This window comes from Muscardinus avellanarius (genome assembly GCF_963383645.1).
Source record: "Muscardinus avellanarius genome assembly, chromosome: 16".
Lineage (NCBI taxonomy): Eukaryota > Metazoa > Chordata > Mammalia > Rodentia > Gliridae > Muscardinus > Muscardinus avellanarius.
Window position 1 is genome coordinate 2,187,899 of NC_137802.1, and position 60,948 is coordinate 2,248,846.

The 60,948-nt window shown below is 59.2% G+C and overlaps 4 protein-coding genes across 7 annotated transcripts in view; all 4 read left to right on the forward strand.

The window, feature by feature from the left end:
• The window catches only part of MIDN (midnolin), a gene marked incomplete at its 5' end in the record, with an annotated part of 7,596 nt that extends 4,061 nt beyond the window's left edge, over positions 1-3,535 (forward strand). For 2 of the 4 annotated variants that reach the window (XM_080712463.1, XM_080712465.1), the window contains 4 exons: positions 1-70; positions 332-491; positions 1,014-1,286; positions 3,136-3,535. The exon at positions 1-70 is cut by the window's left edge and continues 242 nt beyond it. In XM_080712463.1, the coding sequence (XP_080568589.1) occupies positions 1-70; positions 332-491; positions 1,014-1,286; positions 3,136-3,413 (781 nt within the window). In that variant the 3' untranslated portion in view covers positions 3,414-3,535. The remainder of the gene's footprint in view (positions 71-331; positions 492-1,013; positions 1,287-3,135) is intronic. The other 2 variants (XM_080712464.1, XM_080712466.1) reach the window with 1 other exon arrangement.
• A 13,544-nt stretch (positions 3,536-17,079) lies between these two features.
• CIRBP (cold inducible RNA binding protein) lies at positions 17,080-22,198 on the forward strand (the record flags this gene model as incomplete). Its single annotated transcript, XM_080712893.1, has 7 exons — positions 17,080-17,131; positions 18,170-18,278; positions 18,370-18,476; positions 18,563-18,701; positions 18,791-18,872; positions 20,523-20,593; positions 22,143-22,198. Exons 2-7 carry the CDS (start codon positions 18,176-18,178, stop codon positions 22,196-22,198), a joined length of 558 nt encoding a protein of 185 aa, XP_080569019.1. The 5' UTR covers positions 17,080-17,131; positions 18,170-18,175.
• A 1,110-nt stretch (positions 22,199-23,308) lies between these two features.
• On the forward strand, positions 23,309-25,567 carry FAM174C (family with sequence similarity 174 member C; the record flags this gene model as incomplete). Its single annotated transcript, XM_080713259.1, has 2 exons — positions 23,309-23,598; positions 25,444-25,567. The coding sequence occupies 2 exons, from the start codon at positions 23,309-23,311 to the stop codon at positions 25,565-25,567; spliced, it is 414 nt and encodes a 137-aa protein (XP_080569385.1).
• An 11,152-nt stretch (positions 25,568-36,719) lies between these two features.
• On the forward strand, positions 36,720-48,820 carry EFNA2 (ephrin A2; the record flags this gene model as incomplete). The annotated part of the gene is made up of 4 exons (XM_080712550.1): positions 36,720-36,865; positions 45,236-45,546; positions 48,434-48,499; positions 48,699-48,820. The coding sequence occupies 4 exons, from the start codon at positions 36,720-36,722 to the stop codon at positions 48,818-48,820; spliced, it is 645 nt and encodes a 214-aa protein (XP_080568676.1).
• Positions 48,821-60,948: the final 12,128 nt, after the last annotated feature.

The following is a 60,948-nucleotide window of genomic DNA, read 5'->3' on the forward strand; positions in this document are numbered from 1 at the left end:
CCCCACGTCTGCCTCGCCCGTTACAGCCGGCTCCTTCCGGTCCCACTCAGCCTCTGCCACCTGCCCCGAGGTAAGGAGACTGGAGAGATGGCCTCTGAAACCTGATCGAATTGGGCTCGGTGTAAGGCATCTACCCCCAAAGGTTCCCCCAGTATCAGCCCTTGGCCCTGGGCTCATGGGTAATCTCTAGACACTAGGCTAACCGGCTCTCCAGACCCGGAGCGCATGGGTGATGTCTGGACCCTACACCTACGGGTGATCTCTAGCCCTGGGCTGGTGGGTGATCCCCGGACCCTGTACTCGACAGTCAGCTGGTGTCCCCTCCCACCAGCAGATGGATTGCTCCCCACCTGCCAGCAGTAGCGTCACCCCCGGAGCCAGCACCGCGTCCACTCCCGGGGGCAGCCCTACATCCCGCTCCCGCAAACCCGGCGCTGTCATCGAGAGCTTTGTGAACCACGCCCCAGGGGTCTTCTCAGGGACCTTCTCTGGTAGGTGTCAGGGCGTCAGGGCGTACGCGTGATCTCTGGTGTCCCTTGACTCTGCTCAATGCCCACTCTTTCCCCGGGAACTTCTGGGGTGCGGGCAGACACTGTCCATGCGGTGGCTTGAACACATGGGGCTGTGTGTTCTGACGCTTGTCATCCCCGCCATCGGGAGGCTGAGACGGGAGGATCGCAGTTGGCGGGTAGCCTCAACTACTTAGTGAGGCCCTCTGCAACTCACTGAGACCTGTTTTAAAATAAAGAATAAAGAGCCGGGGGTGGTGGCGCACACTTGTAATTCCAGTATTTGGGAGGCTGAGACGGGAGGATCATGGTCGCCGACAGCCTCAGCTATTTAGGTCCTCAGCAACTCAAACCCTGTTTCAAAGTGAAGAATAAAAAATGGTGGGCTGGGGCTGTATTTCAGAGGTTCCACCTCCAGACCCACCAAAAAAAAAAAAAAAATCACACACGCTGATCTCCTGTGTCTCTGGACATCCTGCAAGTTCCGGGTCCTTCTCCCCGTAGGCACGCTGCACCCCAACTGTCAAGACAGCAGCGGGCGGCCACGGCGGGACATCGGCACCATCCTGCAGATCCTCAGCGACCTCCTGAGCGCCACGCGGCACTACCAGGGCATGCCCCCCTCGCTGACACAGCTCCGCTGCCATGCCCAGTGCACGCCCGCCTCGCCGGCCCCCGACCTCGCCCCCAAAACTACCTCCTGCGAGAAGCTGGCAGCCGTGCCCCCCGCCTCCCTGCTCCAGGGCCAGAGCCAGATCCGCATGTGCAAACCTCCGGGTAAGTGCCACCTCCAAGGGCCCGCCTTTCCAGCCATTCTCCCTCCTTCTCAAGGCCCTTCTGTGTGAGCTGGTGGGCGCGGGAGCAGCTGACCCGCCTGGGGGCCCGTGAGCCAGGCAGCTGCTGCTCCCCCCGCTCCGCGGCAGCCAGGAGAGAAGCAAACGTGTGTCTGTCGGGGCACAAAGTGTCCTTGTGCGCTCCTGAGGGGGCTCCGGCCCCACTTCCTCCTCGCCCCCCCAGGCATCATCTCCAGATGGCATCTCGCGCCTCCATGAATGGCTGAGTCAGTCCTGGCAGGCGAGGCGGGACAGAGCCACCCTCCACCCCCATTGTGGGGACTTGGGAAGGAGAGGAAGCCCCCCCAAAAAAAAATCCGCACACCCAGTTCCCCTTGAGGAGTAAGCGCTCCCCACCCAGAGTCCTGGGGACAGAGTTCAACTGGGCGTTCCCCGGGGTCAGCATGACCACCACTCAGAACTGCCTTTGGTGGCACGTGTTTGTTATCCCAGGACTTGGGAAGCTGAGACGAGAGGGTCGCAGGTTCGGGCCCAACCTCGGCTACTTAGTGAGTGAGGCCCTCTGCAACTTGGTGAGGCCCTGTTTCAAAGTAAAGAACAAAAATATAGGCCCGGGAGTGGAATTCAGAGGTGGAATGCCCCCGTGTTCCATCCCCAGTGCCTCCAGAAACAAGTAGGAAATGGACGGGTTTTTGTCTCAGGCCTCAAAAGCAGCCAGAAGGGTTCAAACTCCAGTTGTGCCTTTCTTGGGCCAACCCTGTGCGGGACTCTCTAAACCCTGCCCGTTGTCCCCAGCTTATAGCTGAACAAGAAATGAGCAGCTCCAGCCAGATTCAGAGGTGCACACTTGTAACCCCAACACTTGGGAGGCTAAGACAGGAGGATCGCAGGTTTGAGGCCAGCTTCAGTATTTAACAAGACCCCCCCGGAAGCTTAGTGAGCTGTTTCAAAACAAAATAGGAGCCAGGCCTTTGTGGCACATTCTTGTCATCCCAGCATTCGGAGGCTGAGACAGGAGGATCACAGTTCATGGTCAGCCTCAGCTACTTAGTGAGGCCCTCAATAACTTAGTGAAACCCTGTTTCAAAATAATAAAAAATAGCTGGGGTTGTAGCTCAGAGATAGACTGTCCCTAAGTTCCATCCCCAGTACTGGAAAAGAAAAAAAGGTCAGGCATGGTGGCACACGCCTGTAATCTCAATACTTGGGAAGCTGAGACAGGAGGTCTCAGGTTTGAAGCCACCCTCTGCAACTCAGCTAGGCCCTCAGCAACTCAGACCCTGTTATAAAATAAAAAAATAAAATGGGGCTGAGGTTGTAGCTCAGAAGTAGAATGCGTCTAGGTTTAATGTCCAGTATCACAAAAATAATAAAAAGGGCTGGGGGTGAAGCCGGGCGTGGTGGCGCACGCTTGTAATCCCCGCGCTTGGGAGGCAGAGACAGGAGGATCCCGCAGGTTCGAAGCCAGCCGCGCGCGCTGGCTTAGGAGACCCTGTTTCCAAATAAAAATGCAAAAATAGGTCTGGGAGTGTAGCCTGGAGGTAGAAGGGCTTCCAGAAACCCCAGTACCACCAACAAAAAACAAAATAAAGATTAAAAAAATAGGGCAGGGGATGTAGCTTGGAGGTAGAATGCCCCTGAGTTCCATCCCCAGTACCACAATAAAGGGTTTTGGGGGTGTAGCTCAGAGTTAGAATGTTCTGGTGCCAAAAAGAAAATTTAGATGTTTGCCTGTGTTAGAACCCAGCGGGCACCTGTGACCCTCGGACACTGTGTGGCCCGGGGCGTCGGCTGGGGGGCTCAGGAGTCACAGTCCGCCACCTCCTTTGCAGGGGACCGGCTGCGGCAGACGGAGAACCGGGCCACGCGCTGCAAAGTGGAACGGCTTCAGCTCCTGCTGCAGCAGAAGCGGCTTCGCAGGAAGGCCCGGCGAGACGCCCGCGGCCCCTACCACTGGCCGCCCAGCCGCAAGGCCGGCCGCAGCGACAGCAGCAGCAGCGGCGGCGGCGGCAGCCCCAGCGAGGCCTCTGGCTTGGGCCTCGACTTCGAGGACTCCGTCTGGAAGCCAGAAGTGAACCCCGACATCCAGTCGGAGTTCGTGGTGGCTTAGGATCCTGAGACCCAGCACCCCCAGCCCATGCCGGGAGCACGTCTGCAGGGCCCAGCTCTGGAGGGTGGCGACCTCCCTCGAACCCACCAGCCTTTCTGGGATTTTTTTTGTTCTTGTTTTTTCTTTTTAAATCCTCTTCCTGGTGGTACCTCTCTTGAGTTGTCACAAATCCATCTCTTCTTCCTGTCCCCAGATTCCTGTGCCCTTCGGCTCCCCCACGGCCCCTCTCCAACCATGTAGCAGCCCATCCAGAACGCTGAGCGCCCAGAGGGGAGAGGCCGCCCCCACCCTAACGCTCTGCCCCCCAGCCCCCCAACCCCATTCAGGTTTTAAGTCAAAAGATGTAAATGCACTTTACAGATGAGGAGGGGGTGGGGGCTGCAGAAGGAGACTCCGTTCCGACCCTCCGCTGCCTCTGCCCCCACCCCGACCCAGAACACGGCCACCCACCACCCACAAGTTGGCAGGGGAGTCGAGCCACACCGCGAGGGGACTGGTTTCTCTCCACCCGAATCCAGCAGGGGGCTGCCCTGGGTTTGGGGTCCAGGACCCTTTCCTGCCAGGAAGGGATACAGGGAACAGCCCTGGCACCTACCCGCCCGCTGGGGTCAGCAGCTGCTCTGCGGTCAACCCCACCCCTTCCTTTTCATCCCCCCCAGCCCATTTCCCTGACCTCCTGCCCGAGCTTGGGAACTCTATTTATAGACTATTAATTTTCTGACTGAGCCAATACTGGTTGGGAATCTCTTGGGGAAAAAAAAAAAAAACTGGGAAAGAAATGGGGGGCCCCGGGGAGCTGTCCCCCACCCCTCTTTCCTCCCAGCCCAACCCGAGGGAGATGGGATTGTGGACTGTCTGGGGGCCCCTCCTGCAGCCAGGAAGGGGGGGGTGCTGAGCTGTGAATACCCCCATTGGGGCAACGCTGTGTAGCATTAACCCCCCTGGGGGGGTCCGCTGCTGGTCTTATTTGGACCCTCCCCTTCAGTGTCCATGCCCTAGGGGGTCTTGGTCCCCAGGGCAGAGGGAGAAATCCCCCTCACTGGGGCCATTTCAACAGGGGGTGGAATTTTGTCTCCCGCCGCCCCCCCTTTTTTAAGGATAACAGGAAGTCGGGGCCCTGCCTGCCCCTACCTGTCAGTCTCGTCCTGGCCCCCCCTGTCCCCCCCTTTGTTCTTGTAGGTGAAAGCCCAGGTCCTCACGCCCCCCCCCCTATACGTGTTTAAACTTAATGGTTTCAGATGTGAACATCATGTGTTATTAACTGTAGCTGTAAATTTTTCGTGGGGGGGGTGGGTGGGGAGGGAGGGTCCCAGAGGGTAGAGGTCAAGGATTTGGTTTGTTTTTATTTTTTTCCAAAAAAGAAAAAAGGAAAAAAAAAAAAAAAAGGAGGGGTGCTTTTATTTTTGTTTTTTTTTTTTTTTTTTTTTTTGAAGAACTGTCTTGGATACCTATTTAAATGTGTGTTCTGTTTTTGTTTTTTAACGATTTTTAAATAACGTCTGTGCCTCCGCGGGTCTGAGGGTGGAGGAGCCAGGCCCACAAGTCCTTGGCCCTCAGGGGTCCCCCCCCACCTCCAAGGGTCCCGGCACCGCGTGAGTCTCCTGTAGGAAAAGTCAAATTGAGGACCTGCAGCAAACACCGCGATTTCAAGTAATAAACAGAATGAAACACTGAAAATCTGGTGCCGCCTGCTCCTGGGGGTTCAGCCACCACCGGGGGGCCAGGTCCGTGGGCGCTGAAGCAAGGCTGGGGTCCCGGCATGTGGGCAGTGGCAGTGGCCGGGCCACAGGGTTCCCACGCCCCCCCTTCCCACTTCGTGGGTGGGCAGGAAGCCACTGGTGGAGGGAGGGGCCGGCCACTTCCTGGTACCCGAGGACGGAAGTCTGGGGCGTGGGGCGCTGGCCTGCCTGGGCGGGGACTCTCATCCTCTGCTCTAAAGTGGACGCTGGGTGCTGGGGGTCAGTATCAGGGAGGCCTGGCCGCAGGAGTAGGAGGACCTCCCGCCCTGTGAAAAGCACTGTCCAGCTTGCAGGGGCGGCCTGGGGGCAGGCACCGGGTGTGGGCCTTTCTTTGCCAGGGGGCCAGACCTGCTGCCCCAGTCCCAGTCCGAGCCGGGTTCCTCTGGGCTAGCTTTCAGGCTGGATCCAGGTCCGGGTGACCCGTTGGCCCCTTTGTGACCACGCCCTACAATGCATTCCAGCCCCGACGGTCACGGGTCCAAGCTCCAGGCCGCAGCCCCGTCATTCCATGCCCAGGAACACCTCTCCTGCCCGCCCGGCTTCTGCCTTGGGAACTTTCCCACCGTGTCTTCCCTCTGCCCCCTGAGAGCCTGGGTTCCCCCGAGGCCCAACCTCAGGCCTCTCTGGGGTCCCACCTTAGTTTTGAGCAGAAAGATCATCCCACAGTTTTATTATTATTATTATTTTTTTTTTTTTTTTTTTTTTACTGAGGATTGAACCCAGGGGCATTCTACCTCTGAGCTACACCCCCCCCAGCCCTGTTTTTTTAGCCTTTAAATTGTTTTTTGTTTTGCGGTACTGGGGATGGAACCCAGGGGCATACTACATTAGAGCCACACACACCCAGCCCTATTTTTTTTTATTATTTATTTATTAACAGGGTCTCACTGAGTTGCAAAGGGCCTCACTAAGCAGCTGAGGCTGTCCACGAACCGCGATCCTCCTGTCTCAGCCTCCCGAAGGCTGGGATGACACGCAGGTGCCACAACCCCCGGCTCTTTTTTTAATTATTTTGAAACGGGATCTCACTAAGTTGTGGAGGGCCTCACTGAGTAGCTGGCGTTGGTCCGGAACCTGAGATCCTCCTGTCCCAGCCTCCCAAGCACTGGGATGACAAGCGTGTACCACCATGCCCGTCCGACACTAAATCGTGTATATTTCCACAATTAAGTAAAGCAACCTAGAAATAATTATAGTCCCATTTCAGAGAAGAGAAAATAAACACTCACAAATGAACATTTGCCCTGGAGGGTCAAGAATTGATCAAACTCTGTGACCTCGCCCCTCATCCCATCTCCCCGTCTCTCCCCCCCCCCCCAAACCCTGGTCCTGGCCCCAAGAACCAGGCGTGCCTGTGTATGCTTGTCAGCCCAGTACTTGGGAAGATGAGACTGAAGGATCGCAGGTTCGAGGCCAGCCTCTGTAGGTACTGAGACTCATCAACTTAGTGAGACCCTGTTTCAAAATAAAAATAAAATAAGGCTGGGGATGTAGCTGGAAGGTAGAAATTCCCTGGGTTCAAACCCAAGTACCCCCCCACACACACACACACACAAAGAACCCTGCGGGGGAGGGGCTAATCTCTTCCCGAGGTGGCCCGGGTCATCTTCCTGGAGGCCTTCGGCCCCTCCCACCCCCAGTGACCTCCATTATCATCCCACGCCCATGCCAGGAAGGGAGAGGCCCAGTCAAGCCCAGCTTCAGGGCCCCAAGGTCCTGGGTGCAAAAGTCCCCCCGGGGTGAGAGGCAGCAGGGCGATGCCCCGGGCGGGGGAAAGGCTCCCAGGGCCCGGGCCCGGCCTGGCTGCGTGACCCCGGCCACCACCTGCGGCCCGGGCTGGGTGGAGGACCCGGAAGGAGGATGCTCAAGCGCCTGCTGAATCACGGGAGTGAGTGCGCCACGCGGGGGGGGGGGGCAGGAGTGTCCCTGCTATCCACGACCCCGCCCCGCAACACACCTCCCCCAGCCCGGAGATCCCAGGCCCAGGATGTGACTCTGTCTTTGGGAGTCTCAGGAATACAACTGCGGGCTCGGTCGGAGAGGTCACGGCCCTGCTAGGGAGTCCTAGAGGCACACCCGCGAGTCCTCCCTCGGCACCTCTGCCCTGGGGGGTGCTCAGCCCCGTGAATCAGGCGGAGGCTATGGGCGAGCTAGAGGCACGGAACGGTAAACTGAGGCACAGAGCAAAATGGAGAGCTGCCGGGCTCGCAGGGGGCGGGGCCGACCCTGAGTAGCTCCCTCTCCCCCATTGAAGAAAAAGTTGAATGGGAGGGGGCGGCCCCCGGAAACTCGGGAGAGATGGAAACGCGGTTTCCAAGACAACGCGCCGCGAAAGGCACCTGACGTCACCGCGGGGAAGGCGCCCCGCCGGCCCCCGTCCGCGCCGCGTAGGCCCAGGCCCCGCCTACCTGGGGAGAAGCCTCATTGGCAGCCATGCCCTTCACTCAATTGAAAGCGCCAATAGTGACGCGGATAGCCACTAGGAGGCTGGGAGGCAGCGGGACTGAGCTGACTGCGCAGGCGCGAGTGCGGAGGCACTGCGGCCCCGCCCCTCTCCCCGCGCGGCTGCAAACTTGGGGGCGGGAGTCGCAGCCCAGCCCTGACGGCTGCGCCAGGGCCTGGACGGAAGAGGGGGCGTACCTGGGGGCGCCGCACGTGGACCCCCAGCACGGGCCAGCTCACGTGCATCCCTACCTTCACGCCCAGGCATTTCCTCACCTCGCCCCCTTTCTTCCTGAGCGTACGACCCCTGCCCAGCCCTCCTGCAGCTCCCAGGCTGGGACGGAGTCCACGGAGGGGAGATGACCGGGGAGGGGACTTTGATGTTGGGGCTTTGCCTGAGGGATAGGAGTTTGCAGAAAGGGGAAAAAGATAAGCAAAAGCTTGGAGGCGTGGAAGTGGGTGCATTTGAAGGGTTGCGGGGAAACCAAGTTGGCAGTGACCCTAAAAGTGTGATTGCCCTCGTCCATGACTTAGAAGCAGGCCGGGCCGGGTTGGTGGCGCCTGCTTGTACTGGGGAGGCTGAGACAGGAGCATCGCAAGTTCGAGGTCAGACGGCATCTACCCCGGGAGACCCTGTTTCAAAATAAAAACAAAATTGGGCTGAGAGTCTAGCTCGGCCTGCCTGTGCATGTGCGCGCTTGGCTTCCAGGCTGCCACGAGCTGGCGCAGGAGCATCGGGACCCAGAGGGCAGGAATCCCAGGCCAGCTGTCCCAGCTTAGGGCTCCGCCCACAGACGAGAGTGAACTGGGTGGGGCTTTTTTTTTCTCAGTACTGGGTATGGAGCCAAGGGCATTCTACCTCGGAGCTACACACCCAGTCCTATTTTTTATTCTTTATTTTGAAGCAGAGTCTCTGAGTTGCAAAGGGCTTCACTAAGGAGCTGAGGGTATCCATGGACAGCGATCCTCCTGTCTCAGCCTCCCAAATGCTGGGATTACAAGCCTGCGCCACCACTCCTGGCTGGGGTGTGTGTGTGTGTGTGTGTGTGTGTGTGTGTGTGTGTGTGTGTGTGTGTGTGAGATACTGGGTCCTTCTACCTTCAAGTTACACCTCCCCAGCTTATTTTTTTAATTATTTTTTTTGTGGGTCTGGGGATGGAACCTAGGGACATTCGACCTCCAAACTACACCCCCTACCCTATTTTTATTTATTTATTGTGGCCCTGGGGTGGAACCCAGGGGCTTTTCTACTTCCGGGCTATACTCCCAGACCTATTTTTATACTTTCTTTGGAAATAGATAAGTTGCCGAGAGCCTCACTAAGTAGCTGAGGCTGGCTTCGAACCTGTGCGATCCTCCCATCTCAGCCTCCCAAACGCCGGGATTACTGATTGAAGCCACCACGCCCCGCCCCAGTGGGGTGGGTCTATTTTGCAAGAGATTTAGCCAAAGCCTTCCATCCCGGGCTGGCTTCTGGCGCTAGTAAACAGGGAGGCCAGGGTAGGGGCTGGCTCGGGGAAGGCTCCTCTGCCAAGGCCACTTGAGCCTACGGGGTGACCTCACAGGTGGGCAGTGCTGCGGGTGACACCCGAGGCCGCTGTGGGCGGCAGAAGGTCACCAGGGGTCAGAGCTTTCCGCCAGAGGCCGGAGTCCCCAAGGGGGGGTGGCCAAAGGGCCGTCAGGGCTAGCCCCTCGGTTTTGGAGTGCCCAAGCCGCAGCTGATTGGTGGCGAAAGACTTCAGAGCAGCAGCCAGGAACTCTGGGGAGACGGGACGGAGAGGGCGCCCCGGTAGAGCTACCCCGGCCTCCGCCCTCCCGGCCGGGCCCTGGGAATGGGAGTCGGCGCGCACCGCAGCTGGGGACGCGCCTCCCAGGCCGCGGGCGTGGGGCCGCCGCGAGCCTGACTCCAGCCCCACCTGCGGCAGCCCAGCCCTGGGAGGGCAGAGGACAGGCCTTCTCGGGTGTCCCAGCCCAGCCCCGGGAGGGGGGCTGTCCCCTGGGAGGGATGCAGCTGGGCGCCCGGATCCCGGGCCAGCTGACTCAGTTTCCCTCCTTCCCTGGGATGCAGCTGGGCGCCCGGATCCCGGGCCAGCTGACTCAGTTTCCCTCCTTCCATCCTCTCCCAGCCGGGGTCTGGCAGCTCTGGCTCGGCGTCCCTTCTCTCTCTCTCTCTCTCCCCCTCTCTCTCTCTCCTTCTTTGGGCGTTCCTTAGTCTCTGGTCTGTCTAGGTCTCCGTCCACACTCACACGCCCCCTCCCTATTTTCGTCCCTTCTCCGGCGGCCTGGCCCCGCCCCCACTTCCGCCCCCGCTGGGGGAGGGGGCGCCCCCCTGCACATTCCAGATTCCAGCCGCCTCCCGCGGCCCCTCCCTGGAGCCAGCAGCTGCCCGGGTGCCCGCGCAGAGGGAGGGAGTGGGCTCCGGCCCGGGTCAGAGGTCCAGAAGCCAGAAGCGGCGGCCCCAGGGCACCCCAACCTCTCAGGAATGTGGGCGGCCCCCTCCCCGGGAGGCGGGCCCGCAGACAGCTGGCTCCAACCGCCTGGCCCCAGCCCCACGCCCAGGACGCTGCCCACGCTCAGCCCGCGGGGAGCGCTGCAAAGCCCCACAAACAATCCCACACAGCGCCCCAAGCCGCCAGACGCCTCTCGACAGGCTAGGGGCATCGGCTGAGGGCCAGGCTTCAAAGGCCCAGCACCCGCCACACACCCTCACGACCCTAACCCCAGCCCCGTCTAAGGTGCCTGCACACCCCTCGATCAAGCGTGTGCCCCTCTCCAGGAACCGCATCCCCCATTCTTAACCTGGGCCAGCAGCCAGGAATTTATTTTGATTTATTTTTTTGGTGGTACTGGGGGTGGAACCCAGAGGCTTTCTACCTTCGGGCTATATTCCCAGACCTATTTTTTCTATTTTATTTAAAAACAGGGTCTCACTAAGTTGCTGAGAGCCTCACTAAGTAGCTGAGGCTGGCTTCGAACCTGTGCGATCCTCCTGTCTCCGCCTCCCAAGCGCGGGGATGACAAGCCTGCGCCACCACGTCCAGTTTAGCAGCCAGGAATTTAGTGAGAACCTATTTCAGAAATAAAAATCAAGCCGGGCATGGTGACACATGCCTGTAACCTCAAAACTTGGGAGGCTGAGACAGGAGGATCCCAGGTTTTAGGACAGCAATTTAGTGGGGCCCTCAGAAACTTAGCGAGACCCTGTTTAATTTTTAAATGTTTTATCTTTTGGCGGGGCTGGGGATGGAACCCAGGGGCATTTGGCCTCCTGGGCCACACTCCCTGCCCTATTTTTATTCTTTATTTTGAAAGGGGGTCTCACTAAGTTGCGGAGGGCCTCACTAAGTATCTGAGGCTGTCCGAGAACCACGATCCTCCGGTCTCAGCCTCCTGAATGCTGGGATTACAAGCCTGCGCCACCGCGCTCAGCGAGACCCTTTTTAAAAAAAAAAAAAATAAATCAGGCATGGTGGAACACACTTGTAATCCCAGCATTCGGGAAGCTGAGACAGGAGGAGCGCGGTTCACAGACAGCCTCAGCTACTTAGTGAGGCCCTTTGCAACTTAGTGAGACCCCGTTTCAAAATAAAAAATAAATAAATAAAGGGGTGGGGTTGAAGCATGGAGGTAGAATGCCCCTGGGTTCCATCCCTAGTACCAAAAAAAAAAAGTCTTGCCAGCCTATGATTGTAATCCCAGCACTTGGGAGGCTGACCAGGAGGACCACGCAGGTTCAAGCCAGCCTCAGCTACTTTGTGAGGCTCTCAGCAACTTAGTGAGACCCTGTTTCCAAATTAAAAATATAAAATAGGTTGGGGGTGTACCCCGGAGGTAGAAGGCCCCTGGGTTTCAACTCTAGTACCAAAAAAAAAAAAAAGACAGAGAGAAGGAGGGGGCGGGGAGGACAGCCAGGCCCTCCTGATGCTCCAGGCATCCCAGGGAACCCATCGCTGCAGCTCTAAGCACTGTGAGGCCCACGGAGGGGCCTGGGCCATGGCTCCCCATCAGCTGCACCTCTGGGCTTTCACTGACCCTGGAAGCAAAGATAGCAATGTGGTGTAGCAGCTGTGGGTGCTGGACACGTGTTTCCCAGGCACGTGGGGTGTCCGCCTGTGTGGGGGAGGGGCGGCCCTCCAGAAGCCCTGGGCCGGGCAGATGCTGTGGGCCACACACACACACCCGCTGCGTGGACAGGTGTCTGCGTAGACAGGTGTGCCTGCGCGCCTGAGCCAGGTCCCTAAGCCCCCGCAGCTGCCCCCAGGGAGCCCCGACAGTCAGCCCAGGGCCTCCCCACCGACGTGAGGGGCATCTCCTCCTGCCGCTGGAGGGTGGGCACTGTTGCTAAGCGACACCTGAGGCCCAGGAGGAGGGAGACCTGCATCCTCCCCCCCTACCTTGGAAACCGAGTGTATGCAGCGCCAGCCCCCACGCCCCTGAGCCTCCTAGCCAGGTTCCTTCGCGGTTCCCACGGGCCTCGTAGGAGGCTGGCATTTCCCAGACGACTCAGATGTGCACGGGCCTGAATGCGTGTCGCCGCACGTTCCGCCCTGGGCTCACCCTCTGGTCCTAAACCCACTCGGTCCTGGCCTAAGTGGAAAGGGCCTCTTTTTATTTTTATTTATTTTTTACGGTACTGGAGATGAAAGCCAGGGACATTCGACCTCGGAGCTACACCCCCTGCTCTATTTTTTATTCTTTATTTTTAAACAGGGTCTCTCTAAGTTGCAGAGGGCCTCACTAAGTAGCTGAGGCTGTCTGTGAACTGCAATCCTTGTGTCTCAGCCTCCCAAATATTGGGATTACAAGCTTGCGCCACCACGCCCGGCTTTGCTTTTTCTTTTAAACAGGGTCTCACTAAATTGTGGATGAGCTTAGCTGAGACTGGCCAGAAACCTGTGATCCTCATGTCTCAGCCTCCCAAGTACTGGGATTCCAAGCCTGGGCCACCACACCCAGCACATGGGTATTCTACTCTGAGCTACATCCCCAGCCTGATTTATTTATTTTTATTTATTTATTTATTTATTTATTTATTTATTTATTTTTTGCGGGTCTGGGGATGGAACCCAGGGGCATTTGACCTCTGAGCTACACCCTCTGCCCTATTTTTATTCTTTATTTTGAAACTGGGTCTCACTGAGTTGCAGAGGGCCTCACTAAGTAGCTGAGGCTGTCAGTGAACCGCGATCCTCCGGAGCCTTCTGAACACTGGGATGACAAGCGTGCGCCCCCACGCCCGGCTTCCCAGCCTGATTTTTTTTTTTATATATATACTTTATTTGGGTCTCACTAAGTTGCAGAGGGCCTCATTAAGTAGCTGAGGCTGGCTGCAAGGCCGGATCCTCCTGTCTCAGCCTCCCAAGTACTGGGATTACAAACCTGTACCACCATGCCCAGCTTAATTTTTATTTTGAAACAGGGTCTCACTAAGTTGATGAGAGTCTCACTACTTGCTGAAGCTGTCCTCAAACCTGCGGTCCTCCTCTCTCCGCCTCCCAAGCACTGGGATTCCAAGCCTGGGCCACCACGCCTGGCTAAAGGTCACTTTCTTGGTCTCTGCAATGAAGTTAGTGACCCTGGAATCAGGCCCCGGGTGGCTTGGCGAGTCGCCCTGGGTCCTCTGGGTCCCTCACGAGTGTCTAAGCATGCGGCGAACTTGCAGGCCCCTGCGGGCTGAGGAGTCCCTGGTGGTGATTGTGACTCTGAGCACACCCCGGGGCTGCTGGGATGGCCTGGCCGGGAAGCAGCCGAGGAGGCTCAGACAGCCTGCGCATTCCTGGGAGGTGCGTCAAGCCTGTGGGGTGGGGGTGACTCACAGCAAGCCTGGGCCCAGCCCAGCCCGGTGACCCCCATCCGCCCTGCGCAGCCCCCCTCCTAGACACCTCCTCCTGGACACGGGGTGCAGTGTCCTCTGGCTCTCCCAGATTGCTGAATCTCAGGTGCCTGGGGCCTCCGAAGGAGTAGAGCCCAGCGCTGGGTGCAGGTAGGTTCCTGGGGGAGGGGGGGCCTTAACCCTTCCTGTCCTGGACTCCGGCTGCTGAAACTTTAGCTGCTGACACACCACATGTATGCCCACCCCAGGGACATGAGTCATGCCACCTGGCATGGGCACATATGCTCCGTGGGTCCCGGCCCACCCAAGTCACGCGCACCCATTCCTGTCCCGGGCTGCTCTCACGTCCGGACTGTGTGCGCATTTTCGGGGCTGTGCACCCCTCCCCTTTGGCCTGCCCTGCAAACACGGTGCCCTGTCCACGGTCCCGCCCTCGACGGCGCTGGGGTGCCCGCACACCCCCGCACACCTCCACGTCCACACCGCACGGCCCCCCGTCGCCGTCCGCCAAAACCGGCGTCCCAAGTTCGCCTCCTCTCTCGGCCTCTGTGCCCACCAGGTCCGCTGCCCACGGGCGCACACATGTGTGCACCTGGCAACAGGCCGCACTCGGGCTCCGCACCCCCCACCTGGCTCCGGGCCCCAAGGATTGGGGCCAGCTGGGGAACCGGAGTCGGCCAGGACGGCCCCACTTCCGCGCCCCCGCCCGGCGGCCGCCAGGTGCACGGGCCCGGCCCCCGCTCGGCCGGGAGGGGGCGGTAATTACGCGGCCCCGGGGTGCCCCCCCACGCGCCTTTCATCCCCGGCCACGCCTGTCCCCGGCCTAGACTCTCATTACCGCCTCCCGCCCGGTCATTAGCCGGGGTCGGGGGAGGACCCGGCGTCCGGCCGGCCCGGCCCCGCGGGGAGGGAGGAGTGGGCGGCCCGGCGGCCCCGCCCACGTCGCCATGGCGACGCCCGGCTGGGAGGGCGGGGCGCCCGGCCCCGGAGCCTTGGGCGCCGGGTCCCCAGGTCTGGGCGGCGGGAGCCCCCCTGGGAGCCTGGCGGGCCGCGGGGTGGGCGGGTTTGTGTACGAGCTGACGGCGGGAGCAGAGATGGAGACTGGGGCCCAGGCCACGTCCCCATCGGGTAGGGGCGAGCCGGGAAGGCAACCCCGCCCCCCAGGCCGGCCATTGCGGGCCCCTTCGTCGCCCTCCCGTCGGGCACAGGCGCAGGGACAAGGGCTCTGGGGTCCCCGACGGGGTGGGCCGCGTCCTCGCACCGCTGGCTGGCCGTCCGGGCCGGGGAGGGCCGGCCGCGGCTGCAGGATCCAGTCCCCCTTGGGTCGCTGGCGCTGCACCCAGGGGCGGCCCCGATCCCGAGGCCCGGCCGGGGGGGACGGCGAGGCCGCGGCGCCCCCTCGTGTCCGCGCCGGGCAGCGCGCCCGGCCGAGGCCGCGTGCAGCGAAGGGGAGCCCGGCGAGGAGGCGCACGCTCGCCAGCCCAGCCTTCGGGAGGCCGAGGCAGGAGGATCGCGGTTCGCGGCCGGCCTCAGCTACTTGGTGAGGCCCTTTTGCAACTCTGAGACCCCGTTTCAAAATAAAGAATAAAAGGTAGGGCTGGGGGTGTCGCTCAAAGGTAGAATGCTCCTGGGTTCCATCCCCAGTACCGCAAAATAGAAAGGGGTCCCATTCCTTCTGCAGGCTCCCCGTAATGGGGACACGCTGAGATGCAGGTACGCGCAGAAGCGTGTAACACGCGGGCGAGGACAGGTACACACCAGAACACAGGGCGGCGGGGCAGGTTCACCTGGGAGGGCGATCCAGGCCCGGGCGCCCACCCCTGCAGGGGGACCCTGGGTGGCGCCTGGCACGCGAGGTGGCTGCAGAATGAATGGACAGCCAGCTGTCACTAAACCCGACCCCGGCAGGGACTCGGAACTAGAAGTGAGGAGGGGGCTCAGAATGACGTGGGGAGCTACAGGAACACCTGCACACATCCCGGGCTGCTCTGGGATGGGGATGCTGGGCCGGGTGTGGCCAGCGTGGAGGGGTGCAGTCGGCTGCGCCCTCCTGCACAGCGAGGGGCGCGCTAAGGTCTCTCTGCTCCTTTTAATAGCCTGCGTGAGTGGCTGACGCCGCCCGCAGGCTGCTGCTGACTGGGCGAGGGGGAGAGGCGCAGAGTCGTGGCGTGAGTCATGCGGCTCCCGCCCCGAGGAGGGGTCGTCCAGCCCCGGAGAGGTCCTGGCCACCTCCTTACCAGAGACCACTGGGGCATTTCGACCCGCTTGAGCTCACGGGAGCCCGGGCCTGGGGTCTGGCCTGGGGTCTGGAGTGGGGTTGGGATTTAACAAAGGTGGGGGGGCAGGCATGATGGCGCACTCTTGTAATCCCCATATTTGGGAGGCTGAGAGGAGAGGACTGAAGGGCCGGGGTGTGGTAGCGCACGCTTGTAATCCTAGCATTCCGGAGGCGGAGACAGGACGATTGGGGTTCGAGGACAGCCTCAGCTACTTAGTGAGGCCCTTTGCAACTTAGGCCCTCTTCTTTCTTTCTTTCTTTCTTTCTTTCTTTCTTTCTTTTTTTGTGGTACTAGGGGTGGAACCCAGAGGCTTTCTACCTCTAAGATACACTTTATTTGGAAACAGGGTCTCACTAAGTTGCTGAGAGCCTCACTAAGTAGCTGAGCCTGGCTTCGAACCTGCGCGATCCTCCTGTCTCAGCCTCCCAAGCGCTGGGATTACAAGCGTGCACCACCACGCCTGGCTTGAGACCCTGTTTCAAAATAAAGAATAAAAACTAGGGCTGGGGCTGTATTTGGAGGTAGAATGCCCCTGGGTTCCATCCCCAGCACAATATGCACGTGCACGCGCGCGCGCGCACGATCCAGGTGAAGCAGGCAATGGCCTGGCCTTGGCGTGTGTAGTCAGTGGGTCTGGGTGTGGCTGACCCTGGGGTTCTTGGCTGGGGGGGGCTTGAGCTGGGTGCTGGGATGCAGTTCAGGACATCCTAGCTGTGTGAAGCCCGCGTGTTAGGTGTGGGTGCAAGTGCGCAGACTGGGCTGGGATGCCCCAACGCGTTGGGGTAGAGGAAGTTGGGGTTGCGGAAAATACGGGGGTTCACATAAGTGGGTCTGAGTGTTGGGGCTTGGGTGGGCTTTGATCGCATAAAGCGGTGTATCTGGGAGTCTTGGGGTCCTGGGGTGCGAGGTTCAGTTATGTTGACAGCTGGACTGGGACTGACAGAGGGTTCAGATGAAGGTGGAGCGTCTGCGAGCCTCAGTGAGGTCGACAGATAGGGGCTCCGGAGACCTGAGGGGGTCCTGTGGCGTGGGCGCCCCTAGTTGGCAGCGGCTGGACGCCCTTTGTTCCCCGCCGCAGGCCAGGGGGCGGGCACAGGGAAGTGGGTCAGCCCCGCCGGCCACGCCCCGCCACCCGCCGGCCACGCCCCGCGCGAGAGAGACTGCGGCCTGGGAACCTCCGGGCCAATCAGGGCGCCCAGCGCCGGCGCGCGGGAGGGGGCGGGGCCGCGGCCAGCCCGGCCCCCCGCTCGTGAATATGAAGCGCGGCCTCGGCCCCCGATTGGCTGGCGCGGCCCGGGGGCGGGGCCCGGCGGCGGCGTATATCCGGCCGGACTCCGGGCGCCCCCCTCACTCGCGCGTTAGGAGGCTCGGGTCGGTGCGCCGCGCCGTCTTCCCGCCCGCGTCAGGGACCTGCCCGGCTCAGCGGTGAGGGCCCCGGCGGCACCGGCTCCGAGGGGCCTGGGGCAGCGGGCGGCCGGCCCCCTGAGGCGCCCGGGCAGGCGGGGCCGCGGCGGCACGCCCCTGGGCGGGGCCGGGGCGGGCCCGGGGTGGAGTCCGCCCGGCCGCCGGCGCGGGGCGGCGGGAGACCGGGCCCGGCGGCGGCCCGAGGGCGTTCCCCCCCGCGGGCCCGGGCTGCTGGCTTGGCGCGCGCTGCTCAAAATGGCGGCTGCGAGCTCGAGGCTGCGCTGGCGAAATGGCGGGAGCGTCCGATGCCCGGATGGAGTGGCGCAGGACCCGCGCGCGCGGCGCAAGCGCGGCGCCGGGGGCGGGCTGGGGGCGCGCCCTCCGCGGCCCCGCTTTCGGGCCCTGCACCCCGGGGTGCGCCCGCCCTGGAGTCCCCTTCGTTTTACTGGCAAAGCGCGTTGGGGAAAACGCCCTCGTGTGCTCAGTCGTGGCGTCCTCTCTTGGCCTCAAGTTGGAGTTGGAGGGTGCGACGCCCCCTGAAGCGCAGCCACTGAGGTCGTGCTTCCCAGCCACTAGGCAGCGCTCCTCCCCCCAGCCCGCCAGCCAATGAGTGCTCTGCCCGAGTCGGCGGCACGCCCCCTAGAGTAGGCGTGCCCCGAGTGCCCCGGAGTCGCCGTGGGGGTCCCATCCTGCGCGCCCCCTCTGCAGTGACAGCCCACTGTGAGGCCACGGCGCCATCCCAGGACACTTTACCGTGACCCAAAGCACCTAGTTCAGTCCAGCATCCAGTGCACGTCAGCAAAGGGCGGGTCGGCAGAAAGGGGTGAAGGGCGCGCGTGCAGCCCGCGCTCGCACGGAGAACCGCACTAGCCCAGCTGACCGAGGGAGCGGAGTGGCCCGTGTTAGGGCCCAGCCCATGGCCGGGCAGAGTTGGTTCATTAGGTGTGGGTTCCGTGCAACAAAAGGGCAGAAAAGTGGTTTTCTAGTGTTGCTTCTGAGGAACACAGCCATTTGTATAATAGAGGAGCCCCCTAAGCATGTTAGTGGTGTTTGCCATAGGTCGCCATGGCATCAGATGAAGGCAAACTCTTCGTCGGAGGGCTCAGTTTTGACACCAACGAGCAGTCGCTGGAGCAGGTCTTCTCCAAGTACGGTCAGATCTCCGAAGGTGAGGCTGGGCTGGTGGCGGATGGGCTGGCTTGGCCTAACTTGCGGTGGCGCCGCTGGGCGCTGGCTGAAGACCTGTCTCTCCTGCACAGTGGTGGTGGTGAAAGACAGGGAGACCCAGCGATCACGGGGCTTTGGGTTTGTCACCTTTGAAAACATCGATGATGCCAAGGACGCCATGATGGCCATGAATGGGAAGGTGAGGGCCTTGGACTGGGCGGTGGAAGGGGGAGGTTGAGAGGTGTGATCTCCCGAGGCGCAGGTACTGACGCCATCGCTTTGCAGTCTGTGGATGGGCGACAGATCCGCGTGGACCAGGCTGGTAAATCATCCGACAACCGATCCCGGGGTTATCGTGGCGGCGCTGCTGGTGGCCGGGGCTTCTTCCGTGGGGGCCGTGGCCGGGGTCGTGGGTTCTCCAGAGGTGAGTGCCTGACGCGACTTGGGGACGGTGGGTGGGGTGCTGCTGGCCGGAGCTGCTACTTACTCCCCTCCTTATCTTGTCCTCTCCAGGGGGAGGGGACAGAGGCTATGGGGGTGGCCGGTTTGAGTCTCGGAGTGGGGGCTACGGAGGCTCCAGAGACTACTATAGCAGGTGAGGAGGCGCAGAGCTCGCCTGGGTCCCAGGGAGGCTGCAGGTCCATCTGTCCCGGTCTGTGGAGGACTCCCCAGGGGTTGCAAAAGCTGAGAGGAGGGTGGCAGGCAGGGAGGAGGCGGCATGGGCACGGAATGAATGGAGGGGCGGCTCAGGACAGTTACTGGAGTGGGAGGGCCCAAGGGGCCTGGCTGATGGCTTCATTTTTTCTTTTCTCTGTACTGGGGATTGAACCCAGGAGCATTCTACCTCCAAGCTACATTCCCACCCCGTTTTCTTCTTCTCCTTCTCCTCCTCCTCCTCCTCCTCCTTTTTTTTTTTTTTTTTTTTTTTGGTACTTAGGGTGGAACCCAGGGACTTTTCTACCTCTGGGCTACACTCCCAGACATATTTTATATTTTATTTGGAAACAGGCTCTCCCTAAGTTGCTGAGAGCCTCTCTAAGTAGCTGAGGTTGGCTTCGAACCTGTGTGATCCTCCTGTCTCTGCCTCCCAAGTGCTGGGATTACAAGCAGGTGACACCACGCCTGGCCTCCCACCCCAATTTTATTTATTTGGAAATAGGGTCTCCCTGAGTTGCTGAGAACCAACCTTATTGCGTTGCTGAGGCTGGCTTTGAACCTGTGATCCTCCTGTCTCAGCCACCCAAGTGCTGGGATTACGTGTGTTGTCACCATGCCTGGCTGTGTTCATTCGTTTATTTATTTATTTATGTATTTATGTATTTACTTTTGTGGTACTGGGGATAGAACCCAGGGGCATTCTATTTCCAAGCTACACCCCCAGCCCTATTTCTTATTCTTTATTTTGAAACAGTCTCCCTGAGTTGTAAAGGGCCTCACTAAGTAGGTGACACTGTCCGCGAACCGTGATCCTCCCATTTCAGTTTCCCAAATGCTGGGATGACAGGCGTGCACCACCACGCCCAGCTTGGCTTTATTTTTTATTTTGAAACAGGGTCTTGCTAAGTTGCAGAGGGCCTTGCTAAGTTATTGAGGCCGGCTTTGAACCCGAGATCCTCTTGTCTCAGCCTCCCAAGTGCTTGGATTACAAGTATCCATCACCATGTCCAGCTTTATTTTTTGATTTTGAAATGGGGTCTTGCTAAGATGCAGAGGGCCTCACTCACTCAAGTTGCCGAGGCTGGCTGTGAACTTGGGATCCTCCTATCTCAAAGTACCAAGTACTGGGATGACAGATGTGTGCCACTGTGCCTAGCCAGTTTCTTTTTAAGATTTTTTTTTTTTTTTTTTTTTTTTTTGGTGGTACTGGGGTTCCTGGAAGCCCTTCTACCTCCGGGCTACACTCCCAGACCTATTTTTACATTTTTATTTGGAAACACGGTCTCCTAAGCCTGCACGTGCGGCTAGCTTCGAACCTGCGCGATCCTCCTGTCTCTGCCTCCCAAGCGCGGGGATTACAAGCGTGCACCACCACGCCCGGCTCTTTTTAAGATTTTTCCCCAGTTCTGGGGATGGAGCCCAGGGTCTCTGAGCTCTACTCCCAGTCCTAAGATGGCAGATTTTAACATTTTCCAAGCGTCTGCCCTGCTCTCTTCCCCTACGGGTGGCGGCGTGGGGCCAGAGCTTGGCCGCAGTAGGCCGAGCACAGTAGGCGGGTGCCCCAGCACCCACGTGTGTCCTCCCACAGCCGGAGTCAGGGCGGCGGCTATGGCGACCGGAGCTCCGGTGGGTCCTACAGAGACAGCTACGACAGCTACGGTAAGTCTCGTTTTGAGGGTGCCACGCGGCGTGGCCTGTGGTGGGAACTTTGAACCCTTGCACCCTCTGCGAGCAACACAGGCTCCCGCGCACAGTGTGCCCATAATGAACGAGTCTGTCCTCAGCAAAAGTCAAGTCAGTGACCAAAGGAAAGGGAGCGAGGGCGCGCGCGGTCCCGCGTAGGTGCATGCGAGCCGCGCCGCCGCCCTGGCCTGGACGGGAGTGGATGCTGCGTCCCGCTGGGTGCTTCAGCGCCTTTACACTCTGCCTGCTTCTTGTCCTCAGCTACACACAACGAGTAAAAATCCTTCCTGCTCAAGATCGTCCTTCCAATGGCTGTGTGTTTAAAGATTTGGGGAGCTTCGCTGAATCGTTAATGTGTAGTGAACACACCTTGTATTCCCACTTTTGTAGTCATTTCAGTTCTGATCCTGTCAAGCCAGCCTGACTGCTTCTGACCCCCAAAATGGCCTCGTTATTAGACCTTTGTTTTGAAAGAAGCGCTGTCCGTTTTTAAGGGTTTTAAAAGCGTTTTAAAAAGCACTTCACACTTTATTTTTATTTATTTTCTTTTTTACTGTGAGCCATGGGTTTTTAGAAAACAGTCGTTGGGGGTGTGTTTCTTTTTGTTTGCAGTGCTGGGAACAGGAACCCGAGGCCTCGCACTGCTAGGCAAGCGGTCCCCCGAGCTCCACCCCGGCCCCGTGGCGAGGGTTATTACTGGACGTTTGGGGTTTTCTTAGTGTTGCTTTCCTGTTTGTTTTTTAGTGGGGTCATTCCATGAGGTTGGGTGCCCCGCTCACTCCTCCGAGATTGAACGGACTCTGAATCCGCTTTGTCGGAAGCTGAGCAAGCTGTGGCTTTTTCCAGCTCGTGTAACGTTTGAGTGTAGCGTGCCGGGGCACTGTCCGCGGCGGCGGCACGGGCGCCCTGGTGCCCCGCCTGCGTGCCCATCTGTCTGCGTGCGCCCCACAGTAGACGTGCAGATGGCCTGAGAGGTTCTTGAAGATTTTATTTATATTGTCCTTTTTTTACTGGAAGACGTGTGCATATTCCATCGATGTTGTACTTGCAGTGGCTAAGGAATTCTTGTATGCAGTTTCCTTTGGCTTTACGAAGCCGATTAAAAGACCGTGTGAAACGAACCTTGCTCCGACAATTTCCCTTTCATCGCACAACACAGTCTGCGACTCCCGCAGTCAGACCTGAGCACAGAGCAGCTGCAGAGGCTAGGGTCGCGAGGGCCGCCTGAGGCTAGAGGAGGAAGGCAGAGGTCAGGCCTCAGGGACCACTGACAGCTACCTCCCTAGGTCAGCCCGGCGGGTGATGGGAGGAGCGGCCCGGACCCACCGCAGCCCTGGGAGGCTCTGGCAGTGGCAGTCGGGCTGGACAGGGCGGGCAGCTTGGCAGGCCAGTGGGCACCCGACGCTCACTGGACAGCGTTAGCCTAGCAGCAGGGCAGTGAGGGACGGCACGGTGCCCCTGGGTGACCGACTGGGCTGGTAGCTAGCTCTGCTGTGCCTCACGAGTTCTGAGCGTTCTCTGCTAGCCTATGAAGCTGCAGCCCTCGGAGGACAGACGTTGTGCGCCAACAGAAACCTCTGAGACGCAAGCTGCTCCCTTGGCTAGCTCTATGTGGAATAGCCCTGTAATTGAGGTAACTCCTTCCGCTCGTGTCCGCATCCCTCCTTGTTGAGAGCTCATTTCAGAGTCGCCTTATGACCTGGGGAATGTTCTTTTGACTTTGTGTTTGTTTTTAATTGAAGTTAGAATTTTAAGTCCGGCAGGCAGGCCAGCAGCCACAGGCAGCCACGCCTCGCTTGTCGGTACTCTAAGCAGGATCGCAGACCACCGAGCACTTTGCCTTTGGGGTTTTTGTTCATCAATTGACAGCCTTCTCCAGACCTAAGTAGCTCTTTCTACTGTCTATTGCCGCCATTAGTTTTTTCCCGAGTCCACACGGTCTCTAAGCAGCCTCATCCCCAGCGGGCGGCTGCCTCTGCTTAAGGATGGAGGGTGGCCCTGGCGTCTCCTGGGTGCAGGCCTGCTGGTGCCTGGTGGCTAGCTGGGACCCTCGTGGGCGCCTTGGAAGCCGTAGGGGAGGGAGGGGCACGGTGCCCCAGACGGCGCCATAGATAGATAACGCTCCTTTGCTTTGGCAGGTTGAAGGAGACCCCGCGGGGAAGCCGGGCAGGCTGGCCCGAGCGCCGCCGTGACCTCGAGCCACCAGGAGGGACCTCGACCCGAGCCGGAGGACCGCGGCCGGCCTTGCGCCGGGAGGGCCTGGGTGAGGTGCGGGAGCCCCCGGGTGGGGTGCCGGCCGCCGGGCAGCCGCCTCACTCGCCGCCTCTTCCAGGAAGCCCTGCGGCCGGCCAGGACTCCGGGCGCGCCGGGAGGAAGAGCAGCCGCGGGGCGCGGCGGGGACCGCGACGGTGTGGGGAGCAGGCTGAATAAAGGGCCCCGCCACGTGTGACCGGAAACTCGAGTCTGGCTTGGGGTGCGCGCGGGGCCGGGCGGGGCGGGGCGGGGCCGCGCCGCACGTGCGCCTCCCTGCCCGCTCGAGGCCGCAGGCGCGCGGGGCACTCTGGGTGGCGCGGGCGGCGCCCAGGGCACTTCCGGGCCCGCCCCGCGCGCCGGCCATTGGCTGCCTCCGCCCCCGCGCGCCTGAGTGGCAGCCGCGCAGAGCGCACGCCGCGCCGCGCCGCGCCGCCGGGGATGGGGCCGCGAGCGCCGCCGCCGCCGCTCCTGCTGCTGCTGCTGCCGCTGCTGCTGCCGCTGCCGCTGCGCGGGGCCGAGAGCGCCGCGCCCGCGTCGTCGTGGCCCGCGCAGGCCGCGCCCTCGCCGCCCAACGGGACCAACGGGAGCCGGCCGGCCGCGCCGCGCAACGGCACGCAGTCGTGGCTGCCGGGCGCGCCGGGCTCGGGCTCGGCGCTGCTCCGCGCCTTCTACGTGTTCACGGGGCTCAGCGGCCTGGCCGCCCTCTACTTCCTCATCCGAGCCTTCAGGTGCGTCAGGCGCCGGGGCCGCCGCCCGCCGCGGCCAATCGGCGCGCGCCCGCCGCGCACGTGACGGGCCGGCCCCGCCCCCGGGCGGGCGGTGGGCGTGGCCGCGCGGCGCGCCGGGGCTGGGCGGCGCTGCGTTGGGGTCCGCCGTGAGGCCGCGGGGTCCGGCCGTGGGCTCCGCCGCCCACTCCGCGGCGGGGCCTGGGGCGGGGCGGGGCCCTGCTGCGAGTTCCGCCCGGCTCGCGCTGGCCGGGGCAAGTGGCCGCACGTCCGTCTGCCGCCGTCGGGGCGCCGGTTCTCCGTGCGCTCGCGCTCTGCTGCGTCCTGGGCTCCCGGGTGGAGCCCCCGCCGGCCCGGGGCAGCGGCGTCTGTGCCGCACCTTGCCCCCGGGCAGGCCCCGCCGCAGAGCTGCGCCCAGCTCCTAGGGGCCGCTCTGCCACGCCTCCCACCCGGCCTCGCGCGGGCAGGGGCCGCCGGAGACGCCCTGACCTTGAGCTGGTGGCACCGCATCTCCGTGGAAGCAGGAACGTGGTCTCCCTCTGTGTGGGAGGGCTGGGGATTGGACGATGGGGGGGATCCTCCCCTGAGCTCTACCCCCAGCCATATTACACATATTAGTCTTTTTTTTCAGTACTGGGGATGGAACCCAGGGGCATTCTCAGAGCGGCACCTTCATCCCTATTTTTCATTTTTGTTGTTTCTGCGGGTCTGGGGATGGAACCCAGGCCCATTCGACCCCCAAGCTATACTCTCTGCCCTATTTATTTTTGAGACAGGGTCTAAGTTGTGGAGGGCCTCACTAAGTAGCTGAGGCTGGCCGCGAACGCCCGGCAATTCCACCTCCCTATTGACGGGAGAGGTATCCATGAGCTCTAGGTGGCCTGGTAAGAACAGTCGCCCGCCCGCGAGGCCGCCTGCGCATGACCCGTGCTCGCGGTCCCAGCGACTTGGAAGGCGGAGGCAGGAGCGTCACAAGTCCCAGATCAGCCTGGGCAACTTAGCATGAGCCTGCCTCATAACAGAGCGCTAGTGTCTGGGAGGCTGAGACAGGAGGATCGCTGTTCTCAGCCAGCCTCAGCTACTTTGGGCCTGTTTCAAAATAAAGAGTAAAAAATGGGGCTGGGGGTGTAGCTGAGAGGTCGAATGCCTCTAGGTTCAGTCTCCAGTACGCACCCCCACAAAGGCGCTGGGGACTTGGGGCGTGGTGGCACACCCTTGTAAACCCAGTTTTTGGGAAGCTGAGATGGGAGGATGCCAAGTTTGAGACTTGTCTCACCAACTTACCAAGACCTTTTTTTTTTTTTTTTTTTTTTGTGGTACTGGGGGTGGAACCCAGAGGCCTTCTACCTCGGGGCTATACTTCCAGGCCTTTTTTATATTTTTATTTGGAAACAGGGTCTCACTAAGTTGCTGAGAGCCTCACTAAGTAGCTGAGGCTGGCTTCGAACCTGTGCGATCCTCCTGTCTCAGCCTCCCAAGTGCTGGGATGACAAGTGTGCGCCACCACGCCCGGCTACCAAGACCGGTTCAAAATAAAAAACAAAATCGGGCTGGGGGTGTAGCTCGAAGATAGAACACCCCTGAGTGTGGTTCTGAGCACCACAGGAAAAAAAGTGCGGTGGGGGCTGGGGACGTCCTTCCATCGCCGGACAGTTCCAGCACCACACACACACACACACAGATTCCCAGCGGCTAGGATGTGATGTGAAGGAGACGCACGATGGGGGTGCGGGGCTCAGGGGCGGGGGGGGGGCACAACCAGGAGGGTTGGGAGTGGGGAAGCAGGACCAGGGAGGGCATCAGCGGCCCCAGGCCGCCGGTGAGCCCATGCGGACCGCGTGCATGCAGGTTGAGGAAGCCACAGCGGAGGCGGTATGGGCTCCTGGCCAACACCGAGGACCTCACCGAGGCGGCCTCGCTGGACAGCGGCGACGAGGAGACCGTCTTTGAGACAAGGAATCTGAGATGGTAGGGAAGTCGCTCTCCTCCTTGTCTTTGGGGCTGGGCCGGGAGAAACATCGAAGGCCTGGGGCTCGGTCCTGCCACGGGCCATGGGCACCGTCACTGACGTCACGCTCTGACTAGGCTCCGGCATGGCCAGCTCCCTCTCCTGGCTGCAGTGTCTCACCAGCAGGGAGCCCAGAAGTCGGGCGCAGGGATGCGCGCCTATAATCCCAGTACTTGGGAGGCTGAGACAGGAGGATCGCGGGTTGGCAGCCAGCCTCAGCAACTTATGAGGCCCTCTGCAACGTAGTGAGACCCTGTTTCAGAATAAAAAGAATAAAGCTGCAGGGCATGGTGGCAGCACGCTAGTAATCCCAGCTTTTGGGAGGCTGAGACAGGACGATTGCGGTTCTCAGACTCAGCTACTTAGTGAGGTCCTCTGCAGCTCAGTGAGACCCTGTTTCAAAATGAAGGATAAAAAGTAAGGCTAGGGATGTCGCCCACAGGTAGAATGCCCCTGGGTTTCATCCCCAGTACTACAGAAGAAGAAAAAAGAAAAAAAAATCAGGCTGGGGATATAGCTTGGCGTTAGAATGCTCTTGGCTTGATTCCCAGTACCAAAATAAAAGGGGGCTGCCGATAATGTGGCTAGGGGCGTGGTGGGGAGGCACACCCACCGAGCATACACTGGGCCCTGGTCTATCCCCCGCATGGCTGAGAGAAAGCAGCCGCCTCTGCCTGGCTGAGTCCTGCGGAGCTGGAGACTGCGCTGGAAGGCGGCAGGGCTGGGGTTGCAGAGGGTGGGAAGCCGGGGGCCGCAGCCGTGGCTCCTGGAAGAGCATCCCAGGCAGTAGAGGCACCGGTCATGGGGGCGGGGTGCCGCGGGGCCTGGGCAGGCTGTCCTCTCCTTGGGCGGGTGAGGCTGTCCGGCAGGCCGGGCCCCTTCCCTCTCCACCCTCATCTCTTTCTCCTGTCTTCCAGATGCTGAAGGGAGGGGAGGTGGCGTTTCCAAGGACCACGGGGAAGGACCTTGGTACCAGGCCTGTCTGTGGCCACCTCGATCCCCAGCCTGGACAGCATGGCCTCACCTTCCCGGACGCCGACCCGGCCAAGCGGACCCCTTGGGAGTGTGGAGGCCCCGCAGCTGGACTGTGACTCGTGCCACCCCTACCTGGCGTGGGGACCTGGCAGCCAAGGCCTGTGGGCCGGTGGACTTAGGGGTCTCTCAGGGAGCGCCTTGCCTGAGCTGGGGACAATAAACAAGGCGGTGGCCCTGCATTGCGTCCAGCCCGCCTTGACCCCTGCCCGGGCAGGCTCGGCGGGTGAGGGCTGGGCCCTCTGGCCTTGCCCGGGTGCCCAGAGGTCAGGCGAGGACTCCTCCCTGACGGACGGAGTACCTTCCGCCTCGGACAAGGCCCTGCCTGCTGCCTCCAAGCCTAGAGAAACTTCATCCCCCAGAGCCTCGCTCCCTCCGCTCCGCCACCTTTAACTTGGGGCTCGGAGCCGTGTCAGGAGTCCCCGTCTCTGCCATCTGCGCCCCTGGGGAGTTTCTAGAGAAGCCCCCGCTGAGATGTTTCCAGACTGGAGCTTCTGGCAGCCTGGCCCCCCATCCCAGGCCATAGTCACCGTCTGTCTGTCCGTTTTTCCTGCCAGCCACTGAGCAGAGACGGGGCCCTGCGGCCCTCTCCGCCCGCCCCTCTGTCCTAGGAGCCGCCACCAGGTGGCAGCCGCGCCGCCCTCCGCCCCTTGCTCCTGCGCGTCCAGCCGCCAGGGGGCGGTGTGTGCTCGCAGGCCGGTGGGTGGGCCGCCCACCCTGATTCCTGCCTCTGCCCTCCGTACCTCGCCCGGCCCTGCTGCGGGTCCTTCACCTGGGGGGCCGGGTGACGCCGAGCCCCCGGGCAGCCCCCAGGGCTGCTGTTCAGGAAGGGTCCTGCGGGAGTGGCTCGGGACATCCTGACCTCGAGTCCCCATCAGCCCCCCCTCTGCGCTGGACCCTGGGGACGCGCCCCCTCCCCACAGCGCTGAGCCATGTCTTGGGCTTCACAGGCACATGAATTACTCTTAATGAGGTCAGGAGAGCCGCGCTCCGGCCCTGCCTTCCGAGCCGGGAGCACGAGGTCCCCCAGCCCGGGACAGGCGCGCACCCCACTGGGGTCTCCGGGGCTCAAGACCAGGCACTGCCACTGGTGGGCCCCAGCCCCACGGCCAGGCCCTGGCCACGCGCCGGGCAGCCTCCCTCTAGATGTGGCGGCAGAGGGTGTCTCAAGGGGGGGCCGCCCCAGGGCCTGGCAGGCTTGGCCCTGTCGCGGCCCAAGGGAGAGGTAAGCAGCCGGGCCCTCAGGACATCCGGGATCCCGGGCCCTGCAGGGTCAGGCATCAGAATACTTGTTCGAACCTGGCATGGTGGCGCCTGTTTATAATCTCAGCATTCGGGAGGCCGAGACAGGATCGCAGCTCAAGGACAGCCTCTGCTGCTTAGTGAGGCCCTTAGCAACTCAGACCCTGTTTCAAAATGAGAAATAAAAGATCGAGCTGAGGGTGTAGCCCGGAGGTAGAATGCCCCTGGTGGCGCACACTTGTAATCCCAGCATTTGGGAGGCTGATACAGGCGGTACTGCAGGGGAAAAAATGCACTTGTCTGTCTCAGGCCAATGCAGCTTCCGGCGTGTACAGCTACAAGCGGCCCCACAGGCGTGGTGGCCAGCCCGAAACCCCAGTACCAAGAGGAGGCTCAGGTTGGAGGCCAGCCTCAGCAAGTAGTGAGACTCTTCAACCCAGCAAGACCCTGTCTCCAAATAAAAATAAAATCAGGCTAGAGCTGTAGCTCAGAGGTAGAATGTCCCTGAGGTCAATCCCCAGTATCACACACGCAAAAATAAATTTAAAGCCGGGAGTGGTGGTGCACATTTGTAATCCTAGTACTTGGGAGTCTAAGAGGAGGATTGCGGGTTTGCGCAGCTTCAGCTACTTGTGGGGCCCTCCTCAACTTACACCCTGTTCCAAAATAAGGAAAAAAATTGGGTTGGGGTGGAGCTCAGAGGTAGAATGCCCTGGGTGCAAGACAATAGTAGGTAAAAATAACTTTAAAGATAGTGGGCTGGGCCGGGCGTGGCGGCACGCGCTTGTCATCCCAGCATTCAGGAGGCCGAGACCTGGAGGATCGCGGTTCGCGGACAGCCTCAGCTACTTAGGCCCTCTGCAACTCAGACCCGGTATCAAAATAAAGAATAAAAAATAGGGCAGGGGGTGGAGCTCGGAGGTAGAATGCCCCAGGGTTCCATCCCCAGACCCGCAAAAAAATAAATAAAAATAGTGAGCTGGGCGTGGTGGCGCACGCTTGTAATCCCAGCATTCAGGAGGCTGAGACAGGAGGATTGCAGTGTGCAGCCAGCCTCAGCTATTTAGGCCCTTTGCAACTCAGACCCTGTTTCAAAATAAAGAATAAAAATATAAGGCTGGGGGGTGTAGCTCAAAGGTAGAATGTCCCTGGGTTCCATAAAAAAAAAAAATTAAAATGGTTGTGCATGCTTGTTGCCCCAGTTCTTGGGAGGCTGAGACAGGAGGATCACAGGTTTGCGGCCAGGACCAGCAACTCGTGAGGTCCTCTGAAATATACTGAGATCCAGTTTCAAAATAATAAAATTTCGCTGGGGGTGCAGCTTGGAGGAATGCCCCTCTGTCCAATCCCCAGCACAAAAAAAAAAAAAAACCTTAAAATCCAGGTCCCAGCCTTCGTGTGCTGCGTGTGCAGGGCTAGCGGGGACACCTGTGTCACCTCGTCCCCCTGACAGCCAGAGGGTGGTTGGTCACTGTGGAGGGACATGTCTATGTCTAGGTCCTGGAGTTTTGGGGTGTGGGAGGAGGAAGAGGGTGGGATCAGGTGAGGTGACACAAACCCGTAATCCCAGCATTTTAGAGGCTGAGACAGGAAGTCTAAGACCAGCCTCGGCAATTTTTCTTTTTTCTTTTTTTTTTTTTTTTTTTTTGTGGGTCTAGGGATGGAACCCAGGGGCATTCGACCTCCGAGCTACACCCCTTACCCTATATTTATTCTTTATTAGGAAACAGTCTCACAGAGTTGCAAAGGGCCTCACTAAGTAGCTGAGGCTGACCACAAACCATGATCCTCCTGTCTCAGCCTCCCAAACGCTGGGATAACAAGTGTGCACCACCACGCCTGGCTTCCTCTTTTTTTTTTTTTTTTTTTTTTTTTTTTTTGCAGTAGTGGGAATGGAACCCCGGGGTATTCTACCTCCAAGCTGCACCTCCAGCCCAATGATTTTTTTTTTTTTTTTTTTTTTTTTTTTTTTTTGCGGGTCTGGGGATGGAACCCAGGGGCATTTGACCTCCGAGCTACACCCCCTGCCCTATTTTTTATTCTTTATTTTGAAACCGGGTCTCACTGAGTTGCAGAGGGCCTCACTAAGTAGCTGAGGCTGTCCACGAACCGTGATCCTCCAGGTCTCAGCCTCCCGAATGCTGGGATTACAAGCGTGCGCCACCACGCCCGGCTTTTTTCCAATGATTTTTATTCTTTATTTTGAAACAGGGTCTCACTGAGTTGCAAAGGGCCTCACTAAGTAGCTGAGGCTGTCCTTAAACTGCCATCCTCCTGTCTCAGCCTCCCAAATGCTGGGATGACAAGTATGCGCCACCATGACCCTCTTTCAAGATAAAAACAAGAGCCGGGCTTGGTGGCCCAGCCTGTCATCCCGCCATTCTGGAGGCTGAGACCAGAGGATCGTGGTTTGCAGACACTCTCAGGTACTTAGGCCCTCCGCATCTTAGTGAGACCCTGTTTCAAAATAAAGAATAAAAATCGGGCTGAGGGTGTAGCTTGGAGGTAGAATGCCCCTGGGTCCCATCCCCAGACCTGCAAAAAACAAAAACAAGAGCCAGGCATGGTGGTGTGTGCCTGTAATCCCAGTACTTGGGAGGCTGTGATGGGAGGATCACAGGTTCAAGGCCAGCCTCAACTACTTAGAGAGGCCTCTGTAATTCAGTGAGACTCTGTTTCAAAATAAAGAATAAAAAATAGGGCAGGGGGTGTAGCTCATAGATAGAATGCCTCTGGGTTTCATCCCTAGTACTTAAAAAAAAAAAAAATAGAGCTGGTCATGTAGCTCAGAGGCAAAATGTCCCTGTATTCAATCCCAAGGGCTACAACAAAAGAAAGAAGGAAGGAAAGAAAGAAAAGGAAGGAAGGAGCTGGGCATGATGGCACAGGCTTGTAATCCCCATGCTTGGGAGACCGAGAAAAGACTGCACAGGTTCAAAGCCAGCCTCAGCTACTTAGTGAGGCTCTCAGCAACTTAGTGAGACCCTGGGAGTGTAGCCCAGAGGTAGAAAAGCCCCTGGTTCCACCCCTAGTACCGCCAAAAAAAAAAGGAAGGAAGAATGTATAAAAAATAGAGCTGGGGTTGGGCGTGGTGGCGCACACTTGTAATCCCAGCACTTGGGAGGCAGAGACTGGAGGATCGGGGTTCGAGGTCAGCCTTGGCTACGTAGGCCCTTCGCAACTCAGTGAGACCCTGGTGTGTTTTTTTTAATAAAAGGCTAAAAAGTAGGGCTAGGAGTGTAGCTCGGAGATAGAATGCCCCTGGGTTCCATCCCCAGTACCACAAAAAAAAAAAGAAAAGAAAGAAAAATAGGGCTGGGGTGTAGCTTGGAGGCAGAATGTGCCTAGAGTCCATTCCCAGTACTACAAAAAAAATTATATATAATATACATATAATTTATATATAATAATTATATATAATATATATAATGGGGTTAGGGGTGTAGTTCAGAGATAGACCACCCCTGGATTCAATCTCCAGTACTGCAGAAAAAGAAAGAAAAGAAGAAAGAAAGAAAGAGAAGAGAGGGAGGAGGGAAGGGAGGAGCCTGAGTGGAATTAGCCTGTTATTGGACTGTTGGCTTCTGCTGGAGCTGGGGGTTTCGGGATGGGAGGCACCACACTGAGATCCGGGTGCCTGGCTGGACGCGGGTAGGAATTTTAACTTATCAGAGGAGAAAGGAAGACATCTACACTCCTGGAGCCCGCCGGGCACAGCTGCGCCGGTGCAGACCCCGACCGCACAGGTCTCGGCTCCGCAGTGCTCCCACTCGGTCCCACCTGGCTGAGCTGGAGCTCCAGCCGGAGATCGCCGGAGCCAGAGCCGGCAGCGGACTTGGTCCAATTTATTCTGTAATGAGAAATTTCTTCCCCACGTATTTTTAGCGCCTCCACCGCCGTGTTGTGGCCTTTGAAGGCTGCGGGCCGGCTAGACGCCGAGTCCCGAGCCCTGTGGCCTTGTCCTGTGGGGGCCGGGTGGGCCTGGCCGGGGATGACCCTCCTGGAGCCGAGCACGGGACAGACACTTGGTCCCGCGCGTTCAGATGCTCAAAGACAGGACCTGGGTGGGCAGGGCCGAATCCCTGTCAAAGACTTTTTTTCTTTTTTTGCGGTACTAGGCATCTACCTCGAAGCTACACCCCCAGCCCTATTTTTTATTCTTTATTTTGAAACAGGGTCTCACTGAGTCATAAAGAGCCTCACTAAGTAACTGAGGCTGTCCACGAATTGCCATCCTCAGGTCTCAGCCTCCGGAATGCTGGGATTACAAGTGTGGGCCATCACACCCGGCTTCCCCAGGCCTATTTTTTAATCTTTTTTTTTTGTTTGTTTCTTGCAGTACTGGGGATAGAACCCAGGGGCATTCTACCTCCGAGCTACACCCCTAGCACCATTTTTATTCTTTGATTTTGAAACAGTGTCTCACTGAGTTGCAAAGCGTCTCACTACATAGCTGAGGTGGTCTGAGAGCCGTGATCCTTCCAGTCTCAGCTTCCCGAATGCTGGAATTATAGGTGTGTACCAACACACCCAGTTTAAAGACCTTGTTCTAACTAGGTGTGGTGAAACAGGCCGGTAATCTCAATACTTAAAGAGACCCTGTTTCAAAATTAAAGAAAAAAAAAAAATGAAGCCGGGCGTGGTGGCGCATGTAATCCTAGTACTTAGGAGGCTGAGACAGGAGGATCAAGGTTAGTGGCCAGCCTCAGCTACTTAGGCCCCGTGCAACTTAGTAAGACCCTGTTTCAAAATAAAGAATAAAGGCCGGGCGTGGTGGCGCACGCTTGTAATCCCGGCGCTTGGAAGGCGGAGACAGGAGGAGGATCGCGCAGGTTCAAAACCAGCCGCACTTGCTTAAGAGACCCTGTTTCCAAATAAAAATATATAAAATAAGTCTGGGAGTGTAGCCCAGAGGTAGAAGGGTTTCCAGGAACCCCAGTACCACCAAAAAAAAAAAAAAAAAGAAAGAAAGAAAGAAAAAAGAAAAACAAGGCTGAGGGTGTAGCTCAGAGGTAGAATGCCACTGGGTTCCATCCCCAGTACCACAAAAGAAAAAAAAAATATATATATATATATATAATGCCTAGAGGTATAGCTAGAAAGTAGAATGCCCTTAGGTTCCATACCCTGTACCAAAAAAAAAGGACCTTATTCAGGGTCTGGCCCCAGCAGGCGGGGAACCCAGGGTGGTGCCCCTGACGCTGACACTGCCCCTTGGTTGCCAAGGAAATCTAAGTGTTAGGTGACCCCCGGAGCAGCCGGGGTGAGCGGTCCGCCCGGGCCTGGCCCTCCCCGCGCTCCTCAGGAGCAGCCAGCGGCCAGGGAGGTTGAAGGGGGACGGGCCGCCTTTGTTCCTGTCCCCGCTCCTCGGGCTCTGACCTTGAGAGAGACGAGAACAGAGGGAAAGCTCCTGCTCAGATCCGCCTGTGCTGGCTCGCGCCTTGGCCCCTGCATGCAAATGAGCCGGCCGCGGCACCGCTCAGGGGTCCCCGCTTGGCGCCCTTGGGCGGCGCAGGGCGAAGCCTGCGGCTCTGCGGGGCCAGACCCCCCTGCCCACCCTCCCCAGCCCCAGGTCCCACCTCAAAGAGCGGCTCGGGGCTTGCAGAATGCCCACCTTGCCAGGCAAGGTGCCCTGGGCTCTCGACCCCCTTCCTGGGCATGGCCCAGCCGCACACCGCTGCCCAGGAGGTGGCCCTCGCTGGGAGAGGCCACCCCTCTGCTCCCCAGAGAGCCAGACCCGAGGAGGAGCCAGCACCCAGGATACCTTCAGAGCAGCCAGTGTGGCCTGGCCAGGTGACCCCAGCCCTGTCTCCCTGTCTCGGCCGCTCCCTGGGGCAGGTCCTGGCTACCTCTCGGGCTGGCTGGGCATTTATTTATTTATTTATTTATTTATTTATTTATTTATTTATTATTTATTTTTAAGGGTCTGGGGATGGAATCCAGGGGCACTTGACCTCCGAGCTACACCCCCTGCCCTATATTTTATTCTTTTTTTATTTTTATTTTTGGTGGTACTGGGGGGATGGAACCCAGAGGCTTTCTACCTCCGGGCTACACTCCCAGACACATTTTTATATTTTATTTGGAAACAGGGTCTCACTAAGTTGCTGAGAACCTCACTCAGTAGCTGAGGCTGGCTTCGAACCTGTGCGATCCTCCTGTCTCAGCCTCCCAAGCGCGGGGATGACAAGCGTGCACCACTACGCCCAGCTTTTATTCTGTATTTTGAAACAGGGCCTCACTAAGTAACTTAGGCTGTCCTCGAGCCACGATCCTCCTATCCCAGCCTCCCGAATGCTGGGATTACAAGCGTGCTCCACCAGCTGGTCCAATTTTTCATTCTTTTTTGGAAACAGACTCTCACTGAGTTGCAAAGGGCCTCACTAAGTAGTCGCTGAGGCTGTCTGGGAACCACGATCCTCCAGTCTCAGCCTCCCAAACGCGGGGATTATAAGCGTGCGCCACCACGCCCGGCTCAACTTCTTTATTTTAAAATCAGGTCTCAGCTGGGCGTGGTGGCGCACGCTTATAATCCCCGCGCTTGGGAGGTGGAGACAGGAGGATCGCGCAGGTTCGAAGCCAGCCGCGCGCTGGCTTAGGAGACCCTGTTTCCAAAATGAAAATGTAAAAATAGGTCTGGGAGTGTAGCCCCGAGGTAGAAGGGCTTCCAGGAACCCCAGTACCACCAAAAAATAAATAAATAAATAAATAAATAAATAAATAAAATAAAATAAAACCAGGTCTCAGTAAGTTGCAAAGGGCCTCACTAAGTAGCTGAGGCTGCCCACAACTGGGATCCTCCTGTCTCAGCCTCCCAAGTACTGGGATTGCAGAAGTGTGCCACCATGCCCAGCCAATAAAGGACTTCCAAGCCTGGGTGGCACTCAGGTGATACATCCTGTGGGTAGGGGGTAAGGAGGCCGTGGGCACACAGGACAGAAGCCCACATCTATGAAGAGACAGATGGCTGCACCTTCCAGAATCCCGACGCTCCCAGAATGGAGACACCGCTTCCCCAGCCCCAGCCCCAGCCCCAGCCCCACACCTGGCTAGGGAAACGCACACCACAGGCCTTTCTAACCAACACTTGGTGTCAGCGAACCCACCATTAACTCAAGAGTCCAGCCAAGAATAAGGGCAAAAGCCGGGCGTGATGGCGCACGCTTGTCATCCCAGCATTGGGGAGGCTGAGATGGGAGGATTGCGGGTTTGTGGCCAGCCTCAGCTACTTAGTGAGGCCCTCTGCAACTCAGTGAGACCCTGTTTCAAAGTAAAGAAAAAAAAATAGGGCAGGGGGTGTAGCTTAGAGATAGAATGCCCCTGGTTTCCACTCCCAGTACAAAAAAAAAAAAAAAAAAAAAAAAAAAAAATAGGGGCAGATTGAGAGAACAGGCCCTCCGGGAGAGCTCACTGTGAGTCCCCTGAACGGGCCCCGCCGCAGCGCCTGTGCCTCCTGGCCTGAGCCCTGCCCCTGGTCTGTTGCTTTGCTGTGGGCTGGGGTCTCCCTCTGAGCAGCTGAGATTCCTGCCCCTGCTCTGCGTCAGGGCTCAGGTGGGCTCTGCTGCCTCTCGCCCACAGAAGGAATGGGTCTGAGGTTCTGAGTTAGGGGGGACAGTGAGAGCGGGGGTGGTCCCGAGAGGCAGCAGGGGACGCTGCAGACTGGAGTCCTCCGGACGCCTGAGCGCTCTGGGACTCAAGTTTCTTGGGCATCCTTGGGCATCTTTGCGCATCCCTGGGCATCCTTGGGCATCTTTAGACATCCTTGGGTATCTTTGGGTATCTTTGGGCATCCATGGGCATCCATGGGCATCCTTGGGCATCCGTGGGCATCCTTGGGCATCTTTGGGCATCCTTGGGCATTTTGGGCATCCTTGGACATCTTTGGGCATCCTTGGGCATTTTTGGGCATCCATGGGCATCTTTGGGCATGTTTGGGCATCCTTGGGCATCTGTGGGCATCCGTGGGCATCTTTGGGCATCCGTGGGCATCCTTGGACATCCATGGGCATCCTTGGGCATTTTTGGGTATCCTTGGGCATCTTTGGGCATCCTTGGGCATCTTTGGGCATCCGTGGTCATCCTTGGGCATCTTCGGGCATCCATGGGCATCCTTGGGTATCTTTGGGCATCTCTGGGCATCTTTGGGCATCCTTGGGCATCTTTTGGCATCCATGGGCATCTGTGGGTATCCGTGGGCATCCTTGGGCATCCATGGGCATCCTTGGACATCTTTGGGCATCCGTGGGCATCCTTGGGCATGTTTGGGCATCCTTGGGCATCTGTGGGTATCCTTGGGCATCCGTGGGCATCCTTGGGCATCCTTGGACATCTTTGGGTATCCGTGGCATCCTTGGGCATGTTTGGACATCCTTGGGCATCCTTGGGCATCTGTGGGCATCCTTGGGCATCCGTGGGCATCTTTGGGCATCCTTGGACATCTTTGGGTATCCGTGGGCATCCTTGGGGATCCCTGGGCATCCCCGGGGATCCCTGCGCGTCCTTGGGCGGTGGCGTGGGGGCCCGGGCGGGGGTCTACACCCCCCTGCGGCGGGCCGCGCCGCTGGGGGTCCCGGGGCGGGGCCCTGGGGCGGCGGGGCGGGGCGCGGCTGGGTGGAGCCCGGGAGGGGGCGCCCGCGGTCCCGGGCGCTCGGGCGGGACAAAGGCCGGAGCGGCGCTGCGGGCGGCCCCAGTCCCGGCCGGGCCCGCCGGCTTCTCGGCGCCCGCGGTCGGGGGCGGGGCGGCGGGATCTCCAAGCGCGGCGCGCCCCGCCCGCTCGGCGGCGGCGGAGGAGGCGGAGACCGGGCAGGCGGCGGCCGGAGAGCGCGGCGGCCGGACCGGGGCCATGGCGCCCGCGCAGCGCCCATGGCTGCCGCTGCTGCTGCTGCTGCTGCCGCTGCCGCCGCCGCCGCCGCCCTGCGCGCTGGCCGAGGACGCCGCCCGCGCCAACGCCGACCGCCACGCCGTGTACTGGAACCGCAGCAACCCCAGGTGAGCCGCGCCCGCCGCCCCGGAGTTTGGGGGCCGCGCGCCGCCGCCCCGCGGGGCGCCCCCGGCCCCCCAGGCTGCCCGGACCCCGAGCTGGGGGCCCGCGGGCGCCCTCGCAGCGGGGCAGCCTTGAGCCTCGCCCCGCAACTTGGGGGACCTGGGTCCTCCGCGCCGTGGGGGTCCCCGGGGGGCTCCGCAGTTGGGGACCCCGGGCCGGGGCGCTCGCCGGCCCTGGACGTGCAGGACCGGCCCGGCCGAGCGGTGTAGACGCCGTGCGCCCGCCGAGGGCTCCCGGGTGAACTTGGGGAGTTGGACCGACCCTCCCGGGGGGCCGGGTCCTGGCTTTGTAGGGACAGGGAGACTGAGGGCCACAGGGTTTGGGGTGTCAGCCCGCGAGGTGCGCTGGGAAGGTGTCCTCCTTCCTTCTCTTAGCGCTGAGGGGGAAATTGAGGGCACAGGGGGTGAGGGGCCAGCTCAAGGTCACGGTCTGGGGACCAGGGCTGGGGCGGGATGGGGTGGCGGGGTGCCGGAGCCTGCCACGCCCGCCCAGGGGCTCCCCCAGTCCTCTCGCCTGCTACACAGCCCCCCATGTTTCCGATCTCGTCTGTGCGGAGGGCTGGTAGAAGCTCCCGGTAGTCTGAGAAAAGTTTGCTGGCCACTGACCACATCCTGGACATCTGCAGAACCCTCCGGGCCGTTCTGGGGTCTCAGCAGCCAAAGCGGGCTGGGGATCCGTTGGGAGCCGGGGCTCCGGGGGCCCCGAGGTTTGGGGTGAGTCTCAGTGCAGAGTCTCACGGTTAGCACGGGGCTGGCCGCCTCCGTGTCGGGGGGCCCAGCTGGCCAGCCTCCCCGCCGCGGACCCCGTGCCGGCCGCGCTCTCTCTGCGGCTGAGAGCCGTCCTCCCGCCGGCCCGGCCGCCCAGATCCCCGGCAGAAAGTTGCAGACAGGGGCTTCTTTGAGGCTGGCTCTGGGACAAGGGCGGCCAGTGTCCCGCCGTGGGGGCGGGGAGCATGCCCACACGTACCCCCATCCACGCAGGGCTATGGGGTCAGGCCCCAGGGCCAAGGGCAGGGACCCCGGATCTCAGCAGGGATGGCCGGGGCCACCGCAGAGCCGGAGCCGAGCCGCCCGCCGCGCCGGTCACATGTGGGTTTGATTAAGGCTCTTCTCTGTCGCTGGCCGAGCCCGGCGAGCACAGCGTCCCCGGTCCAAGTTTTTAGTTTCAGCTCCGGAATCTCCATCCCCAGCGTGGCCGCTCCTTTGTTCTGGCAAACACTCAAGGAACCGGGGGACGGGGAAGGAAGGGGGCTGTCGGGGCGGCCCCTCTGCCCCCACCTGCCGCGGGGCCCAGGGCTGCAGGCTGGACCCTCAGCAGGGCAGAGATGCCCCGCCGGCGCCCGCCTGGGCCGCCCACTGGACCGGCTCCTGTTGCCGTGTGGCCCGACGGTCCCGCTCTGGCCGCTGCCCGAGGGGACGGCCCAGAGCAGAGCCCAAGCGCAAGGTGTCCCCGTTCGCTCTCCCCTTCCTCCCTTGGGCATCCAGGTGGCCGGTGACCGCGTCCAACACCCTGCAGTGCCCTCGGTGGCCCCCTCCCCAGGAATCTCAGACCAATTTAAACTGGGGCTTTGTCGTTGACAAATCGGGGTTTCCGTAGAAGGGGGGCTCTCAGCAGCCTGGGCACCCCTCGGAAGGTTTGAGGTCCAGGAGCGGCTGTCGGTCATGCCAGAGGGGGGGCCTGGGTCCTAGCTTTCAAGAGGAACCCACCAATGGGGACACGGCCCAGGGTGTGAGACAGGGCTGGGGGGACGAAGATGGGGTCAGGCAGAGACTCCTGATGACGCTGGGTGGTGGCGGAGGTGGGGTGGGTGCGTTCCCCTGGGGGACAGAGAGCCGTGCAGAGGCCGCTCAGATGGGGGCCCGCGGGCGCCCCGCCTGCCGGGCTGGCCCACACCTGCACTGAGGTTAGTTAATAAGGACGTGTCTGGGTCCCAAATCACACTCTCCCCGCAGCAAGGTGTGTTTCCTACACGCACACAGCCGCGATCTCCGGGTGGGGGCCTGTGCCCGCCTGCTCGGCCATAGCAGGGTGGGGCCCCGTGCCCCAGTCCCGCCACCGAGCCCCCCACTCTCTCTGGTCTGTTTGATGGGACCCGCCTGGGCTGGACCCCCCTCGGCTGGCCACCGGGCCCCTCGCCTGGACATCACCCGCCGGCTTTTCCGCATCTTGTGTGCTGGGGGTGGCCCTGGTCTGTGTGCGTGCGGGGCCGTGCACCTGGGAGGCACCGCGGGCCATACCTGAGGCTGTGTGTTCTCATGTGTGATACGCCGGTGTGTCCTGGAGCCCCTGGAGGTACGTGCCTTTATGTGGGGCGCACACACGTGTCCGGCCGTGTGTGGCAGGTTTGCACGCATGCTTGTGCGTGTACGCCATACGTGTGTGCGTGCGAAGCTCCCGCATATCCGCACCAGCGTCCCTGCACGGAACGCTTGCCACACTGGGCCACACGCGTGTGAGATGCGTGTGTGTGTGTGTGTGTGTGTGTGTGCGCGTCTACTGCGTGTGGCAGTAGACACATACCCTTTTTGGGGGGACAGCTTCAGTGTGGAACCAAAGCCCAGGAGACTCCACGGCGGTGACTTGCTGGGGCCGGGGCCGGGGCCAGTGCAGGCAGGCGATGGAGGCCTCTGGCCTGGCCGCGGCCCCTGCGGCAGAGGTGACCCGGCGTCCCCGGCTCCCGAGGAACTGGCTTTGAGGGGCCACGGTGTGCTTTGCCACAGGAGGGTGATTTTTTTGTTTCGTGTAAGAGCTCAGCCGTCCAGCTTGCGGGAGCTTGGGGACCAGGGAGTGGGGTCCCGGGGGGGCTGTGGGAAACCGAGGTTCGACGGGCGGGGGGGGCTTTGAGCAGGCTTAAAGGGGCTGCTTAAGTCTGAGGGGCCTAAAGTCCCAACCAGGGAGGGAAACTGAGTCAGCTCCCGTGATTAAAAAGAACGGCTTTCTTTCTGGGTCCCCCCAAATCCGCAGCGACAGCTCCGCCCAGCCTGACCTTCCTGGGGTCTTTGTGCGTGCGTCCGTCTGTCTCTCTGGACTTATGGGCACGTGGATGACCGCGTCAGGTCTGTTCCCGGCCCTGGCCCCTCGGTGCCGTGGACCCTGGTGGGCAGCCTTGGTCAGAACATAAAAAGAAACTGAGGCTCGGCGTGGAGGGCCGCTGCCGACATAGTGGGTGTGACCTGGGCCTGGCGCCGGCCAGCTCTGAGCTCCTGGGCCGCCGTCTGGTCTCAGGGTCCCGCAGGGTCATGGGCGCAGGCGCAGGCCGCCCGGGAGGTTGTGAGTCTGTGCTGGAGCCAGCCGGCAGATCTGGGGGTCCTGCCGCACACCCACCAGGTTGATACTCCCGAGACAGGTCCCCAAGCCTTGCTCCGGGCAGACCCACCGTCTCAGACCTAGAAGCTCCTTGTGGAAGAAGCCGTCCGGAGCTTTGTGTTTGTTTGTTTGTTTGTTTGTTTGTTTGTTTATTTATTATTTTTCGGTACTGGGGATGGAACCCAGGGGCCTCCTACCTCCCAGCAACACCCCCAGCCCTAGTTTTTATTCTTTAAAACAGGGTCTCACTGAGTTGCCGAGGGCCTCGCTAAGTGGCTGAGGCTGTCCGCGAACCGCGATCCTCCTGTCTCGGCCTCCCGAGTGCTGGGGTGACGAGCGTGCGCCCCGCGTCCGGCTCCGGGCTTCCGTTTAACCTCAGAGTTCGAGCTCTGCGGCCGAGCCAGCCCTGGGCGGGACCCGCTCCCTGCGCCCGCGTCCGAGGTGTGGGGTCCTCGGCCGCCGTGCCCTGGTCTCCCGGGGGCACCTTAGCTCTGCGGGGCTGTGTGCCCCACTCCGCAGCTCTGCGCCCCCTATTCCGCCCTCCCTGAGGGGTTCTGGGTCCCCACTTGGCAGTCTAGAGATAGAGTGACTTCTCTAAGGCCACAGGAAGGGCGCTGGGCACCGCTCGGGGTCCCCCTCTATCTGTGGGAGTCGCCCGTCTCCCTCCCCGGGTCCAGGCTGGCCAGGGAGGGCCAGGGGCGGCCTGCGTGTCCTGGGGGGGGGGCACAGAACAGTCACACTCTCGGACTGTGTCTCTGGTCACCCACGCCTCCGAGACCCCAGCCTGGCACCGTCTTTGGCTGCCGCCTGGCCCTTTCTTTTTAACTTCCCCGATCGTCTGTTTCTTTCTTTTTCTTTTTGGAGGAGCAGGTGGGGATTGAACCCAGGGGCATCTACCTCCGAGCCACACTCCTAGCCCTTTTTATTTTTTATTTGAAACAGGGCCTTACTAAGCCTCCGCGGCTGGCCACAGACCTGCGATCCTCCTGCCTCAGCCTCCCAAGTACTGGGACGACAAGCGTGCGCCACCGCGCCCGGCCCATGATTGTCTTTTCTCTGGCTCTGCCCGTACTGTTTCACTTAAAGTCCCGGCCACCCCTGAGATGGAGGAGCCATCCCTCCGGCCACTTGAAGGCCGGGAGCGGTTGTGACCCCACGCTGGGCCGCGGGACTCCGTCTGCCCGCTCACGGAGCCGGTAAGCATCGTCCGGACCCATCAGAGACACGCCACCGTCGCCCGAGAGGCCGCGTGCCCGACATCTGCCTCAGTTTCCAATCTGGGAGGCAGCTCAGCACACCCCCACCTGTTTGGGCTGAGACTTTTTTTTTTTTTCTGCAGGTCTGGGCATGGAACCCAGGGGCGTTCGACCTCCGAGCCACACCCCCTGCCCTATTTTTGATTCTTTATTTTGAAACCGGGTCTCACTGAGTTGCAGAGGCCTCACTGAGCAGCCGAGGCTGTCCGCGAGCCGCCATCCTCCGGTCTCGGCCTCCCGAGTGCTGGGATCACAGGCGTGCGCCGCCACTCGCGGCTCTGGGCTGAGGCTTTTAATTAGTTTCTTTGCTATTAGCATCTAATGACTTTTAAGGAGCTAATTAGCAACGGGCCGGGTGGGTGCGGGTCGGGAGCCCGGTCTCAGAGGTTCTGCTCCGCCGTGCCGGGCAGGGGGGCCCGGGCAGGAGGTGCCGTGGGGACCTGGGCTCTGGGGAAGAGACGCCCCCAGTCCGTCGTCAGCCATATATGGGTGTCCCGTCCCACCAGCAGCCGCATCTCCAGCCCAGGACCTTCTTCCTGGGCTGGGTTTTGGGGTGGGTTCCCCTGGCCTCCCCCAACCCCGTGCAGGCGCCACCCAGCAGGGGCAAGGCGCCCGCCCTGGCTCCTCCGCCAGCCTGGATCCTGGAATGCCTACACAGCAGGGCTGACGCTATTTAAAAGCCTGGAAGGAAAAAAATAATAAAAAGGCCAGCTTAGGCAGCCAGTGCTCGTTGGGGGGAGGGGGCTCCCCCCAGGGTCCTCGCCCCTCACCAGGCCCTCCTGGGAGTTGCTTTTTGCAACCTGACAGTCCAGCGACTCAAAGTGCTTGAACCCTTGAGGTTTTAACTTTACTTGTTCAATCAACAAACGTGGCTCGAGCACCACTGTATGTATCGCAGGGCTGACCGGGAGGAGCGGCGGTGTCAGGCGCCGGCTCCATGGGGGCATTTGTAGCCCCACTATGTTCAGCTCAGAAGTGTCCTTTTTTTTTTTTTTTTGGTGATGATAATAGGGATTGAATCTAGGGGCATTCTACCTCCTTCCAACTACACCCACAGCCCTATTTTATTTATTTACTTATTTTTTGCAGTACTGGGAATTGAACTCAGGGGTAGCGTACCTCTGAGCTACACCCCCAGCCCTATTTTTTACTCATTATTTTGAATCAGGATCTCAGTGAGTTGCAGAGGGCCTCACTAAACTGAGGCTGTCCTTGAATCCCGATCCTCCTGTCTCAGCCTCCAGAATGCTGGGATTACAAGCGTGCGCCACCTCGCCTGACTTCAGAAATTACTTTTAGCCGGGTCTGGTGGCGCACGCTTGTAATCGCAGCGATTGGGAGGCTGAGACAGGAGGATCGCGCAGGTTCAAAGCCAGCCTCAGCTACTTAGTGAGGCTCTCAGCAACTTAGTGAGACCCTGTTTCCAAATAATGAATAAAACAGGCCTGGGAGTATAGCTCAGAGGTAGAAAAGCCCCTGGATTCCACCCCCAGTACCACACACACACACACAAAAATTACTTTTAAAGAAGCCTGGATGCTAGGCGTGTTAGCACACACTTGTCATCCCAGCATTCAGGAGGCTGAGACTGGAGGATCCCGGTTCTCTGACAGCCATAGCTACTTAGTGAGGCCCTCTGCAACTCAGTGAGACTCAATAGGGCTGGGGTGGAGCTCGGAGGTAGAATGCCCCTGGGTTCCACCCCCAGTACTGCAAAATAGAATAAGGAGCCGGGTGTGGTGGCGCACACTTGTAATCCCAGCGATTGGGAGGCTGAGACAGGAGCATTGTGCAGGTTCGAAGCCAGCCTCAGCTACTTAGTGAGGCTCCCAGCAACTTAGTGAGACCCTGTTTGCAAACAAAATATAAAATAGGTCCAGGACTGGAGGATCTCGGTTTGCGGACAGCCTCAGCTACTTAGTGAGGCCCTCCATAACTTAGTGAGACCCTGTTTCAAAATAAAGAACGAAAGTAGGTCAAGGGAAGCCGGGCGTGGTGGCACACGCTTGTCATCCCCGTGCTTGGGAGGCTGAGACAGGAGGATCTCAGGTTGGAAGCCAGCCTCAGCTACTTAGTGAGGCTCTCAGCAACTCAGTGAGACCCTGTTTCCAAATAAAATATAAAACAGGTCTGGGAGTATAGCTCGGAAGTAGAAAAGCCCCTGGGTTCCACCACTAGTACCAAAAAAAGGGGGGGGGCAGGGGGTGTAGCTTGGAGGTTGAATGCCCCTGGGTTTCATACACAGACCCGAAAGAAAAAATAAAGGTCTAGGAGTATAGTCTGGAGGTAGAAAGCCCCTGGGCCACAAATAAATAAATAAATAAATAAATAAATAAATAAATAAGGCTGGGAATGTAGCTCGAAGGTAGAATGACCCTGGGTTTCATCCCCAGGACCACAAAATAAATAAATAAAAAACAAATAAATAAACGAATGGACTGGGATGTAGCACCCCCCTCCAAAAGGGAGAGAGAGGGAGACTGACCCTCCCCTGGGCTGAAACCAGCAGCCCCGTGGCCCCCGCCTTAGGCCGTGGAAGGCGGCCACGGAGCCAGTCCGAGAGCCGGGCGCCCTCCCCGGCCTCCCACCCTGCCGTTCCCCACAGCTCTGGAGGTTCTGGGGCGGCAGGGGGCCTGGCCACCGCTTTGGCAATTAGCAAGCCGGGCACGCAGCCCCCTCCCGCAGGGCCTCAGTTTCCCCGGCTGTGGGGCGGCGCGGGGTTTTTATGTGCTAATGAGCTGCTCTCAGGCCTCCTTCGCCGGCCTCTTGGCTGCTGCGACAGGAACCCGGGGGACCGGCCTGGAGATCTGAGGGCTCCCGGCTGTAGCCCGAGGCGGCGATGGCAAACAGCCGCAGATCCAACCTCCGCCGACCTCGGCCCTCCACCGCCAGGCTGGGTCGGGGGGCGTCCGGGCCGCTGGGGGGCGCGGGGGTCAGAGCCCAGGGAACCCCAGGGGGTGGCCAGGTGCGGAGCAGCTGCTGATCCCAGGGATTTGGGGGGACGACTCTGTTTCAAGGTTTGAGAGACCATCAGGGAGGGCGAGAGACATCCTGGGAAAGCCGAGCGCGCCCGTCCTCCCCGCGCTTGGGAGGCTGAGACAGGAGGATCGCGCAGGTTCGAGGCCAGCCTCAGCTGCCTAGTGAGGCTCTCGGCAACTTGGTGAGACCCTGTTTCCAAATAAAGAATAAAGCCGGGCTTGGTAGCGCACGCTTGGGATCCCAGTACTTGGGAGGCGGAGACAGGAGGATCGCAGGTTCAAAGCCGGCCCCAGGTGCTTAGTGAGGCTCTCAGCAACTCGGTGAGACCCTGTTTCCAAATAAAATAGAAAATAGGTCTGGGAGTATAACCCGGAAGTAGAAAAGCCCCTGGGTTCTGTCCCCAGCACCACACACACACACACACACACACACACACACACACACACAAATGTATAAAAAATAAGGCTGAATGTATAGCTCAGGGGTAGAATGCCCCTGGGTTCCATCCCCAGTACCGCAAAAAAGAAAAAAGGAATTAAAAAATAGGGCTGGTTCGATCCCCAATACCGGGAAAAAAAAAAAAAAAAGACACTTTGGGTCCCACTGTGGACTGGGTGTGCCTGGGGAGATCCCAGAACGCCACCAAGGGGTTGGGGGAAGGTGCGGGTGTCCTTTGCTCCAAATCCCTGCGGGTAAACTGAGGCTGGGGCTGGGGCCACAGGGCCCGGAGGCCGGGGTGGCGGCGCCCCTGACCCCAGGCCCTTTGCACGGCAGGTTCCACGCGGACGCGGCGGGCGGCGGCTACACCGTGGAGGTGAGCATCAACGACTACCTGGACATCTACTGCCCGCACTACTGGGCGCCGCTGCCGCCGGCCGAGCGCATGGAGCGCTACGTGCTGTACATGGTGGACGGCGAGGGCCACGCGGCCTGCGACCCCCGAAGGCGCGGCGGCGTCAAGCGCTGGGACTGCAACCGGCCCGCGGCGCCCGGCGGCCCGCTGCGCTTCTCCGAGAAGTTCCAGCTCTTCACGCCCTTCTCCCTGGGCTTCGAGTTCCGGCCGGGCCACGAGTACTACTACGTGTGTGAGTGACCGGGGCCGCCCCTTGCACACTCGTGTGCACGCGCGACACGCCAGGGCCCCAGGAGGGAGACTGAGGCACGGAGCCCGCCGCCCAGGACCCCAGCGGGAGAGCCGCTGTGCCCCGGATCCCCTGCTTCTTTTATTTATTTTATTGCGGTACTGGGGATGGAACCCAGGGGCGTTCGACGTCCGAGCGACACCCCAGCCTGTTTAATTTATTATTTAATATTTATTTATTTATTGCGGTACTGGGGATGGAACCCAGGGGCGTTCGGCCTCCAAGCGACACCCCCAGCCCTGTTTTCTTTTATTTATTTATTTATTTATTTATTTATTTATTTATTTGCGGTATTGGGGATGGAACCCAGGAGCAGTCGACGTCCGAGCGACACCCCAGCCTGTTTAATTTATTATTTAATATTTATTTATTTATTGCGGTACTGGGGATGGAACCCAGGGGCGTTCGGCCTCCGAGCGACACCCCCAGCCCTGTTTTCTTTTATTTATTTATTTATTTATTTATTTATTTATTTGCGGTATTGGGGATGGAACCCAGGAGCATTCGACGTCCGAGGGACACCCCAGCCTGTTTATTATTTAATATTTATTTATTTATTGCGGTACTAGGGATGGAACCCAGGGGCATTAGACTCCAAGCGACACCCCCAGCCCTGTTTTTTTTTTATTTTTTATTTTATTTATTTATTTATTTATTTATGTATTTATTTATTTATTTTATGGTACTGGGGATGGAACCCAGGAGCATTCGACGTCCGAGCGACACCCCAGCCTGTTTATTATTTAATATTTAATATTTATTTATTTATTGCGGTACTGGGGATGGAACCCAGGAGCATTCGACGTCTGAGTGACACCCCAGCCTGTTTATTATTTAATATCTAATATTTATTTATTTATTGCGGTACTGGGGATGGAACCCAGGGGCATTAGACTCCAAGCAACACCCCCAGCCCTGTTTTTTTTTAATTTTTTATTTTATTTTATTTATTTATTTATTTTATGGTACTGGGGATGGAACCCAGGAGCATTCGATGTCCGAGTGACACCCCAGCCTGTTTATTATTTAATATCTAATATTTATTTATTTATTGCGGTACTGGGGATGGAACCCAGGGGCATTCGATCTCCGAGCTACACCCCCTGCCCTAATTTTTTTTTTTTTTTTGCAGGTCTGGGGATGGAACCCAGGGGCATTCTACCTTCAAGCTACAGCCCCTGCTCTATTTTTTATTCTTTATTTTGAAACAGGGTCTCACTGAGATGCAGAGGGCCTCACTCAGTAGCTGAGGCTGGCCTTGGACCGCGATCCTCCGGTCTCAGCCTCCAAATGCTGGGGTGACGAGCGTGCGCCCCCACGCCGGCTGGGATCCCTTTTCCATCCGGCTGGAGAGGGGGCCCTGGCTCCCCGGGGCTGTGGGAGAGCCCGGGCGCCTCAACACCCCGGCCCCTGCTGTGTCAAATTAAACTTTACAAGGCCCCATTTCCTCCTTTCTCTGCTCTATTTGGAATTTTTTCCCCTTCTTTTTTAATTTAGAGTAAAGAAGCTGGTGGGGGAGGGGTGGGCGGTGTTGAAAGGAAGTCCCGTAATATAAGGCGGGGAAGTGACATTTTTCTTCCCGAGACAGGCGTTTTCGTAAAAAATAATTATTGTAATTCTTCGTCCTATCTGTGTGACGAATGTTATTCTGGCTCCCATGTCTTTTATCCTCATCGCGCGGCTTGAGGGGCCCCAGAGGGCAGCGGGGCCGTGGGGCACCGCGGCCTTGGCACCGACCTGCCCTGTTCTGCCCGCGCCTGCCGCCCCCTGGGCTCTGGCCTCTTTTTATTTTTATTTTTTTGGTACTGGAGATGGAGCCCAGGGCATTCTACCTCCGAGCTGCACCCCCTGCCCTATTTTTTATTATTTATTTTGAAACAGGGTCTCACTGAGTTGCAGAGGGCCTAAGTAGCTGAGGCTGGCCTCGAACCGCGATCCTCGGTCTCAGCCTCCCGAATGCTGGAATGACGAGCGTGCGCCGCCACGCCCGGCCTATTCCTTATTTTTTATTTATTTATTTATTTATTTATTTATTTATTTATTTATTTATTTATTTTTGTGGCACTGGGGATGGAAGCCAGGGGCATTCTACCTCTGAACTACACCCCCGGCCTTGATTTTATTTATTTATTTATTTATTTATTTATTTTGGTACTGGAGATGGAGCCCAGGGACACTCTACCTCCGAGCTGCACCCCTAGCCCTATTTTTTTATTCTTTATTTTGAAACAGGGTCTCACTGAGTTGCAGAGGGCCTCGCTAAGTAGCTGAGGCTGGCTGCGAACTGCGATCCTCCGGTCTCAGCCTCCCGGATGCTGGGATGAATAGCGTGTGCCCCACGCCCAGCCTATTCTTTATTTTTTATGTTTTTATTTATTTATTTATTTATTTATTTATTTATTTTTGTGGGTCTGGGAATAGAACCCAGGGGGGCATTCGACCTCCGAGCTACACCCCCTGCCCTATTTTTTATTCTTTATTTTGAAACCGGGTCTCACTGAGTTGCAGAGGGCCTCACTAAGTAGCCGAGGCTGGCCGCGAACCGCGATCCTCCGGTCCCAGCCTCCCGAATGCTGGGGTGACACGTGCGCCCCCACGCCGGGCCCCTTTCGTTTCCAAACTACATCTTACTAAGTTGCTGAGGCTCCAATCCTCGATCCTCCGGCCTCGGCCTCCCGCTTCCTGGGATGAGCGGTGCGGGCCGCCAGGCCGGGCCCATCAGGAGTTCTGTGGACGGGGCCCCGCCGGGGTCCGGTGGGAAGACAGCGCCTTCTGAGGTCTGGGGTGCCCGGACCCGCTTCCCCGCTGACCCCGCACCCCTGTCTTCCAGCGGCCACACCTCCCAACGCCGCGGACCGGCCCTGCCTGCGGCTGAAGGTGTACGTGCGGCCGACCAGTAAGTGCTGGGAGCCGGGGTGGGGGGCGGGCAGGACCCAGGCCCCCGCTGACACCTGGAACCCACAGAGCCAGGGATGGGGGCGGCCCCGTGGAAGCTGGGCATTCCCACGGCCTCGCCCCAGCCTCAGTTTCCCCTTCGGTGGGAGGAGGCCGGCCCCCGCCCCGCGCTGACCGTCCTGGCCTTTCCTTGTTCCCAGACGAGACCCTGTACGAGGCCCCGGAGCCCATCTTCACCAGCAACAACTCCTGCAGCGGCCCGGGCGGCCGCCGCCTCCTCCTGAGCGCCGTCCCCGTGCTCTGGACGCTCCTGGGCTCCTAGTCCTCCGGCCCCGGCCGTGGACGCCGCCCCGGCCGGGCGCCTCGACGCCAAATACAGACGCTGCTGCTGCTCCTCGGTGCTGCCCGCCACAGGCCCCCGCGCCGGCTCTCCCGGGGCTTTGGTTTGGTTTGGTTTTATCGCCCTTGTCGTTGTTTTAAGTGTATTTTTCACGGTCGGATCAGAAGAGACTTGCGTTTTTAATTTAATTTATTCCCCGCTGTTGCCGGTGACTTTGGGGTGGGGGTCCCTGGCCCCTCTCCTCTGCCTGGCATCTGGGCTGTTGGGTTCTGGACTCCCCGGCAGGGGCCCCGGGTCCCGTGGGTGTGACCAGGAGGGGCGCAGGGTAGGAGCCCCTAATTGCGATCCAGGGGTCCTCCTCCCTCCTTGCGCTTGGTGATTGCCTCCAGCTGGTACTTGGGAGGCTGAGACAAGAGGATCGCAGGTTTGAGGGCAGCCTCCTCAAGCCATGAGACTCTCATCAACCTAGCGAGACCCTTTTTCCAAATAAAAATAGAATGGTTCTGGGGGTGTATAGCAGAAGGGCAGAATGCCCCTGGGTTCAATCCCCAGGACCACCAAAAAAAAAAGAAAAAAAGAAAAAGAAAGAAAAGAAACGGTTGTTCCCATCCAGGCATGGTGGCACGTACCTGTCATCCTAGTACTTAGGAGGCCGGGACAGGAGGAACGCCGGGCTGGAGGCCAGCCTCGGCAACTTAGCGAGACATTATATTTTCTGTAAATAGAACCAGCAAGTATATACTGTGATTTATTTTTAATGTATTCCTGAGGATGGACTGGAAAGTGTTGTTTTTTTTTTTTTTTTTCCTATTTTCTTTTCTTCAAGCCCTGCCTTGGGGTGTTTTATTTTGGCGGGGGGTCGGGGAGGCCGGGGGGGGGGGTGGCTTTTTAGAATAGAATCAACACTTGGCAATAAGCTCATTTTGTCTTGTCGGAGCCCTCCCCCTCCCTCGACTCTCTGACCTGATAATGTTTCTAAGGATTAAAAAAAAAAAAAAGGAACAAAAAAAAAAAGAAAACTACTACCAAAAAAAAGAAAAAACACCCTCGCCGGAGATGATTTAATGAGGAAAAGAAAGAACGTGTTTATACAGATTTCATATTTCTACCCGCCTTTCCTGACTCTGTGTTTTATATATATTATATATAAATATATATTGTGTACGGCCGCTGGGCGCCGGCCGGAGCCGGCCGTGGGGGGCTTTTGTAGGGGCGCAGGGCGGGCGGCGTGGCCGGGCCTGGAGCTGGCACCGGGGTCTCCTCCCTCCATCCACAATCAACTTTGGATTCTGTATTTTTTTATAATAAAATACATAAACCGCAGAAGTGTGTATATGGATTTGCGGCCGGGGACCCCTTTTTGTCTGCGACTTGAAGGGGGTCTGGCGTTGCCAGGGAAACGGGGGGGCACCGAGGAGGACGACCTTTCTGGGACCCAGAAAGAACCTGTATTTTAAATGGAGTCTGAGCTGGGCATGGCATCCCCCCTGTCACCCCAGTCCTTTTGGGAGGCTGAGACGGGAGGATTGCAGGTTGGAGGCCAGCCTCAGCAATAGTTAGACTCTCAGCAACCTAGCGGGGACCTGTTTCCAATAAAAATTAAATAGGGCTGGGGGCGTAGCTCAAAAAAAAAAAAAAAAGTCTTTGGATTTGAGCATCGTTCGGGGGCCAGGACTTGGAGTGAGTGTTTTGTGCGGCCCCAGGTCCTTCGTGACCAACCTCGGGCCTCAGTTTCCTCTTCTGGGAAATGGGCCTCGCCAGCCGGCCCTCGGGAGGACGGCGTGAGCGCCCGGGCCGACGCGCGCCCGCCGGGAGGCCTTGGATTCGAGGGCTGCTCCCGCCTGTCGTTTCATTTAAGTTTGCTTTGGGAATGGGGGTTTCAGATTCTGAGACTCATCTCTGTCTGTCTGTCTGTCTGTCTGTCTCTTTTGGTCCTGGGGATTGAACCTAGGGACATGCTGTCTCTGAGCCATATCTTCAACCCTTTAAATTTTATTTTATTTATTATTATTATTATTTTTTTTTTTTGTGTGTGTGTGTGTGTGTGTGTTACTGAGGATGGAACCCAGGGGCGTTTGTACCTCCAAGCTACACCCCCAGCCTTTATTTTTTTTATTCTTTTATTTTGAAACAGGGTCTCGCCGGCCGTGGTGGCGCACGCTTGTGATGCCAGCATATAGGAGGCTGAGACGGGAGGATCGGGGCTCGCAGACAGCCTCGGCTACAATTAGCGAGGCCCTGTGCAACTCAGTGAGACCCTGTTTCCAAATAAAGAATAAAAAACAGGGCTGGGGGTGGAGCTCGGAGGTAGAACGCCCCTGGGTTCCATCCCCGGTACTGCAAAGAAAGAAGAAAGAAAAAGAATGAAAGAAAGGAAGAAAGAAACAGGGCCGCACTGAGTTGCAGAGGCCTCGCTAAGCGGCTGAGGCTGGCCGCGAACCGCGATCCTCCCGTCCCGGCCTCCCGAGTGCTGGGGTGACGACCGCGCGCCCCCACGCCCGGCTTGATTTATCTATTTACTTATTTGTTTTTTGTTTTTTTTTTTTGTATTTTGAAGCAGGGTCTAAGTTGCCGAGGCTGGCCTCCAACCTCAGCCTCCTGTGTCAGCCTCCAAGTGTACCGGGATGACTGTGCCGCTGGGATCCACCTGGCTCTCCCAGCCGCGCTCTCCCGCCCGGGCCATTGTGTCTGAATCCCCTTGTCTCTGCAAAGGGCCTGTCTGGGGTCTCAGGGGCCTTCGCTCCCGCCGAGCCCTGGGAACGGAGGCGGAGCGAGGCTGGGGGTCCCCGGCCGGCCCTGGGTGACCCGGCTCGGGCCCTGGGGACCCGCGCAGCCCACCCTGTCCACCCACGAGCCACCCGCCGGGAGCGGCGTCGCACAATCAGCCGGGAAGGAATGCTCCCAGCCCATTCATTCAGCCGGCCCCGGGGACGGGGGCTGCCTCCTAATGAGGCCCGACGGGCACAAAGGGCCCTGTGTGCGGCCGCCGCCCCGCCCGCCGCAGCCCGGGAGCACCGCGGGAGCACCGCCGCGGCCCGGAGCGCCGTGCTCCCAGAGGAGGACCCCGAGGCTCCCCGGGGCCAGCGAGGGGCCAGCGGACCCACGTTACTGAAGACGAGAGTCCCGGGGATGGACGTCGCCCACCCTTAGCCGCCACCAAGTGCAATTCCCTGGATCTTAGCACATCCGGAGACCTGGACCACCAGCGCCGGGGCGTTCAGACCTTCCCTCACCCCAGAAGGAAGCCCCCGGCCCACAGCAGTCTCCCAGCCCCCAGGAATCCACCTCCTGACTCTGGACTCGCCTGGTCTTCCTTCCTTCCTTCCTTCCTTCCTTCCTTCCTTCCTTCCTTCCTTTCTTTCTTTCTCTTTATTTCTTTCTTCCTTTCTTGCAGTACTGGGGATGGAACCCAGGGGCATCCTACCTCCGAGCTACACCCCCAGCCCTATTTTTTTTTTTTTTTTTTTTTTGGTGGTACTGGGGTGGAACCCAGAGGCTTTTCTACCTCCAGGCTATACTCCCAGACCTTTTTTCTATTTCATTTGGAAACGGGGTCTCACTAAGTAGCTGAGGCTGGCTTCGAACCCGCGCGATCCTCCTGTCTCAGCCTCCCAAGCGCGGGGATGACAAGCCTGCGCCACCACACCCGGCTCTCCAGCCCTATTTTTAATTTTTTATTTATTTTCAAAACAGTGTCTTACTCAGTTGCCGCGAACCGTGGTCCTCTTGTCTCAGCCTCCCGAATGCTGGGATGACGAGCGTGCGCCACCTCATCCGGCAAATAGTCACCCGTTGACCTCCCCGGCCAAGCAGCTGTCCAGAGAGCGCAGCCCCGGGCCTCGCTGTCGTACTATCATATCTGAGCCGGGCGTGATGGCGCACGCTCGTCATCCCAGCACTCGGGAGGCTGAGACCGGAGGATCACTGTTCGAGGACGGCCTCAGCTACTCAGCGAGCCCCTCTGCAACTCACTGAGACCCTGTTTCCAAATAAAGAATAAAAGATAGGGCAGGGGGTGTCGCTCAGAGGTAGAATGCCCCTGGGCTCCATCCATAGTACGGCAAGAAGAAATTATTATTATTATTATTATCATGTCCGTTTCCTTCTTGGCTCAGCCATGAGTGGCCGGCCGGGCCCGGCCTGGCGTCCGTGGGCCTCACCCCGTGCCCACGTCCGTGCAGCCCAGGCGGCAGCCGCGCAGGCCGGGGCCGGCGGCCCTGGCGCTCCCGCGGACCGCATCGGTATGCGCAGCCCGTGCAGAGCCTTTTCCGGGCCGGAGGATCCAGAGGGAAGTCATTTCTCTCCCGTGGCCCGTTACTGCCGCCTCGGTGGCCACCGCGGGCCGGGGGCGGGCGCCCGCCCCTCCGGGCCTCTCCACAGAGCCCCCAGGCTCCTGTCCTCCTGGGACAACATCCCTGATGGGGGGGCGCCTCGCATTTTAGGGGGACCCATAACCCCAGCCCTATTTTCCTTCCTTCCTTCCTTCCTTCTTTCTTTATTTTTCTTTCTTTTTGTGATACTGGGGATGGAACCCAGGGGCATTCTACGTCTGAGCTACCCCCTCAGCCCTATTTTTTATTCTTTATTTTGAAACAGGGTCTCACTGAGTCGCGGAGGGCCTCGCTAAGTAGCTGAGGCTGGCCGCGAACCGCGATCCTCCGGTCTCTGCCTCCCGAATGCTGGGATGAGGAGCGTGTGCCCCCACGCCCGGCTCTGTTTTTCTGTTATTTGAAACAGGGTCTCACTAGGTGGCCGAGAGTCTCATCATGCTGCTGAGGCTGGCCTTGAGAGCTTGTGATCCTCCTGTCTCAGTCGCCCAAGTCCTGGAATTACAGGTGTGCACCTGCCCTCCTGGAGCCCGCGCAGCCAAGCCCTCAAGGAATATTTGTTGAATGACTAAATAAGTGTGTTGTGGGTGGACTCCAAGGCAAGTGCTCTTCCCTACCAAGGCCTGAGGCACCGGGCTCATTCTCCATTGTTCACACCTCCCAGAAGGCCAGGGTGCCAGGGCAGGACAGTCTATCCGGTGAGGGGGGCGGAGGAGCGCAGCGGGGACACTGCGGGGAGTCAGCTGGGCTGCCCGGCAGATCTTTAAATTAAAATACATATATACACCAGATAAATGAACCCGGCCCACATCCTGGTGACAAGCAGAATTATGTTGCCCGGTTGGGGATCCAGCAGGCAAACATTAGGGGGTGAGCAGGAGAGGGGCAGGGATGCTTACCCGCTCCCCGCCCTGCGCAGCCCACCCTTTTATTTGTGTGAAGCTGGGGATGGATCCTGGGGGCCTTCTACCTCTAAGGGACACCCCAACCCTATTTTTTATTCTTTATTTTGAAACAGGGTCTCACTGAGTTGCAGAGGGCCTCACTAAGTAGCCGAGGCTGGCCGGGAACCGCGATCCTCCGGTCTCAGCCTCCCGAGTGCTGGAATGACAAGCGTGCGCCGCCGCGCCCGGCTCAGGACCCCAATTCAGAGCCCCGGGTACGGGAGGCAGAGCGTGGAGCCCTCTCCCAGAGTGGCACTGGTATTGGGCACGGATGGCGCAGGTGCCGGGCTGGGCAGGTGGTCCCGGGCGAGGTCCCCAGGCGAGGGTTCCCCAGCTCCCTGCCCCTCAGCCCGCAGCGAGGGCCGGGAGGGGTCGGAGTTTTCAATTACGGAGCTGCTAATCGCCAGCGAGGGCCGTTCTGGGGCCCAGTAAAGCTCTTACGAAAAGCCAGTAAATGTATGTAAAACCGGCCTCCGACGATCCGGGGATTAGGCCGCCAGGAGAGGAAACCAAGGCGCAGGCTAGCTGGCGGATTAGCAGAGCGGCCCCCCCTCGCCCCGGCCCCGGAGGGTTGGGGGAGCCTTCCCAGGAGCCGGGCCCAGGCCCTGCTGTGGCAGCACCCACTTCATAGCCGGGGAAACTGAGGCTGGGATAGGTCCACCGGGCAGCAGCACTTTGCCGCTGTCTGTCCCAAGGTGGTCTGGGCGTTCTATGGGCTCCTGATTTTATGAGTACAGAGCAAGTGGGTTTCACAGAAGGTGGCCCTAGTGGGTCTGAAATATGGGGGTCTCTAGCCGGGCGTGGGGGCGCACGCTCGTCATCCCAGCACTCGGGAGGCTGAGACCGGAGGATCGCGGTTCGATGACAGCCTCAGCTACTCAGTGAGGCCCTCTGCAACTCAGGGAGACCCTGTTTCAAAATAGAGAATAAAAACTAGGGCCCAGGGTGATTCCGGCTTGCCTTCTGAGGGCGCCAGGGACCCGGAGAAGCTGTGAGCGCTCCGTGGCCTGGTATCCCAGTCAGCCTCATTGGCCCCACGAGTCTCTCTCTCCTGGACTCAGTTTCCCCACAGCGCCCTCATCATCTGCCAGCCTCATTCAGGATCTGCCAATCATCCTGTCCGTGGGCCCCACCCCCAGGATACCAGCCCACCTGCTAAAATCCTTCCCGGTAAAGCCGGGCTTACATCTGTCATCCCAGCACTCGGGAGGCCGAGACGGGAGGATCGCGGTTCGCGGACAGCCTCAGCTACTTAGCGAGGCCCTCTGCAACTCAGTGAGACCCTGACTCAAAATAAAGAATAAAAAATAGGGCTGGGGTTGCAGCCTGGAGGTAGAATGCACCTGGGTTTCATCCCCAGTACTGCAAAAAAAAAAAAAAAAATCCCTTTAAGTGCCCAGGTGCCCGGGTGATTGGGAAGGGAGAGGAGACGCCCTTTTCTGCCTCTCTTCAGGGAACTCAGGGGCAGCTGGAGAAACCGAGGCAGGCAGCGAGCCGCCGTTTCTACAGAAGTCTTGTGGGAACCTGCAGACATTCTGGAGACTCAGCCTGGCCGGGACCCCCAAATCCCTCCCACCAGGTGAGGCAGGGTGGCTGCAGGGGCGGCGGGGATCCCAGGCGAGGACCAGCCGGCCTCAGTGGGCTTGCCCGGAAACCCCGTGACTCAGTTTCCCCATCGTTGATCCTCAGCGCCAGCTGGATGCGGTCTTGGGTGAGTGGGGGCGGGTGGAGCACTTGGGGGTGCCGGGGGCTCTGTCCCCCCGCCCAGCCGCCAGTCAAGCCCCCGCCGGGCCCCCTTCAAGTCGTCACGGCTCAGCAGCGGCCGCGGGAGGGATTATTCCGGCCTGTCCAGGGTGGATTCGAGCGGAACCGAGGCTGACGAGCGGAACGCGCCCCCCGCCTTTGTCGGCCTGGCCGCCTGCCGTCAGGGCCACCGCTTCCCCAGCCCGTCCCTGGGGGTGGGGGGCCCAGCCTGGCCCCAGGCAGAGCTGGCTTCCCGGCCGGGCCTCCTGGGCCTCAGTTTCCCCGTCTGTGGCATGGGCGTGCCATCGCGTGTGAGCTTCAGGCTGGAGCTCCAGGGCTGCATGGGGGCCGCGTGTGCAGAGGCCTCTGGGGAGGGGGGACCGTGCCCCAGCTGCCCAGCTTTCCCAGGGGCGCCCGCTGTCTCCTGCTCCATCCCTCCTCGGACAGAGCTTTTGTCCCGGAAATCCGAGGTGGCAGGGAGAACCAATCCGTTCCTAGGCTGAAAGGAGCCGGGGCGAATGCTGTTGACCCTTGACCCCGGCCCCCTAATCCCGGGGTCGAGGCTCTCACCAAAGAGGGGCCCTAAGAGATGAGCCGGGTGTGACCCCGCCTGGGGCGCCGAGGGGGGCTTCCGGGTCAGGGTCGCCGGGCCCTCAGGGGACATGGCTGCCCCGGTTGGCCACGTGCCTGGTCATCACCCCTCGGAGGCCGGGAAACTGAGGCGCCAGGACAGGGAGGCCCCGGAAGCCCGCAGCCCCGCCACCTCCCTGCTGTGCGACCCGCGGGCCAGCCCGATGGCTCCCGCTCGGGAAGGCAGCCCGCTTGCAGCGCCATGGGCCTGGCTGTCAACCCCTTGTACACGAGTGTGCAGAGCCCGCATCCCCTGGGGGGACCCTCTCCTGGAACATAGGGAAGGGCTTTTTAAAATTTTTGGATACTGGAGGCTGAACCCAGGGGCATCCTACCTCCAAGCTCCGCCCCCAGCCCTACTTTATTTTTATTTATTTGTTTATTTGTGTGTGTGTGTGGTATTGGAGTTTGAACCCAGGGCCGTTCGACCTCCGAGCTATGCCCCAGCCCCATTTTTTATTCTTGATTTTGAAGCAGGGTCTCACTAAGTTGTGGAGGGCCTCACTAAGTAGCTGAGGCTGGCCAAGAACTGTGATCCTCCTGTCTCAGCCTCCGGAATGCTGGGATGACAAGCGTGCGCCATCACGCCCGGCTCTAATTTCATTTTTATTTCTTTTTTGCAGTACTGGGCATTGAACCCAGGGGCATTCTACCTCCGAGCTACACCCCCAGCCCTATTTTATTTTTATTTTGAAACAGGATCTTGCCGGGCACGGTGGCGCGTGCTTGTAATCCCAGCATTCAGGAGGCCGAAACCGGAGGATCGAGGTTCGCGGCCAGCCTCAGCTACTTAGTGAGGCCCTTTGCAACTCAGGGAGACCCTGTTTCAAAATAAGGAATTAAAAATTAGGGCAGGGGGTATAGCTCGGAGGCCAAATGCCTCTGGGTTCCATCCCCAGACCCGCAAAAAAAAAAAAAAAAGTAAAAAAGACTAAAAAGTAGGGCCGGTGGTGGAGCTCGGAGGTAGAATGCCTGTGGGTTCCATCCCCGCTACTGAAAATCAAACAAACAAAAACACAGGTGAACCCAAGGGCAGGCATACAGCAGGTGCTCAATAGAAGCAACTCAGGGCAGTGCTGGCCGAGGGCCCAGGGCTGGAGATTCCCTCCAGCCCTCTCTGCTTCTGTCCAGCTGGCAGTGCTGACGGCCATGGAAAAGGCCTACTAATGTCAGAGCTGGTGCGGGGCAGACGTTCGCTAAGTGATCGGGAATTAATGAATGGAGGGGAGGGCCGCGTCCACGCTCTGCTGGTGGCAGCGACCCGGGCCCCTGTCCTCCGGGTCCTTGGAGGCCCCGGCTAGCCGTTTCCACTGCAGATTAAAAGATTCTTCACCGCGGGCAGGGATGCGCTGGCATGCTCGGGCGCCCCTGAGCTCCCCGGCGGCCGCGTGTTGGTTCCACCCTGCCGAGCCGTTCCCCTCGATCAGTTTCAATTTGGCCCGGTCTCTGCCTCTGCAGCCTGCCGGGCCTCGGCGGCCGGGCCCGGGGCTGGCGAGGGGCTCGGCGGCTTCCTCTGCCTTCCCCGCCAGGTCCCAGGCCTCTGGCTGCTGTGATGGGAGCTCTGCTTTTGCCGGCCCTTGGCAGGCCTCAGTTTCCCCAGATATGCATGCAGTAGGCAGAAGAGTCTGGAGCCAGCCTCCTTGGTATTCAACTCGGTAGCACCGGGCGCCTGATCCTGTGCCCAACACCAGGGCCTGGTAGAAATCAAGGTAGATAAAGTTGCTTTGTGTGTGTGGTACTGGAGATGGAACCCAGGGACCTTCTACCTCTGGGCTACGCTCCCAGCCCTATTTTACTTTTATTATTTATTTATTTATTTATTTATTTATTTTGTTGTGCTGGAGATGGAATCCAGGGGCTTTCTACCTCCGGGCTATACCCCCAGACCTATTTTATACTTTATTTGGAAACAGGGTCTCACTAAGTAGCTGAGGCTGGCTTCGAACCTGCACGATCCTCCTGTCTCAGCCTCCCAAGCGCGGGATTACAAACCTGCGCCACCACGCCCGGCTTTATTTTTATTTTGAACCAGAGTCTCACTGGTTGCTGAGGCTGTCCTCCAACCTTCCGTCCTCCTGTCTCAGCCTCCTAAATCCTGAGATTACAATCATGGGCCACGTGCCTGGCTTTAATTGTGCCTAGTTTATGCCAGATCACAGAGGGCAGTCCGGCCAAGGTCACAGGAGAGGAGAGGCAGGACGCAACTGAGCCCCAGGGCGTCTAGAGCTTGGGTGCCCCTCGGTGTCCCCGTATGGCCGTGCCTGGCCCCGGCCTGCCTCAGTTTCCCGGGCAGAGCCTGCAGGAGGCTGCAGTGTGAGCGGGCGCCCTGGCTGCGCATCCACTAGGTGGAGCGAGGAGGCCGGAGCCCGGGGCGGCGGCACCGGGGACAGCGGCCGGAGGGAGCGCGGCGGCCAGGGCCCTGTGCCGGCTGGGGAAACTGAGGCTGGGTGCCCGCGGAGGGCAGGGCTCTGTGTGGTGTGTGAGGCGTGGGCCCCTCGGTCCTCAGAAGCCTTGCCCAGCCCTGCCTTCGCCCAGGCCATCTGCAGGCGGGAGGAGCTGGAGGGACCCTGCAGGCTCCCCGGGGCTGCCCTCTTCCTGTTTCTTTCTTTTTTCTTTTCTTTTCTTTTCTTTTCTTTTCTTTTCTTTTCTTTTCTTTTCTTTTCTTTTCTTTCCTTCCTTCCTTCCTTCCTTCCTTCCTTCCTTCTCTCTCTCTCTCTCTCCTTTCTTTCTCTTTTGCAGTACTGGGGAGGGAACCCAGGGGCATTCCACCTCTGAGCTCCACCCCCTGCCCTATTTTGTATTCTTTATTTTGAAACAGGGTCTCACTGAGTTGCCGAGGGCCTCACTAAGGGTATTAGACTGTCCGCGAACCGCGAACCTCCCATCTCAGCCTCCCGAATCCTGGGATGACAAGCGGGCGCCACCCTACCTGGTTCTTTCTTTCTTTCTTTCTTTCTTTCTTTCTTTCTTTCTTTCTTTCTTTCTTTCTTTCTTTCTTAATACTGGGGACGGAACCCAGGGGCATTCGACCTCCGAGCTCCACCCGCTGCCCTGTTTTTCTTCTTTATTTTGAAGCCGGGCCTCACTGAGTAGCTGAGGCTGGCTGCCAGCCGCGATCCTCCTGCCTCCGCCTCCCGAATGCCGGGGTGACAGGCGTGGGCCTGGCTGGCTTATTCTTTAGTTTGAAACAGCGTCTAGGTTTCTGAGGTCGGAAACTTCGATCCTCCTGTCTCAGCCTCCCGAGTATTGAGAGTACAGGTGCGTGCCACTCCACCCGGCTGGCGGCGGCCTTTCTGGGCTCCTCTGGGCGTGTTTACATTCCTTCATGGGACCCGTGCTGGGCGCTGCCTGCGCCCCTCTCAGGAACACAGCAGAGCTGGGGGAAGGGACGCTGCTGTGTAATTAGCACGTCTGGGCCCTTCTGTCTATTAACATATCTGGATAAGCCTCCTCGGGGTTTGCACATCTGGGCCTCTTCTAGTAACACATCTGGATCCCTTTCAGTGCAGGAACAGCTCTGGGCCCCCTTCTGCGTGTCAGGATGTCGGAGCCCCACTTTGTGTGTTCTAGGGTTTTTTTTTTTTTAATTTTTGGTACTGGGAATTAATTGAACCCAGGGGCATTCAACTTCTGAGTTACACCCCCAGCCCTGTTTTACTTATTCTTTTTCTTTTCTTTTCTTTTCTTTTTCGGTACTGGGGATGGAACCCAGGAACATTCTACCTCCTACTACATCCCCCGCAGCCTGATTATATATATATATATATATATGTTTTTTTTTTGGGGGGGCGGGTCTGGGGATGGAACCCAGGGCCATTTGACCTCCAAGCTATATACACTCCCTGCCCTATTTTTTTTTTATTGTTGTTTTGTTTTGGTGGTACTGGGGTTCCTGGAAGCCCTTCTACCTCTGGGCTACACTCTCAGACCTATTTTTTATATTTTTATTTGGAAACAGGGTCTCCTAAGCCAGCACGGCTGGCTTCGAATCTGCGCGATCCTCCTGTTTCCGCCTCCCAAGCGCGGGGATGACAAGCCTGCGCCACCACGCCCGGCCTATTTTTTTATTCTTTATTTTGAAACAGGGTCTAAGTTGCAGAGGGCCCCACTAAGTAGCTGAGGCCGTCCGCGAACCGCGATCCTCCAGTCTCAGCCTCCCGAGTACTGGCATTACAAGCGTGCGCCAGGATGCCCGGCTTTTTTAGGGCCTCACAATTGGCTGAGACTGGCCTTGAACCTGCGATCCTCCTGGCTCAGCCTCCCAAGGACTGGGATGACACCCGGCTGGTTTCTGGGTTCTGGGCTAGAGAATGGCCACTTTGCCCATGACCAATCTCATCATACCCCACCCAACCGCTCCATCCAGATCTCCCTGGGCTTCTGATGCTCTCTGACCACGCCCCTCTGCCCACACCTCTGCCCTTCGGTCGCCTGGCTTAGGTGCGTGAGTGGCGCACGCGCAGTT